The sequence below is a fragment of the Cicer arietinum genome, chromosome 6, assembly GCF_000331145.2.
Source record: "Cicer arietinum cultivar CDC Frontier isolate Library 1 chromosome 6, Cicar.CDCFrontier_v2.0, whole genome shotgun sequence".
Lineage (NCBI taxonomy): Eukaryota > Viridiplantae > Streptophyta > Magnoliopsida > Fabales > Fabaceae > Cicer > Cicer arietinum.
The window spans coordinates 9,739,657-9,811,745 of NC_021165.2; the positions used below are offsets into that span (position 1 = coordinate 9,739,657).

Genomic DNA, 72,089 nt, shown 5'->3' on the forward strand with positions numbered 1-72,089 from the left:
TAACACACGGAGGTCTTTTACAGCGCTTATTTGAAAAAAGCGCTGTAAAAGAGCCTTTTAAAAATTTAACTAAAGAAGCCTTTTAGAGCGCTTATGTGTGAAAGCGCTGTAAAAGGCATTCATATAACATAATAACACACGGAGGTCTTTTACAGCGCTTATTTGAAAAAAGCGCTGTAAAAGGCATTCAAATAACATAATAACACACGGAGGTCTTTTACAGCGCTTATTTGAAAAAAGCGCTGTAAAAGGCATTCAAATAACATAATAACACACGGAGGTCTTTTACAGCGCTTATTTGAAAAAAGCGCTGTAAAAGAGCCTTTTAAAAATTTAACTAAAGAAGCCTTTTAGAGCGCTTTACAAAATAAGCGCTGTAAAAGGCTTATAAAAAGCGCTGTAAAAGTGTTACGTATATATAACAGTTACCTCTTCAGTTTCCTCTTCATTACGTAACCTTCATCTCAACCTTCATTTCTTCTCTTCTTTTGCAAACCCTATCATCCCGTCCTTTACGAACCTTATTTCCACGATCATCTCCTTCATTTCGAACCTTATTTCCATCCAAGATCATCTCTCCCATTTCACACAATATATTTTCATTGAAATACGTAACCCTCATTACGTATTTCTTCAAACCGTATTTCTGTGAACCATATTTCTGTGAACTTTCTGCAAACCCTCTTTTCTTTGCATTTCGTCTTTCTTCGAACCATCATTATTCAGGTATTGATGTTATTAAATTTTTGTAATCATTAGAATGCATGTTGAGCTTTTTTAAGATATACTGATACATGTTGAGTTTGTTTATAATAATGCATGATCCATGTTGAGCTTGTTGATGTTATACTAAAGTGCATGTTGAACTTGTTGTAGTTAAATGGATACAAACAAAGATTTAGAAGTTCAAAATGAAGAAGTTGGCACCTCTAAGACTTACGAAAAAGAAGTCAAACGTGGTGCAACTATCATGCAAAGGGTGATTAAAGCACGGAGCAGTGGCATTAAATTTGAGGTATACTATATATACTCTGTTTGCTGTGTGTTTTTTTATCTTTTTTTAGGGTTTAGGGCATGTACTTACTATATGAGTTTATTAGGTTGGCTGGAACGAGAGTGGTCAGCCAGTTGACCCCAACAGCTCCATGTTTGTAAGCTACATTGGGGCTGTTGTTCGTCAAAATGTCCCAATAACAATAGACAACTGGAGAGATAAGGCGTTGAAGGATGCCAAAGATATCATCTGGAATGACATTCAAGTAAATATTTTGATCTACTCTTTTGTCATTTATAATTTTTTTTCTGTAAAATACATTACTTATAATTGTTTTCATTGCAGACCACTTTTGTTCTTGATGAGGAACGAAAGTCATATGTTTTGAGAGTTGCTGGGAAAATCCATCGTGGATTTAGATCCCATCTCTCAAATTTCTATCTAAAAGATAGAGAAGGAAACACAAATGCTGAACCTCCAAAGATATATCAACATTATATATCAATTTTTTTAAAAAGCGTTGTCTTTTATCTTTGTGCCCAAAATTATTTTTGATCCAAAATCACTTCACAATCAGTGCACACAACAACAAAACATATTCAAATACCATAAGCAGTTCACACAATCAGTAGAACATAAATCAGAACTCTGTAACTTTTTTAACATATATGTAACTCTGTAATTTACAACCTAAGTAACTACATTCAGATACATATATACAACCTAATTTACAACCTAATTACCTACATTCAGATACGTATATATATATAACCTAATTTACAACCTAAACTACATTCAGATCCATATGCATGTTCATATATTGTGTCCTATGATCATTTACATATAATAACTAACAGAATATACATTATATGCACTAGCTACCATATAATATTCAGATCCCTTGCCCAGCAGCAAGCTATTTCCCAGAAAATCAAATAATTTTCATGTCAAGCACGTACTGACACCATTCTTCCTTTAATTCCATCAGATCTTCCTCAGAATATGATGGACTGGAATTGGCAAAGTACTGCAATATAAAAATTGAACATATTATATTAAGTTAGTATCAAATATATAGATAATTTATATATGAAAATCATATAATGCAAATACCGTACCGTTTCTGGGATAATAGTTTTATTCTTCTCAACAATCTCCTTCATGAATCTCAATATGTAGTACCCACAGTCGATGTTATTTGTTTGACGAGGGCACTTTATTGAGATCCATGTAATGTTATTAGACTTCTGCTTCGACACTTTAGCACCTCTTTGAGCTCGATAAACTTTTAAGGCACTATCGAATGAATAAATGTGATTATTAGAGCATGAATATTTATATATATATATATATATATAAATATTCATGCTCTAATAATCACATTTATTCATTCGATAGTGCCTTAAAAGTTTATCGAGCTCAAAGAGGTGCTAAAGTGTCGAAGCAGAAGTCTAATAACATTACATGGATCTCAATAAAGTGCCCTCGTCAAACAAATAACATCGACTGTGGGTACTACATATTGAGATTCATGAAGGAGATTGTTGAGAAGAATAAAACTATTATCCCAGAAACGGTACGGTATTTGCATTATATGATTTTCATATATAAATTATCTATATATTTGATACTAACTTAATATAATATGTTCAATTTTTATATTGCAGTACTTTGCCAATTCCAGTCCATCATATTCTGAGGAAGATCTGATGGAATTAAAGGAAGAATGGTGTCAGTACGTGCTTGACATGAAAATTATTTGATTTTCTGGGAAATAGCTTGTGCTGGGCAAGGGATCTGAATATTATATGGTAGCTAGTGCATATAATGTATATTCTGTTAGTTATTATATGTAAATGATCATAGGACACAATATATGCATATAATGGATCTGTTAGTTATTATATAATGGATCTGAATGTAGGTAATTAGGTTGTAAATTAGGTTGTATATATGTATCTGAATGTAGTTACTTAGGTTGTAAATTACAGAGTTACATATATGTTAAAAAAGTTACAGAGTTCTGATTTATGTTCTATTGATTGTGTGAACTGATTGTCTATAATATGTTCTGTTCTACTGATTGTCTGTAATATGTTCTGTTCTACTGATTGTCTGTAATATGTTCTGTTCTACTGATTGTCTGTAATATGTTCTGTTCTACTGATTGTCTGTAATATGTTCTGTTCTACTGATTGTCTGTAATATGTTCTGTTCTACTGATTGTCTGTAATATGTTCTGTTCTACTGATTGTGAAGTGATTTTGGATCAAAAATAATTTTGGGTACAATGATAAAAGACAGCGCTTTTTAAAAAAAGTGCCATAAAAAGCTAAAAAGCATTTTTCATTTCAAATAATTAATTTACAGCGTTTAAAAAAAAAAAAATAACACATTTTACAGCGCTTTTTTTAAAAAGCGGTGTAAAATGTTGTTCTAAAGCGCTTTAATGGTGCACCTTCAACAGCGCTTCCGTGAGAAAGCGCTGTAATATGTACAAGAAAAGCGCTGTAAAATGCAGACCCATAATATGAAATTATGGGTGGGCATATTACAGCGCTTTTGTGAGAAAGCGCTGTAATATGCACACCCATAACTCATATGACGGGGTGCATATTACAGCGCTTTTTCGAGAAAGCGCTGTAATATGTACGCCCATATATGAAATTATGGGTGGGCATATTACAGCGCTTTTGTGAGAAAGCGGTGTAATATGCACACCCATAACTCATATGACGGGGTGCATATTACAGCGCTTTTTGTGAAGAAGCGCTGTAAAATGTGCATAACAAGCGCGCGTTGTATTTACATGTTTTATAGCGCTTTTATAAAAGCGCTGTTGTATCATTTACAGCGCTCGTTTCCACAGCGCTTATTTTTTTGAAAAAGCGCTGTAAATGGCTTAAAAAAAGCGCTGTAAAAGCCGTTTTTTCGCGTAGTGACTCCTTGAGACAAACTATCCAAAGCAACACAAGTGGTAAGCTTAAACTTATAAACTTAATCAAAATAGCGGAAAAAGTGGATTATCTTAGTTGAATTTTTATATCACAATCAATAACAGTTTCAAGTAAGTTTGTTTCTTGAGAGATATGATGATATAAATTTTATCAATTTCTAGATAAGAGCTTATTATAATATTTTAGTGAGTACTAGAGATGATGTGTCAATTACACTATGCTAAAAATAATATATAAAAATAAAAATCTTTAAAAGAAAATAATGCATTTTAAAATTCAGTTTATACTACGAAATTCATTTTTCACGACTCAAAAACAAATCAAAAGAGTAAGATTTCTTAAATGGATGCTTCAAATCAACTCTGAATGATGATGAGATTTTTATTGTTTTCACTTTAATGAATAGTATAAAATTTGATGTGAAAGTAGGCTTTGATTATAAATTTTTTAAGAATTAAAAATATTTTTAACTTAAAAATAAATTTATCTTTGTCTTATTATATTATCTAAAAAAAATTGGACTCGTTTATTGATGAAACCTGTACAGTTGAACTGGATGCATCAGGTCATCACATCCTGAAGAGATCACGTGATACTATGGATTTCTCAATTCTTATATGGCTAATGATCTCTCTAAGTCATTCATCCTTTTACTGCCTAGACACATGCATATGATTTTGTGAATTTTTTTTATTGTTTTTTCAAACTTGCTTCTTTGATTTTAAAAGTTAGTTTAACAAATATTGATATAGGCATTGTTTGGTCAGACCGATTTATGAAAAGTTGACACTTTTTCTCCTTTTGTTTGGTCTTGTTCTTATAGTTTGGTTACACATATTTGATACATTACATCTAAAATGTTAACATATCTTATGAGATATTTCAAACATTACAAATCATACATAGGATGATTTAGTGAACTTTATGGTGTGTTTGGATTAGAAAATAAAGTGGAACAAAAGAAAATTAGAAGAAATAATGTTGAAAGATTAAAAGTGGATAGAAATTAGATAAAAAAAAATGAGATACGATCGATTTTATGAATATTTGGTATAGGTGAAAATGAAAGGAAAGTGAAGAAAAAAAATGTATATTTATTGATTGACATTAATACCCTCGTATTAAAATAGGATGTTATTTATATAATATGTATTAATATATGTATATTTATTTATATAATATATTATAAATATCTATATAGTACCATATTACTATATTAGTATAACTATATTTTTTTTCTATAATATTTAATTACTTAATAAGTGATGGCGTAAAGATAAATACAACTCTTTTTATTTAATTTTTTTTATTATACTATACATTGACATTTATATTTTAAAATATTTAATTTTTAATTTTTAAGAGTTTGCATGTGTGCCTTGCGACCATCTGATCATTTTTTTTATTCCATAAGAGGTCGCATTTCGATATGCTACCCTCTATAGCCATTTTAATTTTATTTTATGTTTTATAATAAATGAATAACTATTAATTAAATAAATAAAAAGTTATATCAATTAAATCAAATAAAATATATCTAATAGAAAAAATACATGAAAGTTGATGCGATTGAGTAAACGTGACAAAATAAATATAATATATTATTTTAACAAATACCTATTGGTTTGCAGACAAATAAGTGATGAGCTATAATTTATCTATTTATATAGATTTATTTAATAGATTAAGTTGATGTTTTTAATTCGATTTTAGTTCCATTTTAATGCATTTTTGTTTTGTTTTGATTGTAAGGAGAAATGAATGAATAAGTGCAGATTTTTGGTGCAAAATAGCCTTGAAGTCAAGTGGTGCAGTCGTGCATCATGATCAAGAAAATCTCAAGTTCCAGCAACTCAGCAAGCATTACCATAATAGTCATTAAAACCATATAATAGATGAACGAAAAAAAAATAGAATTTATCACTTAAAGTCAAGGATTATGGCAGTAATGATCATTATGATCATTATGACTATAATTTGTTCATCTTCTCCTCGCACCTATTAATGTCTAGTAGTAATGACCATTATGACTATAAATTGCTCATTTTCTGCTTCCTCCTATGAAATTCCGACGGTTTCTTGTAATTAAAACTCATGCACCTAGGACTATAAAAATGACCGAAATACTCAATTTTAGACACAGATTCCTACTCATAATCTCTAACCACTTTTTTTTGTTCTTGTATTTCTCTTAAAAAAATTATAGTTTCAATAATATTCAGTTTTTTTTATTTTTGTTTTGTTATTTTATTCTGTTATTTTATATTTCCAATATTTTTATATTTATGCTTTGATTCTACTATGATCATATGTGAGTAGATCTTTCTTGTCTTGAAATTGTAGGATTTCCAATGTTGGATATCTAACAATTTCAATTTTTTTTTGTCATGGGTGTTGATCTTTAATTCAATTTTAGTAAATATTCATACTTAGATATCAAATAATATACCGAAATGTATATTTGATATATGACCCATGAGATTGGACAAGAGAATCAAATCATGAAAATAGATCTTGATTCTTTTGAAATCATGAAATATATCTTCTCTTAAATGATTTTGTTAATACATCAATCATGAAAATAGGTTGATTATTAATTTAAAATACACTTTTGTCTTTGAAAGAAGGCATTAGTTACAATTATTTATCTTATTTTTAAGAGTTTAACACCCACAATTCAAAGAAGGTTAATTTTATTGTATCCATCATTGTGAAAAACTACAATCTCAATATTTTATTTTTATTGTGAATTTTAAATAAAAAATCATTATCAACATTTATTGTTTTAGCTAATTATCATAGTAAATAGACACTAATACTCATAACAAAGTCTTGTAAGAACGATAATTTTTAGTACACGATAAAACCGTGCACTTGGAGTCTTATCAATAAGCAACTTCATTTTATTTTGTTAACAACGCTCTCCTATTTTTCTTCTTGATATATAATAAATAAAAATAATAATAAAAAACTAAATTATGTTAATAAAATGAAACAAAATACCTTAAATTGAAAAAAATACACTATATTTTTTTAAAAAAAATACATCAAATTTTAATTAACTATGTTCACTTAAATGTCCTCCAATTTTAATTAACTGAAGTAAAAATGGAGGAGAGAATAATATCGTATGTTTTGACACATCTACTCAACGCATTAATTTGATGTGTTTTTTTATTAAATTTATTTTGTGTGATTTTATTAATATAATTTTATTTTAATTTTATTTATTTATTTATTATTTAAAAAGAAAATAAAAATAAATTGCTATAGGTGATCGCATCACTAAAACACGATATTTTACCAGAAAAAAAAATTATTCTTCAGTATAAAATATAAAAATAAAATAAAAATTAATATATCAATATCGATATAAAATTTAATAAAAAATTTAAATAAATAAAAATATCTCCAAATAAATGTGCGAGTAATAAATTTGTAGGTGAGAATCCTATAATTCTAAATAATAAGGGCAATTATATCATTTATGTGAATTGCATATTGCTTGACAGCTTTCTTCGAATATTAGGCCGATAGTTTTTCTGCATGTGAGTCCACTTAGACTAGTCTTTCCTTCCTTTCTGACGAATTATCCAAACAATAAATGACACATATTTCAAAATATTTTCCTTTAATAAGATTTTCATCGTCCTACTTTCCATGAAACCAAACAATGTGTTAAAGCCTTTATATATCAATATGTGATGTAGACTTGGAAACAAGATAGTAAAGGAACGGCGAAGCTATAAATTAATATTTATGTTTATGATCAAAATGTTAATATTTTTATAAACTTAAAGACTTATTTTGATTTTTTAAACGTGTAACGAGCTATTATTATAGTCTTATTTGTGTCAAAATTAAACATATTGATAAATTATATTTTTTATTAGTAATTATATAGATTAAATTTATTAATAAAATACATATTCAAAAATAAAAAAGTGACTAACAAAATATACATTTTATAATTAATTAATCATAATACCATAAAATATAAAATAATTAATTATGTGTAACTTAAACAAATTTATAAAATTTGAGAAAATACAACATCTACGATCGCTATGTTTTCCATTTGTGACTATAGGGGAACTCTCGTGTGCATAAATAATTATGCGAAAGTGTCTTTGATTTCATTACATACACTTACACATTATCATCTTTTGTTAGTAACTCATCAAACGGTGACTCCAAATCTCATTGCACTAAAGCTAGTTGGCAACAAGTATCTCCATTTCACCCACTAATTAAGTACATCATTATCACATTAGGAGCTATCCTTAAACGATCATATGTACAAGTCTATAAATACTCATTCTGCAAATACATATAAATTGCACTAATTTTTTTTTGTTATACCTTGCTTTATTTTGTTCATGGGTTTCATATTATATCACATATTTTTTTGTTCTTACTATTTTGAGTTGGAGACGAACCTATTGTGTTATGTGGGATTTGCGCACATTCAGATAAATCATTTTGGGTACTTGTCTAGATGGCTCATGTTTTTTATCATAATTTTTTGTTTTGTAGTTATTTATTGTTCTCTCTTTTTATTTTATTTTGTTGGTTATTGATACTAAATTATGACAACATTGTTTATTTAGTTTCACATCTTATCTCACTTTTTATTTTAGTTTTTTGGTTATTGATACTAAATTATGACATCATTTTTTATTTAGTTTCACATCTTATCTCTACGTAGAGTGATAATAAGTTAAGTCATCTTATATTTTAAAAAATTTGAGTCTAATTTACGATTAATTTTTTAGGTCTGAGTTTGATCTACGATCTATTATATGTTTTTTTTTTCGGTCTGACTTAATTTTTTTTAAAAGTCTAATTTAAAAGTCTATTTAAAAATCTCTTTCACATTAAAATATTTAAATAATATATTTTAGATTTTATAAAAATATGTTAAACTAGGCCTATATATATATAAGAAAAACTAATAAAATAATAAATATAAGAAAAACTTATAAAACTATAACTAAATATAGTAAATTATAACTAGCAATTCTACAACAATCTTCTAAAGAAACAAAATGAACTCATAATTAACAAATTTAAAATAAAAAATACTAATATTAATTAAAAATAATGTTAATAAATAATTATATATATATAGGTCGGTCTAATAAATTTTTTTATTAGTCTGACTGATCTATTTAAATTAATAGACTTTAAAAAAATATGATCCCAAACTTATTATTAAACAAATACCAGACTATAGACCTTCAAAGATGACCTTATCTATTGTCACTCTTACCTTCCAATGGAAATCACTCTTACCTTATGACAAAAGCTCTTATCGTATGTTAGTGGTATTCCTTGAATTAACTTAGCATGTCAAAACTACATAGATTCATTATTGGAATCAATAACACATTGATAAGTAGGATTACGATTTTTCGCTACCCATCATTGAATGTTTATTCTAGTGTTTACGGTTAGATTAGTCACAAATATTTTGAAATTTTAGCTGTAATTAAAAAAAAAAAACAAATTTTTATTTAAATTTTAAATAATATTTAAAAAAATTATAAATAACATCTAAAATCTGATTTTACTTTTTTGTTATGCTTTTTAGTAAAAAAATCTGAACTTTTTTTTCTTCTTAAAATCTAATTCTATCTCTAAATGTTGTACAAAAGTAAATATTTCTCTCTTAATATTGTTTAAATCTTATAATTCTTTTTTTACAAAAAATGAGTCTTATGCTGTTGGCAGGTGAGGCCCAAGGACGGCCTGTTTGTAATACAAAATTTAGAGTAATTTTGAAGAGAATAATAATTGTCACACTCACCATTATAGTATATGAATATAGATAGAGATAGTAAGAATATTAAGATATTTTGGAAGCATGAAGTAGAAAGGAAGAAAACAAAAGAGGCAATTGGTGTTAATTTGTCTCGTTGTCTGCTAATAATTGTAAGTAGCAGTTATGGACAGCGAGTAGCACCACATGGCCGTCCGATCCACTAATCCATTTTCCTTTTATTAAATCACAAAAACGATGGATTGGATATTATATAGGACAAATTCGCAACAATGTTTTTTTTTTTCTTTTTCTTTTTGACAAATTTGCAACAATGTTTTTTTTTTCAGATTGGCCACAATATCTTTTTTGGAAGTACTAATAAAATTAAGGACAGATTTTTATTTTCTATGAAAGTTTAACATTTTGTGATTAGTTAATTTGAAAATTTTCTTAACATTTTGGTCTTAAACGAAAATTTCTATTTTTATATTTTATTATTACTTTTAAGTTAAATTCATGTGTACAATTTAAATATTTGAATAATTTTTTTATAGATATATTTAGAATATTGTATTTACAATGTCAAAAATATAATTACAAATGTTGTCACTCATTTCTTCTGTATTAAAAAATTCAAAACACTTATTTTACTTTTCATTCCTTGACTTGGTTCTTTTTTTCAGATATATTTAGAATATTGTATTTATAAGGTCAAAAACATAATTACAAATGTTGTGGTTCACTTCTTTTGTATCAAAAATTTAAAACACCAATATTTTTTTTCATTCATTGAAGATAGATGGTTTTGGTTTTGTTTTGTTTTTTTCCAAAATCACTCCATCTATGTCATTTTCTTTCTTCATTTTTTATTTAACTAAGTAGTTTCTAGTAGATTTAGTTTTCTTTCATATTTTGCCTGTGGTTTCAATTTTGAGCGCGACGCTATTTTGTTAGTCGTATTAGTGTGATATTGTTTGATTTTTCATATTGTCATTTATTTGTTTGTTTTATATTGACAATTAACTTCAATCAATTATATATTCAATAATTGATTTTAACGTCGTCAAATTATAAATCTGAATGCATGGATATTATAAATACTTTAATTTAATCATTTTATGTTATTAATTTGAATGTTGTGAGTTGGTTCACATATTCATCATATTTAATATTCATCATATTTAATTTTAACGACTTTGAATTTAAATTGTTCTCAATTGATTTTATATAATTTTAAATTAATAAATATAAATTTTAGTATAAAAAAATTCATAAATGCAAAAATTCATTTAAATTTTGTAATGTACACATGAATTGATTTAAAAACAATAACAAATGATAAAAACCAAAATATAATTTTTTTAAGACTTAAAGTTAAGAAACTTTTTTATACAAATACAAATAAAATATTAAAATTTAATATAAGTTACAAAATTTCTTTAATTTTAAAATTTAGAATTTAGAATTTGTGTATTTATTGATAATCTAAACAAATCTCATTAGAATTTATCCACTACTTGTTAAATGGGGTAGTAACCCCACTGTTACTATAATTTATGCCATATTTTCAAACATTGGCTTAAAATAGTATATTCTTCCTATTAAATTTTATGAAGATTTAAATATGAAATTATTCCAAGATGAATTCTTGAGTGATTGATTGTCTTTAATGATTATTTTATCACGTCTAAATATATATATTCTTGATAATGCTAAAAAAATACAATTATCTCAAAATAAGAAAACGTGTAAAGAAATTTGATATTAAGGTGTCTTGTGTTTTTTTTTTTACAATGGTATAGTTTTGTATTTTTTCAAAGCTAAACATCTATTTAAAATAAAAAAGAAAGATATACTATTGGAGACATAAATCTAATCTAAGAGAAAAAAGATATTATAATTTTTTTAAATGATACATGTTTTTTTGCCTCTTCGACGAAAATTATATTTTATAATGTTATTTTGTATTTCTTTTTCTTCCTTTACAAACCACCTCTGTTAAAAGGTTGTTTAGTGACAATAGAGTGACCATGCAAATTAATATTTGTTGTCTTTGTAACAGTCTAACTTTAATTATCGACACTGTTATTCACAATCTTCTTACCCCTTTCCCCCGTTAGGAATTAACGATTTTTGCCTTACATGAAAATCGAGTCTAATATCTAAGAGATAAATATCATTGCTAATTTATTCCTACTACCAATTGAGCTTCAAAAATCTTTCAATATCTCAGTCTTGGGCGACCATATTTGATAGCATATCCCATAAAAAAGTTGAAATCCTATAATGTAAACTATCATTAGTAACAATGACATTTGAATACGTAATACTCAACACCGTATCCTTTTAGTTGACTTTCATATCATAAGAGATTTGATGATTTTGAACTTTGCTCTCCTCTAACATTATGTCACTCTAAAAAACAAACAATACACATTTTTGGATATTGACGATTCTCTTGTAGATGACATGTGTTAGCTAAATTAGATAAGTGAGAACCAAAGGTTTCAACACTAGGAATATGATCAATAAAATGAGAGTTAATAACACGATGAATACTATTACCCTAAATATCTTTGTCTGTACGTTCAATTTTGATCTTGTTAGGAGCACCAATGTTTTTAGAACACACTTATTTACCAATTTATTTGCAACTGCAACATCTTCAATAGATTGAGACATTCTATGACCATTAGAATTTTTCTGACAATTGTCCATGGAATGACCGACAATGTTATTGGATTCTCAAAATAATGATAATTTTTCATAATCAATGTAAATACAAAATGCATACCACTCACGTTTAACAAAAATGTGATTTATCAGTTCGTGTAACATATCGAAGTCGACCAAAACTCGAGTGAAATGTTCCGTCATTTTTGAGTTGGTTGCGTCATCAAGAGATAATGGGGTGTCAATATATTAACTGATTGTAAAAAATGATATTTGGCTTCCAATATTCTTAAGGTAAATTGAATATATGAATCAAACATTGTGCCTTTATGTTTCTTATCAAATCTGGATTAAAATCTTTCGTCAAAGAGAAATTTCAAATAAGAAAATGTTTCAAATTATATGTTTCAATTATTCAAACACTTTGCAAATCATAGAGAGAAGTAAGGAAGATTTCATAAAACCATTTTATGAGGGGAACAACTTGTAATGAACCAATAGGTTTTCATATTGTTAAATGTTTTCCACGTAAAACCGATAATGTAATTGATGTATCACCCTTAGATATAGTGATTCTACCATTAAGGTTATTTTTGCAACTCGACAAACTTAATTGATATTCATCTTATGATATTTTTATTGCGAACACCGATCATCTAATACAAAGTTTTAGTAACTGACGCAAATAAATATTGAATTATTGAGAATTTATGCAAAAAATTTGTATAAAGGTTGTTGAATATTAATCGACACAGTTGCGTTTGTTGGAGGAACGATATTTATAATAATTGAATCACAAAAAATAGACCACTAAAATGGTTTATGCAAAAGCAACAATTACCTACAAAGTTGCTGTAGTGTTATTTGCTTCTTGGTTTAAGAGAACAAAGAGGCAAAAAGGTAGACAAAAAAGATGCAATTTCTCCAATTTAAAAAATGTCCGTCAATTTTTCAAATGAGGATTGAAGATGATAAGGAATCCATGCAAAGCTTCTAAGAATATGTTTGTAGAATTAAGATTTTCATGTTGGATGTAGAAGAAAAAAAAATAAAGAAAGAAATAGAGTGAAACACATACGTAATAGTGAAGTCCATTTGAATTCTTGAAGTTATTTTTAATGGAAGCAATTTTAAAAAAAAAGTTGAAACAATTGTTAGCAGTGATGCGGTGGTTTATTGACAACTAAATATGAGATAAGAACTCAACTTTAATTTTATTATTAGAGATGCTTTTATATAATTACTTTATTAAATTAAAGTATTAATTTTTCAAGTTTTGGTGAAATATAAAATTAAAATTATTTAAAAAATATATTCTTTTATACACATAACACTTTTACTTTAATTAAAATTTATATAATTTCATCAAATTTTTGCGGAGTCTATATAATTTAATAGAAACTATTTGAATATATACAAAAGAAAGAAACTATTTGAATATTAATAAAAGATATACCATAAAGAGAATGTTAAAAAAAGAGTAAGTTTAATTTTGTATGGGTTGGAGCAGTGATGATTGGAGGAGAGGCCAGGCTGGCGCGAAAGGGGTCCAGCAAGATGAAGGCCCGCCCGGATTTTAAACCCTTATCAAATCCTCTTTTTGATTACAACCTATCCCACACCCCACGCTACATTACCATGTGCTATGTGATTTGATTAGACAACATATTACATTACACTATTTTAATTTTTATCAAAAAAATAAAAATAAAAAATAAAATCACACACCCCCCTCACTCACTCGTTACTAGTACTACACACGACACTACCCTTTCTCATTTCTCATTTCTCATTTCTCACATTAATAACCACCACCACATTTTCCTCTTCCTCTTTCTTCTGTTTCTTTTTTCTCTCAACGTTTCAAATTCGAAATTCGAAAAATGAGAGAAATTATCAGCATTCACATCGGTCAAGCCGGTATTCAAGTCGGAAATTCATGCTGGGAGCTTTACTGTCTCGAACATGGCATTCAGCCTGATGGCATGATGCCTAGGTATCATATTCATTTCAAACCCTAATTTCATAATTATTCATTCATTATTATTATTCTAAATCGATTCGGTTAATGACAGTGATTCTTCCGTCGGAGTTGCACACGATGCATTCAACACGTTCTTCAGCGAAACCGGTTCCGGCAAACACGTTCCTCGTGCCGTATTCGTAGATCTAGAACCTACCGTCATCGACGAAGTAAGGTCTGGTACCTACCGACAACTCTTTCACCCTGAACAACTTATATCCGGCAAGGAAGACGCCGCTAACAATTTCGCTAGAGGACACTACACTGGTTTGTGACTTACTCGTTTTTTCTTCAAACCTAACCCTAATTTATATTTTTTTCTTACTTTTTGTCGTTTTATTTTGTTTTAGTTGGCAAGGAAATCGTAGATCTGTGCCTCGATCGTGTTAGAAAGTTGGCTGATAACTGTACCGGTCTTCAAGGGTTTTTGGTCTTCAACGCCGTCGGTGGTGGTACCGGTTCAGGTTTGGGTTCCCTATTGTTGGAACGTCTCTCCGTTGATTATGGCAAAAAGTCCAAACTCGGATTCACCATCTATCCTTCCCCTCAGGTATAACAAATCAATCTTAAAACCAGTGTTTTAAACTTGAGACTCATGATCTTCAATGTTGCGATTCAAATGTTGTTGATGCACATCTTGATTTTGCTATCTAGATCTCAGTTGTGAACTTTTTTTTTTGGTATTGATTTGTTTGTTTTGGATCTAGGTTTCTACTGCTGTTGTGGAACCATACAACAGTGTTCTCTCCACACATTCTCTCCTTGAGCACACCGATGTCGCTGTGCTTTTGGACAATGAGGCGATCTATGACATTTGTAGGAGATCTCTTGATATTGAAAGGCCTACTTACACAAACTTGAACAGGTTGATATCTCAAATCATATCCTCACTCACAACCTCATTGAGGTTTGATGGGGCGATTAATGTTGATATCACTGAGTTCCAGACCAACCTTGTGCCTTATCCCCGTATCCACTTCATGCTTTCGTCCTACGCACCTGTGATCTCTGCTGCCAAGGCATACCATGAGCAGCTCTCTGTGCCTGAAATCACCAATGCTGTGTTTGAGCCTGCTAGCATGATGGCCAAGTGTGATCCAAGGCACGGGAAATACATGGCTTGCTGCTTGATGTATCGTGGAGATGTTGTACCCAAGGATGTAAATGCTGCTGTTGGAACCATCAAAACGAAGAGGACAGTCCAGTTTGTTGATTGGTAACCACTCTTTCTATAACTAATTGTGAAAAGAGGGAGCAGTCTCACATTGTGTCGTTTGACTTTTTTAGGAATAAATATCAGTAGAAGCATGTTTAGGACAGTAGATAATTTGGAAGATATTCTAATAGTTAAGACAGGTAGGAAAACTATATGCAACTAATGAAAAATGATTTGAATGTTAAAATGGTTTCTCATTAGCAATAATTTGATTTGTATAACTAACTGATTCCACGCTAGGAAAGTTTTTATGGGTTGTGCTGTTTGCAACAAGAGTGCTGTTATTATGATAAGTTATGATTTAATCTCAATGTTGTTCTTGTTATAATGTGACAGGTGTCCTACCGGCTTTAAATGTGGTATCAACTATCAGCCTCCATCAGTTGTGCCTGGTGGTGACCTTGCAAAGGTGCAGAGAGCAGTTTGCATGATCAGCAACAACACTGCTGTAGCAGAGGTCTTCTCTCGCATTGATCACAAGTTTGATCTTATGTATGCTAAAAGGGCCTTTGTTCACTGGTATGTCGGTGAGGGCATGGAAGAAGGGGAGTTCTCAGAAGCACGTGAAGATCTTGCTGCTCTTGAGAAAGATTATGAAGAAGTCGGTGCTGAGGGAGCAGAAGATGAAGATGAAGGAGAGGATTATTGATTTGCAATATGTAGTACAAGCCGTTTTTCTTTCATTTGATTGTTTCAAGCAAAAGAGGGTACATGCTTTGTTACATTACCCTCCACTCGTACTGTTCTTTTATGTCCTGTGTGATATAGTTCCATCATTCAAACTTGTGAAATGGTGGTCATTATTATTATGCATCTAATTTTGTTTTAGGATCTGTTGTTTGCAGCCTCAACTATGCATTGAGAATTGTTCATGTCAAAAGTTCATCACAGTATTTTTTTTTTATTCACATGTACGGTTTCTACAACATTTTCGATGAGTATAACGATATTGACCAAGAATAATGTGCACTCTAATGTTTTTATCAACAAGTCATTCCGGAAACCAATGTGCTTAAAATGCAAAGTATTATTTATCGGTTGGATTATCAGGATAGTCCCGTAACACCTGGTGAACCTAAACATGTTCAGGAAAAGGAAAAAAACTTACGTGCATTTTTTTAGTTATTTTTTTGATATTTTATATCGTAAAATACACCATTTGTGGTTATAATAATAAACTTTGAAAAAATTTTAAATTTGATAAATTAATGGTTGACAAGAATGAATGATTTTGTGGTTATGCTGGCCAAAATTTGAAATAAAAGTGCATTTCAAAATGAACATTTTGAACACATTGGTAGTGTGACCCTATTCCAAGAAAGCATGGATATGTTGGATTTGACTTCACCGAATACTAAATCTGAAACCTATCAACCAGGAGGCCAATAGTCCATGAATTTGGTGTTTGGCTGTGAATTACTTTCAATTACAATCCAAAATGTGCTTTTGATGTTTTGTCTCCAGTTTGGACACACACACACATAGCCTCTAAGTAGGGGTAGGGATGACAATTAGACCCATATCCAGTGGGTACCTGCAAAAAAACCTACAATGGTTAGGGTAAAAACCCGCATAGTGGGTATGGACATGGGGACGGGTAATTACCCGCAAAATTAAGTGGGTATGGGTGCGGGTACGGGTACTATAATACCCACCCGCATCCGCACTTATATAAATATATTATTTATTTATTTATTTATTTATTTATTTATTTATTTATTATATTAGTGTTTAGTTTAATTAATTGTTTTCTTTTATGTTTTAACATCTATTAATATCATTGGACCATTACAATATTTATAATTAAAACATAAACGTTTGAGATTTTTTTAAGAATCTGATTATGATAAATAGGTAAATAATTGTGATTTTATAACTAATAGTTATATCTTATTAATCGCGACTTTATAATTATACTTGCAACTTTGTATCAATTATCTCAGATAATATTGCCATATGAGTTGCAACTTCAGCAAATATTATTATGGATATTTAAATATGTATTGTAATGAGTATTCATTTGAAATGTTTTGAGTTAGAAAATATTTTGGTTTATAATATTTTATGATTGGATTTAAGATATTTGAATAATTTTTAAATTTAATCATAATAATATCATTTATTTATCGATTTTTTTAGTTAAAGTGTGGATAACGGGTATGGGTACGGACACTTAAGTACCCAGAGGATAAGAATACGGGTATTAAAGTTGATATCCTCTGGGTACGGACACGGATATGAGTATCTTTTTAAATCGCGGGTATGGGAACGGATACTATAGTACCCTACCTATTGTCATCCGTAAGTAGGGGGATGCTGTTTTTTTTTTTTCAATTGATGTTGATGGAATTTGGCCAAATCGATAAACGATTTTAATTATTTCTTTGAAATTTTAAGCATCGATGCTTTAGTTTATAAAATTTTTAAATTCGTAATTTAATTTTTCCATCAAAATTATATCACTAGAAAACATAAATTTAATTTTAGACTAAGGAAGAAGTTGCTCCTCAGTTTATTGGGTAAAAAAAATACTTTTATTGTCATCCTCAAGGTTCACGAGTGTTTCTAAAATAAATTTATATAAGCATATTTTACTGTCAAGTCCTCTGTTTTTTAAGAAATCAATCACACCTCAACTAGGTGGGTGTTATTTATCTATCTGTTTGGTGATAATCATTTGTTTATTTTAAGGACAGTCATACGTAATTGATGACAATCATTTGTTTATTTGAAGGACTTGATGGTATAAAAGGGTGTTGTGAAGATAGATCAATAAACATGTAAAACACATTATAATTAAATTGCCACATAAAGCAATGTACATCTCAAACATCTGTATTTGATCTAGTTATCTACCCATAAGAAGTGGTATCAATTGAATAAAGATTTAACCCTGCTATTACATTTGTAAGAGAACAAGTGTTGAAATAGTGTACACAGTTTAGACACATGTTTTTTATTGCACGATAATAAGTAACACTATACTACAAACTAAAAGATTACAAGTATCATTAATTACAAAGCATGATTTCTAAGAACTTTCAAGTGAAACAGAATAATTGAGACAGAGGATAGTTGACATCAAATTCATACTTAGACTCGTATATATCCTCCACATAGCACTCATTGATGCCATATATATTCATATTATCTTTTGGTGTTGTTAACTCGTTGATCTTTTGTTGTGGCAATGGCCAAGAATAGTCAATCTGCAATGTATTCGGTGTAATACCTAATGAGGAGTTTATCATATTCATATCTACCCCAAAAGGGTTATATTCAGAGACTTGGTTCTGAATCCAAAACAAAGACTTTGAATCTTCACTATTACATGAAGAGTTATTTTCCACGACCATGATGTTATTATCAATGATACTATTAACATTTGGACTACTCATCATAGTGGGTTGACTTTGACTTTGACTTTGACTTTTGATGGATTTACGATTAATGAGGCTTTTGAGTTTGAGAGAAATAGGAGAATTGGTAGGAGTGGAATGAGTAGTGGAGAAGTTGGTGCGAGTGTTTGAACCTCTAAGGAGACAAGCAGCTTCATCATAAGCTCGAGCAGCTTCCTCAGCAGTTTTATAGGTACCAAGCCACATCCTAATATTCTTCGATGTGTCTTTTATCTCTGCTGCCCATTTCCCTGAAGCCCTTTGTCTCACTCCAACAAATTTGGACCCACTCTTCTTCATCTTGAGTTTCGCTTTGTGTTTGTCCTCCTGGTTGCATTTTTTGTTTTCATATTCCATATCCATTAATACAAATGCAATCAAGATAGCCCAAACACAAAGATACACATATATATATGTGTGCGTGCGTGTACTTCAAAAATATCAATGGTTGAGGTTTTCAAATAGTAGTGGAGAGCTCGTTTTGTGTTGCTTGTCTTCTTTTTCTAGACTATTTGTGGGGTTAGTATTTGGGTTTATAACTATAGTGGTTGGAACCACATCATACTTGGATTCTCATATAATCGTGGCTTGGTTTGGTCAACCAAATGAAGCAAAGTAAGATTCGTGATGACCACTTACATAGAATGTTGTCTTTCACGCCGAAATTTTTAAATGCTTTCAGGTTTTTTGATCATTTAGACTTTTGTACATCACACCACTTATATTCTACTGCGAAATGTGACATATGGCATAATATCTTAATGCTACTCTTTAACAAACAATTGAACACTATCTTTTATCGGCTGGAATTTGTATAAATTTAAAATTTAGAAAATTATGTAAATTTCAACCTATAGAAAATTGCTTGCTAGCACTTTTAACAGTTTTATTAACCATGCATCGGTGGTCGAACTTCACAAATGGCATTTTCTTTAATAATCTGTTTTCTTCAAGCATATAATTATCTAAGAAAACCTAGCAAAGAAGGCCATGTTTCATCTTGAAACAACCTCAGAAATGCAATGTATATTCAGGACCGACATCTCCAGTGGGAAGGTATCATCTAATAGATCAAAACAACGCTAAAAAACTAGAGAAAACACTCATTTTCAATTGGCACCTAAAATATCAATCCCGTGTGAAGCATAAACTTCGCATAACACTGGCGATATCCAAAATTTCTTTGCAAACATAAAATTTAATCAACTGCATTCAACTCATACACTACACAAGACAATTTCAGAAATGTAGGTGCAATAATTTTGACTGAAGACAAATTATTTAATTGATAAACAAATGTTTGCAACCTTGATGAATAAATAGCATCGGTATTTCAATATTTTACAAGTCAGAATCTGACACCCGGAAAAACAATACAATAGGCCAAAACTGCACGAATTGCCACACAGACAACCCTATATTCTCACGCAATAATGTAAGAACAAAAAAAACAGGAATAGCAGGTGAAGCTCCAACACCACAACTGCTTAACCTCCTTTTAGACTCAATCGCACCGTGAACACTCATAATAATATACACATTCTACAGAAAGTTTCCTTTCCAATCACAATTGACTCTGCATTCTCAAAACTGGAGCCATGTTGCTATAAAAACACCATGCAAGAATGAATGATGGGAAACCATCTTATGGCAAAAAGAATGGGTAACAATAATAGACCACCAAACCGGAAAAATCTTGTTCCCAAAAAGTGCAAGACACCAACTGCCAACCCAGATGCAATGAAGAAATGATGGACTGCGATGCAGCAAAGAGATGAAAACTACGAAGAAAGGATGGATTGTAAAGCAAGCTGTTGTTGTGGTTGCAAAGATGACCAAGTGGAGGCAAGGGTAGCGGGCGGTAGTGTTTGCTGGAGCTGTCTGAGTAGAGTCACCATTCGGCCAGCTGTTTGTTCTGTTGCAAGATCTTTACCAGCACATAAAACCTAGTGAACAGAAAATGGATTGCATTAAAAAGAGAAACAACTTCAACCAAATCCAATGTATTAGCTAATCAGTTAACTAGTTATGAATTGTCAAGCCAATCAATTAACTAGTATTGTGTGTGAACCGTATCAACATGGGCATATAAACATCAGAGGCAACAAACAAGAATCAATCTGATGTGGTAGAAGTTAGGAGTTTGTGCAAATCCAGGACGAAAAACTAACCTCAGCAAACACCGAGACAATTTTGGGAAGGTATTGATTGTTTGGACCTAACAACTCACTGTCAGACCTGCAGATAAATAAGGTCATTTAGAACTAGAGCAATGGGAAAATATGGCAGAGAACATCAGAAAACTTAAAGAGTTTCAGCAGCTAACCTTTCCGCCATTGAACAAAGTTGATCGTGAACAACTTTTGCCTCAATCAAATCACTTTTTATTGGCAGACAGTTCAACCATGCTGGAACTACCTGCAAAAGCAACAGGATAGTAGCAAAAACATTAAACAACAGATGTTTATCTAAAAAAACACCACAAAAGGTAAAAACTCAAGCAGTCATGCAATAGATCTTAGTATTGTTAAAAACATGGTAGATGAGGAAAAAACCATAAAATGTCATAAACAGGAAAAAAAGTAAAGACCTGAGCAGAATCAATACTGTCCCGGTGAAATTGGCAAATTTTTCCCAGAGCAGAAACTGCATTGTCATATGCCATTACATTATCTGAATGAAGTGCATTAGGATGTTGGATCACAGCATTTAACCTCGATAGAGCCTCTGCATAATAAACAAATATGTTACTATTTAATTTTTTTCTTTCAGTTATTCTTTTATCCTTCCTAGTCTATAATAACAAAATAGATTCTTCCAATGTATAAAATAAAAATTCCAATGGCTTTTGCTACTATAACCTTCCCAACCACGGTTATTTTTTTTTTACTGCATATTTTATTCCATTCATAAATCTATTTTGTTCCCTATGAGTTCTAGTCTCAATAAGAATACTAGTTTTTTTTACTGTTCATATATTCTAATTAAAAAGGTTTTTTTTAAGTTCATTAGCATATTAAGCAGTACCTCCAACAAGAGGTTTGAACACAGAACCCCCAAACTCTGCACAAACACCAAGGCCATACACAGCCGCCTACAGAAAGATGAAGAAATACCAATATCAATCGAAGTGCTTGAACAATAAAAATGGTAATCAAAATGTTAAACAACAATAGAGAATGCCTAATGCTAACCTGTCTGACATCAGGAGTCTCATCATTACATGCCTCCAACAGGAATGGAAGATATGTATCATAATACCTGCTCAATTACAGCAAAATACGATGAAATTGATAACTTGTCTGGATAATTATCACTGCACTGAATCCCACTTGCAAAAAGTACTTACTTTATAGCTGCTTCACGGCACTGCTCTGCAACATCGTCAAAAATGCAAATTGCGATCCTTCTCTCTTCAGGAGTCTTGTCCCTTCCCTATATCCAAAATAATAGACTAAAAGTGAAAACAATGAAATAAATAAATGTTCTAGTTCTTTGAGAAAATTAGAGTTAAAGTTAGTCCATGGGCGCAAATACTGTAGGAAACCTGCTTGAAGCAAGAGATTAGACCATTCAATTTGCAAGATGAAACAACAAAAGTCACTCTAAGCATATTCACAGTAAAATGAAGATTATGAATTTTAGGTGTTAATAGAAAACAAATCTTGCGATCTAAGGTGCACTAGATAATGAAGATGTATGTGAGCTCAGAAATGTAAGAATGCTGGACGAATCAAAAACAAGCTCAAGAGTAATAGAAATCAATAAAAAGGATAGAAAATCAGAGGAGCTCTCAGTCCTGAAAATGTTCACCAAAAAACAAACTAACTTATACGGATACTGTCACATTTATAGTTAGGAAACAAACTCAAAAGCCTAACTACTCAGCAGTACAGTTAGATTGAAAGCTAGATGCGATAAAAGCAAACATGTGTTTTGAAGTTTGCTAAATCTCTCTATCTAATGTTGCACACAACCACCACTCAATTTAAAAACTCAAACCAAGTTTGAAGATTAATCATTTAAATGAAATTTTCATGGATGTGACCCAAACAGGGATATCATCACAACTTCAAAAGACTCCAAGAACATGGATTAGCAACATCACACAGACTCTGCATGTAAATCATCATTGTAATTTACCAGCTAAAACTGAGAAGACAGTATTATATATACGTAAATACCAAAGTGAAGAACAAAAAATAATGCTGACAGACATTTACGAACAGAATTTGATATCATAAGAAACACTAAATACAGATTTGGTAGTTTCCTGAAAGAACATACCCACATAGGTGTCAAATAAGATGACAGTTCTTCAAAGAAAGGCAAGAAGGAGGCTTTGAAGGTTTTGATCAAGGTTCCTAATATCTCACCCACCTGAGACAATGTGTAATTATTTTAATACGATTGCCAAGAAACAAAAGATAGTAGCAGAGCACTGATGATGGTTTAAATTATGTTATATGGAGGTACTAACTTGGTCAAAAACTTCTTCCTCTTGTTCATTTTCCTCTTTAATCAGCTCCCCTTCTTCAGCATCAAAATCTTCAGCTTGGGCCCTCTCTGCTCTCTCTCTTTTTCTACTTGAACTAGCTGTGATCACTTGTTTTATCTCTTCAACAATTGATCTGACCTGCTTTTCATCTAAAAGCATCCCAGAGATCTAAAAGGAGAAATAAATATATCAGAGCACATCCAACTGAGATTCACATTAACTAAACTAAAATGAAAGTGGGGAAGAGCCAACACTTTTAACAAGGGTTTCAGAAAGCACCTACTCGTGAACAATAATTAACAAAATCAGGCACTGCACTAGAAATTGAAGAAAACGACAAACCATTGCAGTGAACAAAAAGAGATGGACATTCCATAGGAATTATCTAGCCTCATAAGTAGTTTAATATTAAGAAATAATATGGTGGTAAAAAAACAGATGCGCAAAATGATGTAAACAGTAAGCAGACACCTTGATAGTGAAGGCACGTCAAATACTTATATTACATATTGCATTCCTTATAAAATTTCATTCCATATAAAACAAGACTCCGAAATCCATAATAATAAGACCAAAGTGAAGTGCATCCAACATCAAGTATTCATGAAACAGGCAGTTCAGTGCAATTGACAAAAATTGGGATTATTTCAAGTGATTAACCATTTAAATCCTCTAACAAACCGAACATAGAACATGAAGAAACCAAACGGTTAAATTCTGACTTCAAATGCCAACAGACGATGAAAAAGCTTGCACACACAGCAGCATCAATTGTAACATCAACTAAGCCATGGTTATATTCAACAACAGTGCCAATGAGGCTAATGGAGATTGCTTTTCTATCACATGCTCTTCAATAATAAGTTATAACAATAACTAGGCCAAGGTTACTTTATTCATCAAGCTTAATTCTGAAAAATAAATACTGGAAATGCATATAAGGCAAAAGCATAAAGACACATACAACTAAGTTATCTCATGTTCTGTACCTGTAAGCATTCATTTAGTGAATCTAACATGCTTGCACAAATCTCTGTGTCAGGTTCCTGCAAGCAAAAATAAGAGGGAGAGTTTTAGAAAGAAATGCCAATATGGGACACGACAAAGTCGGGCAAAGTACATTATGCACACACGAAAATTTTCTTTTATTTATATGAATATTAAAAGTACATATAAAGCTTACAAAACAAGTCAGAAGTATTTAAATTGTTTAAACCAAAATATAAATTCCACAATAACACGATAAAGATTGGATAAACTTTAAGATGGTGATGTTGAATAACAATTAACCTTATGCAACGCTTCCACCAAAGCAGGGATGATACTGTCAGTCAAAAACTTCAAATAGCTCACATCCCGACCTTGAGATTGCCCTTTCTCAATGGCTAACTTTGCAGATCGTAATAGTTCCGGCATTGCTATAGAGTTATTGAGAATAATAAGCATTAAAGCAGTTGGGATAATGAGATAGAGTTCATTAACACTGCAAGGGATAACTACTGACCAAAACATAAAAACAGTCATTCGCATACCTGAAACAGCTGCTTTTCTAACCTCCTCATGGAAATAAAATTTAAGGAGAGGAACCAAAGTTCCTGCAACCTGCATCACAAAATAATTGATGAGAAAAGCAATGTTACATAATGCTTATACAAACCTCATTATGCAAAGGCATTCAAATAGTGGTCTATGTCTCTAACCTGGTCAATCCATGGAAAGAATCCTTCCTTCAACTCGTCGGCATAGCAACAAAGCATGTTACATGCCGTAGCTTTTTCCTCTAGAACACTAGTCTTGATTCCAATTCTTTTGTCCCCGAGAGTGATAGTCTCCATACTATGATAGATGAATAAAACATAGTCAGATATATATTGCCTAGCAAAAAACGGACTGTAACAAAACCAAAAATGTAAAGCATGTGTGCAAAAGCATGTGAAGAGCATAACCATTCAGATAAGGAACACTGAAAAAGCCAGTAAAGCTACAAATATAAGTCTTAACTCCAGATGCCCAAATAATTAGCAATCATATAAGATCAAAATGAAACGACACATGTGCAATAAAAGGATACATCGTGCTTTAATAATTTGAACTTATATGGAAAGGACTAAAATTGAGACCTTTCATCATCAGAGTCCTCTATCTCATTATCCGAATCAGCGGATGTGATGGTTACGTCAGGCTTAAGTGAAGCAGATTGAAGCAATGGTGGCATGACAAATTCCATATAAGGAAGAAAATCTTGTCCAAGACACTTGCAGAGTCTAGCCCATGCCTGTACCAAATTAAAGCCGTTGTTACTGAACATATAGTACAATTGGCACTTTGTGTATAAGCTATATGTAATATAACAAGCATACCTGTAGCATGTAACTTGTTGTTGGATCATCTGTCTCCATTTGAGATACTTGCAAGGACATAAGAACTTCCATGACCTGGTAAAGAACCATCACGTGTAGGATATTAAAACAAAAAATAAAATACAAATACAATAATATTAAAGTCATAATAGATCTATCTGATGAGAGAGAGAGAGAGAGTCTGTGGGTGTGTGTGAGAGAGAGAGAGAGAGAAGTGTTTCACAGAAAAGACAAGATGCATAGCAAAGCGGTTTAAGCAGTGAATGTATAAAAGCAGACCACCCATTCTTGACCCATAAAATTGCAATTGCAATAAATCAATTTCAAAGGAGTTCAACAGAAATATATAAAGAAAACAAAAACTACCTACCTGCTTAGCATCAGCCCTAAACTTTTCCTTCCCGACAGCCATTCCAACCAAACTTATACACTCCATAGACTTAGCACGGAGCATGCGGTTAGACTTATCAGTTGCATTGACCAATATAGCCTTCAGGTACGGTATGACAGCATCATAGTATTTCTGAAAGTGTTCCTAAGGAAGACCATAGAACAAAATGAGTAATCCTAAAGAAATGAAATTATAGACATTGAAGAGTGCAGTTCAAATAATTACCTGAGATGAATCAGCAACTGATGCCAAAGCAGTTAAGGCTCCCTCTTGCACCATTTGTTTACCGTTCTGAAAGACAGAGAATATCGAAATTAAAGTGAAGGACAGTGATAATCATATGATGATTCAGCAAAATGACCGTAGTAGCATCACTCTTTGAAATAATATTCTATAAACAAACCTGAAGAAGTACAAGCAGTTTGCTAACTATTCCATCCAAGTATGGCGTTAAAATATCAGGTGTGCAATTCTCACTGAAGTTGAGCACAGCTGAAGCAGCATGAGCCTGTGTAAACAATATTAGGTAAACATCCATACTACAGAGTTTATTCAATTAAAATATAATTACTTCAGAAATGGAAGACCTACAATAAGATTGTATGGAATAAATTAAAACAGAGACCAAAAAAGACACCCAGTGCATATGTTAAAATGTCATCATTATATTTCACAAAAGGAAACTAAAAGGGAAATGTTCTTAAGTGTACTCTCAGCAAAGTTTTACTCCTAGACTTAGTAATTTCTCTTTCTCTTAAACCAACTACATCAACATATACACACTAGTTCCAACCAATATCATCATTTATGGTTTAACATAATTGATAAATCCATTTGCAAAGCAACTAGCTGTATATGCCAATAGTTTATAATTTTGTGTTTCATACAAAATATTGCTTGCATTTTTATTTCAATCATTTGGTCACAGAAACCCTTACAAAAAGTCCCATATTTTCCATTTAATCATTCAAGAAAATCCAAACTTCAAAAATAAAATAAAAAACTAGTTAAACAGAAGCACATCTAACCTGTACACGAGGATTCTGAAAATCATCCATCGCAGCAGCTAGTGCTGGCAAGACCCCTTGATGGTATTGAACTTGCAAATCTGGACCCAAATCAGTGGACAGTTGCCCGATTGCATTAATAGCTGCCCACCTTACACGAGGATGTTGATCAGGAAACGAATTCAATACCATAGCCACCACTTGCTCCAAATTCTTTATCATGACCTATCAACATAAGACATGTAAACCAATAACAAGCAGTTATAATTAGCACAAATAATTCAAAGCATCAAACAACAGCAATAAATCCTATTCGTCTTTCTCTCTTATATCACAACAACAAAAACAAACTTTAACATCTTAAACACCTTTGAGCATCCTTCGGCTATCTGAGCAAGAGCAATCAATGCAGCATGTCGTTTTTGCCACTCAGGCGCAGCCAAATATGCAGGTAATTGTTCAGAAGCAACAGGAACAATGGTATTTCCTCCCAAAGATATAGATAACCTATCCAAACATTCCTGTCCAACACTATAATTGCTAGTTTCACCAGCATCTTCATCCTCAGTCTCCGCAGTGTGCCAAGCTGGATCATCCTCAATATCCAAAAGCATCTTCATAAGAATCGCAAACAGCCTGCTAATAAACTGCGGCATCTTCCTCATCATACCAGGAGCCCGCTCCCTCGCTTCGGCGAGAGTTATCACAAACTCAATAGCCAAATGCCTAGTCCCTTCCTCCAACGACTCTGCCTCTGCGATTTGAAGCATTGCCCCAACAACATCAACAATCTGCCTCCGGAGAAATCTAGGTTCAGTTCCGGCGAGCTCAATAAGCAATTCAAGAGCCTCTTGTGCAGTCGCCTCCTGACCGGAATTCAGCGCTTCAGTCAATGTTCTCATCATCGCCGGCAGCAAGTCTTGAAACCTATCACGATCGGAGGAACCAGAAAGACACTGAATGAAATTGATAACAGCGTTAAGTGCGGCGATTCGAACATCGGGATTAACAACAGATGAAGTAAGGCACTGAAGGAAGATATCATGAAGGTGTTTGATATGCGGCGTGAGTGAATCACCGATGTACTGCGACAATTGAGCGAAAATCAAGAACGCGGATTCTTGAAGCTTAGGTGAATCAGAAGAAACGCACTGGAACATGAAAGGAAGCAATTCAGGCCAAGCGTTATCGGGTAGAATACTAGAAGCGAGTTCGGAGATGGTATCGCAAAGCTTCTTGGAAATCGATTTCGCGTTTTCGGTTTGGATTGATGAAAGTAGAAGTGATTTGAGAGAAGATTGAGTATGAGGCGATAAACGCGGCCAAAGAAAGGAATCATCGCGAGTGAGTTGCTTCCTGAGGAGAATAGCGGACATGGCGCGAGCTTCTTGATGAGGTGAAGAGTGAAGGAGATGGCCGAGTTTCAAGACGAGTCCATCGGGATCGGTTTGTTTGCAGAGGTTGAAGAGAGCTTCGGCTTGTGAACGTTCTTCGTTCGACGATGTCATCAACTGTGAGATCAGACTTTCGAACGGTGATGGATCGGCACCGAGAATCGCCGCGAGTTGGGATTGCTGTAACTGAGTTGACTCGGGATCCATGACGATTGGCGGCGAGTGAAAGAGGGAGCGAAAGTGTGTTAGGGTTCCCTCTTTTGATTCAATTATGAGCTATAGTGTTAATTTTATGATGTAGAGAATCACTCGCTACTTCGTGCTCTACTATCGATATATCTCTTTTTATATATGGTCGCGGGTTTTAGAATTAGAATGATCCATGATGTTGGCTATGCACTGTGGGGTTGTTGTGGTTTTTGCCTTTGGTAGGGGAAATTGAGAAATAAATTAAAATAAGTTAGGATATGCTGGAGTGGGGCTAATTAGGGCAGAGCAACTTGCGGTGATAGACGGTTTTTATTAGCTGTGTTTTGTTTTTGTAGGTCATGGATCATGATTAGGGTTATGCTTTATTTCCTTTTTCTTATTTTTATTCTAAATTTAATAATTTTACTAAATTAAACTAAAATATAATTTTGATTATTTATTATTTATTTAACATTGTTTATTTTTTATTGTTTTGTTATTTATTTTCATTTTTATATTTTTAATACTTATTTTAGTTCTTCGTAAAATTACAATTTGTATAATTTTAAATATATAAAAGATTAAAATAATTATTAAATTAAAAAATAAATAACTAAAATACAAGATGAATTACTCAATGAATTAAAAAAAATAAGCAAAATAAATATTAAATAAAATATTGATCATCAAAATTATAATTAAATCATTAAGTTAAAATATATTTTAAAATATTTAACTAAAATTAATTGATATACACTTTCAATATAAAATAATTTTATAATAATAATTAATAATAACTATTCATATTGTTATTACCACTTCAAACAGATACAGAAATACAATAACATATTGTTATATTAATTAATATAAAATTAATTTAATTATTTATATTGTTATTATTACTTCAAACAGATACAGAAATACAATCATATATTGTTATATTAATTAATATAAAATTAATTTACTGACATACGATTAAATTTACATGTATGTAAATTGTCAGTTTACTGGCTTGTCACGAGTCAAGCTAAAATCTTATAGTTCACCGTTTAGTGATGTGTTTATTTTTATTGAGTTTTTCTCCAATTTTTGAATTTGTTTATTTTGGCTTCATCCTGAGATACTAGGACAAATATGTGACTGGATAATGACCTTTGTTGTCTTATCCCATAGCTCTACTAAAAATAACCGAAAACAGTCGGATTTATTGCCCTATTTCAATCCACTTGTTAGAGTTCATCAAAATCTAAATGTGACAATACTTACCAAATAAAAATGTAACAATACTTATATTCTTTTTACTAAAAGAATATTCGTTCATTTAATTATAATATATCAACTGGCAATAATAGGAAAGCTAATTAATCTATAAATAAATTTACAACATAAATGTTAATAATATAAAATGGTAAAATAATTATAAACATGATAAAATTAAAATGCAAAAAATATTTATGTATTCGGATGTGTATCGTTGAAGGTGTTAATGATATTGATTGTATTTATATTTGATCAAAGTTAACATATTAATTTAAATCAAACGAATATCACAATAAGACAGCAAGTCCAACAATGTCATATTAATAGAGTCAACTATTGAACCGTGCAAATAATCTAAAAATGCAATACATCAATTGGTGAGGGCTCCAAATTATTTAATTTTTTATTTTATGAAGGTGATTTTTTTTTTGTTAAATATATTTTTAATCCTAACAAAATTCCAAACTCTAAAAAATTGTATTAAACTCTAGTCTCTATTTTTATTTTATAGGACTTTTTTGGGACTAAAAATATTATTTTTTTACAAAAAAAAAATCTTTAAAATATGAACTAAAAGTGAATAAAAAAATTTGTACGGACTAAAAAGTTAAGAATTTTTCTGTAGGGACTAAAATAAAATTTTAAAATTTTATAGGAATAAAAATTTATTTTACTCATTTCTTAATTATTAAAATTACATTTTCTTTTTATCATGAATTCAATTTTAAAATTATAATATGACCTCTAAAATATTTAAAACAAGTTTATTAAAAAAACGTTAAATTAAATTAAATTATATTCAAACAATATAATAATAAAACAAAAAATATTAATTATATACTTTTGATCATATTTTATTATGAAAAAATGTTAATGTTATATGTGAAATAAATTAGTGATGTGGATTTTTTAATGAGTTTAATTGTGATATATATTATATGTATACAAAATTTATTATATTACAATCACGAGTATAATTATATATATTTTATAAAAAAATATATATATATATATATATATATATATATATATATATAAAACGGTTGTAATTTACCATATATAAATTAACTTATTTTTAATTAAACAAAACAACATTAATAATTTTAAAAATAAAAAAAAACTGCAAAAATAAATAAAAAGAGAAGACAATATTGGAAACTAAAACCCTAATTCAATTTCCTCCAACACTTTTCACCAAAAATTCAAACCAGAACTAGAGTACGGTTAGGGAGAACAGGCAAACTTGAGGGTGATGACTGATAATAGTTAGAATTGTTAAAAAAAAAAACAGGCCTATTTAAAATAAAAAATTTACTAAGACCTTAATATTAGGCCTCATATTAGAATAATGTTTTTAAAGTTTTGGTCTATTATTTTATTATTTTTTGTGAGATTAAGAGAGGGGCTTAGGAGGCTTATAGATCTCTAAAATTTTGTTAATTTTGATATTTTTTAAGTAATTTTCAAATTTTATTTTTCTTGAAAAAATTTATAATAAAACTATTAAAAAAACGAATTTTTTCTCTAATTAAAAAAATTGTAAATCATTTTTTTATTGAAATAAAATCAAAACTTTTTTATCAAAATTTTTTTGATTTTTTTAAAGTGGGCCTATAGGCCCACTAAACCCACAAATTTTTATGGATTTTTTAATGTTGGGATTTTCTTTTTTGAAATTTTTTAAATTATAATTTTTTTTGTACTCCTTCAATACTTGGGATGGACTTGATAATTAGTAAATTTGTCAAATTTACAGCTATAATGACATTTTCTATAAAATAGTAAAGGAAGTTGTGTGTGTTCCAATTACCAGTGTGAATGTTGTGTTTTTCTTCCTTCATTATTTACTTTTTGTGTAGGACCTTTTGCATTAGTGTTTTTCTATTTATTTAAAGAAAGCTATCTAATTTTAAAATAGATTTTCAGTTTTATGGTGTACTTCCATTCTTATACGGATTATCTATTTTATTATTTATCTTTTTTTATAAAAATAAAAATACTTCTACTCACTAAATTTAACCTGAGTTGTCAAAAAAAAAATTAAAAAAAATTCTATAACATATATGTTTGAGAAAATTTGAATTTTGCGTAACAATCTTCTTGAAAAAATTCTTCAATAAATAAATGTGTTGTAGAAAATTAAAACTATGTATGTCAGAAAAAAAATTTAACTTGAAAAAAGTTTTTCAAAATACAAACGTGTTTTAGAAAATCGAATTATGTGTATCAGAAAATTTGACATATCTGTTTTAGAAAATTTGAGCTTTATGTATTCAAAATTTTTTTTTCAAATTTTCTAGAACACATATGTACCTAGAAGCTTTAAAAAAAAATTGAAACACAAATGTCTTTAGAAAATTCAAATTTTGTGTTGTGTTTTTTTTTTAAGTTCTCAAACAAATTTGTGTTTCAAAAAACTTAAAAACAAGTTTTTTTTGAAGATAACACATGTACCAAAAAATATAAATTTTGACTTTTTTTCTTTTAAAACATGGCAAAATTGGATTTTTATTAAAATGCGGAGATATGAGTATAAATTTAGAGTTATGAGATAAAAAATTTAATGTGATTTTGTTGACACCTATTTTAAACACGTTTATTTTCGCATGTGAGTTTCTTCACTATTATTTTTTTATCATGGTGGTGAGTTTGTGTAAGACAACTTCTTGTTTTATAGAGGAGGTTTGAAAAGTGGTGTCTAACCAAGATTTATATAAACTAAATTTTCTTAAGTAGTTGATTTGGTGAATTATTGGGAGCATGATTGAACTAATTTTAGAATGTAGAGGAAACTTGTTGGTGGTGGAAGTTGTTATTTACAAAAAGAAGATGATATGTTATTCGTGCTATCCTAAACTCCATAATTTAATGAATATGACATATTCTCACTCTATCATTAATTAAACAGGATAATCATTTTGTAAATATGATATATGATTAAAGAAATAATGGGTATTATGCCTTAGACTACCACCAACTTGAATTAGGTCAACTTATTATTTGTACGTACACAATTGAACTAAAGAGATACACACAAAGATTCAATTAACCTATTTCTTACCAAACCCAAATTGAAATAAAACAACGCACAATAACTCTTAATTCAGTATATCATAAGATTTACAAACGTTTAATTTAAGGGCAATGTTCCTCTCCCATAATTGTACTTGGATTTTACATAATTAATTGTTTCAATTGCAACCACTGCAAAATAAACAATGGACCTATATGCAATGAAAATTGTTTGCTCATTTTCTCCAAACACTATTCAATATACTTGTTAGGGTTTTGGATAGGGTATTGTAAATGCCATTGCACATTATCATTCATTGTGGGTTGCTAATCACATTTTGAGATGAACAATAGACATATAATTAATATTATAGGGAAGAGAACTATCTTTAAACCGAGCAACAACCACCAACTCCCACACATACCCCAAAATCTTCTATAAATGGCTGCATTTAGACTATCAAGTCAAGAAGATTTATGTATGAGAATTTGAAGAAGGGTGAATTTGAATTTTTCAGTAATAAAAGTAGTTAGCAAACTCCTTTTTTCATCACTAATAACTTTCCTCTAAAAGATATATTCTACCTACATCATATCGAAATCTTTACTTGAAAAAGTATTTACAAAACATATATGCGCAAGGTTGCATAAATCTCATTATAGATATTCTATAAGGTTGATTTTCCTCCTCTCATAAGTTTTTTTACAAAAAAATATTGTATTTGTATCCCCTTAAAGATAATGAGCTTTCAATATTGGAACGTCGTTCAAATAGTTTCCAAGAACATCTATTTGATGTTTACAAGTTATAACAATAATTGTTCTCAATCCTCTAACTCTAAGCCACAATATTTATTTTTACAATTATATGAAACTCTTAATAAAGCAACCACAAAAAATGCACATCAACCTTAAATTCCACGAGTCACTTATTTTGAATCAATATCTTATTTTAGATCTATTATATACAATGATCACAATAAATAAAAGATATGAGCCGTGAATTAGAAAAATCTGATACGAAGTATTACATTCACAAAAATATCTCCACTTGAAAGATGTATAATGACACAATCAAATTTTTACTTTTTTTTTACAATTCACAATATTAATAATTAATAGTGTTCATATTTTATTTTATTGAAGATAGAGAACAAATGTGCTACCTCTTTACTACTCTAGTGCCTAACATTTAATCAAGTTTTTATTTAATTACCTTATTTGTACCACACTCATTCTACTAGTAAATTATTAGCCTTTTAAATACATATTTGAGAGATCACAATAAGAGATAACATTCTTAAAGACTATCAATTACCCATTCAAAAAAAAATATTATTTATTAATTTTAAATATTTTAATATCTAATTGTCTACCTTAATCAATGTCGCTAGCACGAGTATTATTATATTAACAAAACACACACTACACTACTAAAAACTGAGAGAAAGTTGCACTAGTACAATTATAGAGACAAATATAAAATTTGTAAATGCTTATCGAGCACAAAAGTACCATCCCTAATCCTAAATTATCCTAAATTTTCAGTACAGAAAAAAACGAGAGGAAGTGAATTGGGCGTGCCTGGAATTTCCAAAGCCCATGAAACCGGGACCGAACCGCCTAAACCTGGCAATCGGAAACCGAATTAGCTGCGGCGTGGCGGGCGATATGGCTACTCGCCACCTCCACCTCCACCTTCGCTTAAACAAGTAATTACCAATATATTCAATTAATTTAACACTCCTTAATTTCCCCGTTTCACAAACAAGTATCTTCAATTATTTTTTCCCCACTGTTCCACTAAGTGAAGGATATGCTCAACACATTATCCAGACGTTGCTTTTGCACCGTCGCTCCTCGCCCTTGGCTTTTTGTTGGATTAGGCAACCCTGGCGACAAATACAAAGGAACTCGTCACAATGTACATTTTTTCCCACTCGCTATCTCTATTTATTTTTGGTGAAAATTTCAGTTGCCGTCTGTTTTTTTCTCTGCATATGAACCGTTACAGTTTCTGTTACCAACTTTTAAATTCAGTTACAAGTTGTTAGGAATTAGTTTTTTTACTCCTTTCTAGTTACTAGTTACTAGTCACCACTAACTATAAAATGGTATGAAAAATGTTACTAGTTACCATTTGTCATATTTATTTGTATTTGAATTAGCAACTGATGATGAAATTTGAAGATGTGTTATTTTTCGAATTAGGTTGGCTTTGAGATGATTGATGCATTTGCTGAGTCACAGGGGATTCTCATGAACACCGTCCATTGCAAAGCCGTTTTTGGAAAAGGTTTGTTGCTTCATTTGATATTCCTCTTCTATGTCTCTCTTTCATTATTTGTTGTAGTCATTAAATTTTAGGCAAAGTAATTTGTTACAGGTTTTGTTGGTGAAGTTCCCGTTTTCCTTGCAAAGCCTCAAACTTACATGAATCTCAGTGGTGAATCGGTAAGGAATTGAATTTTAGTTTTGTTTCTACAAGTTTTTTTGTCAGTTAATACATTTGTCACTTGCCACTTGCAAAAATGTCTTAACCTGTGGATTCATTTGATTATACATTGGTTGCTCAAATTAATAATTTACTATGTGGGGTGGCTGTTCTGGTTATGTGTATGTTAATTTACTATGAAATTGTGGTGTGGTTAAAACATAATGTGTATGTTTGCAAGTTGCAACTACAGCTAAAAATCGAAAGTTCGTAGATTATGTCACGGTAACTGTAATAATAAAATCTTGAAATAAAAAGTGACTGCTATAGGAATGAGGTGTTTGCATCAGATTTCCACGGCTGATATAGAGTGGACAATTTTGATTCCAATGAATTGGTCTTCTAGGTGGTCAATGATGATTTGATGACATAATGCTGATTGAGTAAATTAAGGATTGATCAGAGGGGACTTCATTTGCCAATTTAGGGCTTTCAGATGAGTCTCTTTCTTGTTTGTATTACTTAGAAATCAAGAAAAGTTATTTATTTAAAGAATGTAAATCAAGTTAATACAGCCACGAGGCACGGGTCTCTGTAAGCTTGTTCCTGTGAAAAACTCTTCAGAAAGAACGAATAACTAAATAAAAGGACCTGGTTATCTAGATTTGCCCCCACACATTAAGGATTTCATTTGTTTTAGTTTTTGCATGTTTGTTAGTAATTGAGACTATTTATTGTTTGAAATATTTACGATACTTCAAGATGTCTATTGTATATTGGTGTAAGATATGTATATCCATACTGGATACTTCTCCTGATATCATTGGATATTGCTGGTCTGCACACTTCAATTATTTATTTATTTATTTATTGTTTTGGGATTTGTGTGCCAATATGTTGGAAAGATTTAGATAAATGTTAGTTTCTATTGTATCTAGACAGACTAATACAAAAATAAAAATATATTTTCTCCACTTTTCCCCTCGGTCATGCCTCATGGAAAGGCCCAACTATTACTTTTCATTTATGATGCTCATCATCTCCGTCCTTTCAACCGGCCAACCGAGCACTTTCACTAACTTCCCCACAATGAAGTTGTGAGTTGCTCCACTGTCCACCAACACCAAAATTAGGACTCCGTTTATCTTGGCCTTGAGCTTAATTGTTTGAGGCCTCTTCTTATCAATCTCAATGATGTTACTGAGAAACATCCTCCTATACTCCCATTCGTCCCCTTTGACTTCCTCATCTTCTTTTTCGGCCTCTAGCACATGAATCCCCCAGTCACATCTTCAATCTCATCCACAATCATCACACAGAACTGTCAATCAGGGCATTGATGGTGGGGGTGGAAATTACCTCCACATTTGTAGCACAAACCCTTCCCTTTTCTCTCTAGAATCTCATGGTGAGAGAGATGACGCATCCCCTATCACATGGTGCTTCCCTCCTTCATTCATGCTTTCATGATTGGGCACTGGCTCGTTTCCGTTGTCCCTATTTGATTTAACAAAGACCCAGTCCTTGTTATTTTGACTCGACTCGGCTGAAGCATTGGATTGTGATGAGTTGGGCCGGTTAAGCGAACCCGACCCAGATCCACCCTTGTGGGTCGGTTGGCGTGACCTGATCCAAACTCTCTTCTTCTCTTGCAATTCCATTTCAACTTCATGTGCCATATTCATCAACTTGAAACGCACACCGTTCCCACTGCCACTAAGCTTCAAACTCTCCCCCTTATGCCGTCGCGAAGACCACGAACAAATACCCCACATATTGCGCCTCTGGTAAGCGATCCACCTGTGTGATCAAACGCTTGAAGTCCTTGATGTAATCTTCAACACTACCTTCCTGTTGAATCGATGCGAGCTGCTCGAAGATGCTGCCTTCTCCGATCCCTCCGTAACTCTCCAACAACGCATCTTTGAGTGTTTCTCAGTGTCAATTGTTAATTGAAGAAAGTAACAGTAAATGTGATAAAGAATTGAGAGAAGTTGATGTAATGCAAAACTGAATTCTATTAGAATTGAATTCTGATTACAATGACGTGGTCTTCATTTATAGTTAAAAACCACTTGTAACAAACTGTAAACTGCATTTAACAAACTCTAAATTGAATCTAACAAACTCTAACAAAATATTCTAGAGGCTTTAGTCAGTTAGAGGATCAAGCTATTTTGCTCTTACATATGTGCAATATATATTTTTTAATATTCCCCTTTAGAATTTGAGGGTGGTTTTACTAAGGTGTGTTTGTCAAATACTCTGAGTTTGTCACAAAGAGTTACAAACTTGGTGGCATAAAGAGGTTTTGTTAATACATCTGCCCATTATAGGTCTGGGTGCTGCAGGATTTGAATTTGAATCAGGGGTGGAAGTAGGCATGTGTGATGAAGAAGAGCCTCAGGGTGAGCTTGGAGTTGTTGAATTACCAGAAGTGGATGTAGCTGCATTATTAATAATGTAGTTTGTAGCAATGTGATGGGGAGGCAGGGGTTATGTTACTTGTAGAGACAGCCATGATGAAGGTGAGTTAGATGGTGCTTGTGATGGAGTGGGGGGTTTGGAGAACAATTACATTACTTGTCAAACACTCTCAGTTTGTCATGAAGAGCTACAAACTTGGGGGCAGGAAGAGGTTTGGTTAATGTATCTGCCCATTGGTCTTGAGCTGGAACATGAGAGACAATGAGGCTTTTGTTCAACACTTATTTCAGAGCTTGGAGTTGTTGAATTACCAGAAATGGATGGAGCTGCATTATTAATAATGTAGTTCGTAGCAATGTGATGGGGAGGCAGAGGTTGTGTTACTTGTAGAGGCAGCCACAATGATGATGAAGTGGATGGTGCTTGTGATGGGCAGCTGCATTAATAAAACCTCTTCCCTGCAACCAAATTTGTAACTCTTTGTGACAAACTCAGAGTGTTTGGCAAACACTCCTTAGTAAAACTAAAACCACCTTCAAATATATACTGCACATATGTAAACGCAAAATAGCTTGACCCTCTAACTAACTAAAGCCTCTAGAATATTTTGTTAGAGTTTGTTAGATTCAGTTTAAAGTTTGTTAGATGCAAAAGTTTGTTACAAGTGGTCTTTACCTATAAATCAAGACCACACCATTGTAATCAGAACTCAATTCTAATAGAATTCAATTTGCATTACATCAACTTCTCTCAATTCTTTATCTCATTTGCTGTTACTGTCTTCAATTAACAATCTTAACACCCAGGTCAGATCCCCTTCTTCCTCATTTAGGGCTTTGAAGAAGTGAATAGTTGGCACTTCCATACACAACTGAACCAAACTTACCTTCACATCAGGGCTAGTATCCAACACCCTGAAGTAAACCTCAGCACGAGCAATCCATCCAATTGGGTCTTCGCTATCGAACATGGGAAACTCGTCAAGAGATTCGCCCCTGAATGGTTTCTCCCCCTTCTTTGTCTCCGAAGCCTCAGATTTGTGGACAGATTTCTCAGCGCTACTCTTTTCCACACTTCTGGTAATGAGGGAAACAAGTCGCTCCTGGTCCTGAGCTGCTTGAATGCGCATTTGTGCCATTGCTTGTTTGAGCGTTGTAACAGTGTTCTCTAATGCATTCACCTTAGCCTCCGTCTTCTTTGGTGGCATCTGCTTCCTTCTCCGTTCATGCTGGCTCCCGCAAAACTCTCTCTGTTAACCGATCCAGCAGGTCGGATCAATTAATAGCAAAGATGATAAACACACTAACTTTTAACAGATAAATGGAACGAGGATTTGTATTATTGAATATATGATAAACTCAGCTAGGAATCGATATCCCTAAGCTGTCAAGAGCAAAGCTCCTACAGAGAATCTAGAGCTCTCTGCCTAACAAACTTTTAACAACTTCTTTGATAATCCTCCCCTTACATAATGCATATTCTCATTCTTTCGCTCATTCCATTACACCCACTGGTACCTCAGCATTCTCTTTGACTTTCTTGCCCTTCCTTGCATAGACCTTCCATTCATTTCCACATCTAGGCCCACTTCTCTATCATGATGTCTCATGTCTTCTGATAGTTTCATATATTTTATGGGATTATAATCTAATTCTGATATTTCTTTTATGTTATAGTTTGTCATGCCCATTATCCATCTCTTAGTTTTTAGGAATTGCTGTATCCCTGTGTCAAAATGATGCTGTATCCAATACTTATACCTATATTCATCCATAATAGTGTTTATTTTTTCTATGGGATATCACATTTAATTACTTGATTTTATGCACTGACATCTAGCTGTTGAATATATTTTTTTCTCGAGTCACATCTGAATGAACTTCTACTCTGACATAATTATTTGGGTGTGGTCTGTAGAAATTGTGTTCTTAATACCACCAAATCTGGTTATCTGATTCTATTTCTTCATATTGATTTTTGTAATTTGTATCTTCCTCTGTACTCTCTGTTGTCTCAACTCCCAAGGAAGCACAGACACAATAGTAGTCGTGTCATGTCATACCTGTGCTGGACACATTCACATCCAACACTTCACAGAAACTTTAGTAAATGCTATGTCCTATAATTTTTTAAATCTGTTGTACCTCTTTGTTCATGCTGTACTTGTGCTTTGTAGTCCATGTCCTTGTTTCAATATTCATTCTCTGGAAAATCAACCTGTATGTTTGTTGTTGCCAGTTGCCACTGTCATGTTTGTCAGACATGGACAGTACTGCACGGGAAAGGTTCTATTCTATATAAAAGGAATATGGGTTTTTTATTCCCACTGCTTTACCCTTATGAAATATCTCTACCTTCCTCGAGTTGAGATATTTGTAATCTCTTATTCATTCAATGACTACATCTCTATCAGTTAAGTCTGTCTAGGATTCAAATAAACCAAGGGAGCTTAAATGATTAAAAAACCCAAGGGGAAACGGAAAATAAATAGAAGATAGTTCTACAAAAGTAATTAAGGGTTGAGAATGGCCCTCATGACTGATTGCTTATATAGTTTTTGTCTGCTTTTACTGTTTTATTTGTACTTGAACTGCCGACTTTTTGCTGTGGTACGGTTAACTATCATCGGTTCCATGCGAGGTTTCAATTTTTGAGGTAGCATACAGCTGGTTTCATTTGCTTATATTTTTATGTTTAGCTACGTGTGAAGCCTTATGCTGATTATCAGTTATGTTTTACTATGACTCTTTATTTTACTGCAGACAGGACCACTGGCGGCTTATTACAAGTTACCCCTTAATCAGGTGATTGTGGTAAGTTATTACATATGGTTGCACCTTCTCTTTCAATTTTCAAATTGGTCATAGGCGTGTTCTTCTTAATTAAATACTTTTTTTACGGATGCAGTTCCATGATGACATGAACCTGCCATGTGGGGTGCTTCGTCTTAATGACAAAGGGGGTCATGGAAGCCACAAAGGGTACAGCACGAAATGATTGCCAACACATTTACTGTTATGTACATGCATATTTTTTTTTGCAATTATAGTTTACGCTGGTCATTATTAACGTGTTGCCTAATCCAAGTACATACCCCTCTAGAGATACTATGGTGTTTATTACACATTAGATTATGTAATTCACTAATTACAGAACCCAATAAATGTGTTGAAATCTAACATGAAGTCACGTAGATGTTATTGGAGTCTTAATCCACAACCAGCACTTTTGAAATCAATTCTACCTTTTGTTATGATGATGATCTCGAAGATAGTTTTGGAAAGTGTAGTAAATCGAATTGGATATATGTTGTCAGGTAGACAGCCTTTGCGTATTGGCAACACTGTCTCAGAATTTTGTGTACTTATCAGAGTCCCGAATTATGTTGCATCATGGCCTGAGGGATAAAATCTCGTTACTTTTGAATTTTTTTCTTTGATCTTACATATTGCAAACTGTATTTCACATCTTAGTCTCTTGTCTTGTTTGAAGTTGTTTGGCTTTTTGCATTTCTTCTTTCATGCAATTTTCTTTAATCTTGCACAATGGAAGACATTGTGTGCTTGTACATTTGTAACATGTTGGTTGTATATTTTGTGGTCCCACTCATTTATTGCGTTGTCAATCATTTTGCTATCCTTGTTCTGTTACAACCTACTTGTTTTACAGCAACTTACAGCATGTTATCGGACTCTGTTTTTGTTCTGCAAATTTGTTTTATTTCTGGTCCTAATATTTAGAGTTGTTAATGAAGTGGCTTTTACTGCAAGGTTTGTTGGTCTCTCCTTTTCCTTTCCTCATCACAACCTCTTGTCAGTTGTATGCCTATACCTAAATTCTGGCAGGCATGTTCCAGTTTAACTGGCATTGAGACAATAGTTTGTCCTGATTATTGTTGTTGCTATGATGACATCCAATTGCTTATTGGAACTGCAGAAAATGTCTTTGTCCTTTTAAAGTTTTTTTTAATAAAACATGATGGCAGCAAAGCGTCACAATAGGAACAGACATCCTGATTCCTAACTATGAAATAACAATAATGGGGGACAAGAACCTAAATCCATGCATGAAATCATCGGAAACCTATAATTAGGAAGAATAAATGATAAATCTATTCCATAATAGTTGCTCAAAGTAAAGGAAGGGGACGAATCCCACCAAGTAAAACCATGGCTAACAATGCCTTAAGCAGCCGAAAGGTCGTCACACACATTTCCTTCCTGTTAGAGATGAGAAATCTTGAACTGCATATGTATAGTGAGCCACAAACATATCTTCCAACTGGTTTTGAATTTTCAAGGCACCAAGTCCAGCTTGGAGAATGCATGGTAGTCTGGAGCTCAACCTGCAAAGAAGAAATTCCAAAATTTGTTTGAGGTATTGAAAAGACTGCTAGGATTGCAAAGCTAAATTCTTTAAATTCTATTCCTGATTTGACTTCTCATAAGTAAGCTTCTGTGCGTGGATACATGAGGAATTGTCCTTCACTATAATTTTTTACTTCCTCATTTGGAATCTTAATGGTGTGACAGTACATGCAAAAGAGTATTTTATTTTATATCAACTCCCTCATTACTTAGAAAAAATTGCATATGCTCTAAATAGTGGAGGGTATCTTTAAGTAGAAGAACAGTCTATTAGCATTTTTGTATCTTAACACAATCATATAGTCTTTCTTTATCTATTATTAATGGAAATATAGCTTTAGAATTATTTATTCAGTGTTATAGAATTGCTAATACAGAATGGCAGATTTTGAGACAGGCGTCACAAAAGGTCCATAATGTGGCAGATTTCTTATGGCGGTGAGTGGTGAGCTATGGCAACCACCATTTGCATGGAGCCTAGGGGATACTGGCAGCAGCCATGGACGAAATATCTGCTAAAAGCAAAAAATTTGGAAATTAAGTGCATATGTGTGAAAAACCGTAAAACAAACACTTCAGCCTCGTATACTACTTTCTTCAGCTCTGTTAATCACATTCTCCTCTCTATCGTTCTCTGTTCATCCCACGCCCAATTTTGGGGTTCGTGACCATTCACCACTGGCAGCCTCTTTCGGTGAACAATCATCTTCTTTCTTTCATTTCTTATATTTTTCGGCCCTCTTTTTTCTTTTTGATTATGTTCTTTTTTTTTTCTCCTTATGTTCTTTCTTTCTATTTTTGCTCTGTTTCTTTATCACCTTTCCTCACTTCTTTGTCTCCTTTCTCTCTGCTTCCTATTTTGTTCTATTCTCTTTTTTCTTTTTGCTCTTTATTTTTATCTCCTCCTCTCACTTCTGTTATTTCCTTCTTTCTTAATCCTTATTTTCTTTATCTGCTCATTCTGTTATCGCCATCTTATTCTCTGTTTCCATTATTTCTTATCCTCCTTTTTTCCCTTTGGTCATCCATCTCCTTCTTGCTCTGTGTATTCATTCTGTTTTTTTCCTCTACTCTTCTCCAATTCAAGCATGTTCCTCTTTCCGTCAATGCTGCCATGTGTCTCTTACACCTTTTTTTTGTTGATTAGTTTTAGTAGCATTTCATTCATCTAATTGTTAGAAGGAAATAGTAATACCATTGTTTCCAGTTTTGTGGAAAAATCACAGAGGGAGGAATTATTAAAGGCAAACAATCGGGAATAGGGGCAGTGTTCCTGCTTGCTCTGTGTCCAAAGAGTACAGATGAACTTTGGACATAACTAAGTTAAAGAGAAGGAAGACAAGGAATTCTAAATGTGAGGGATCTTGATCTCAAGAACCTAAGATATGGTGAAGTGAAAATGAGCTTGACAATTATTGGGAGTTCATAACACATAGTAGGGCAATAGGGGGAAAGAATGTTGCTAAGCAAGATCAAATGGAAAGGAAATAAGGTGATATTGTGCAAGCGAACATGAGAGAGTGATGGTTATCATCAACTAAGGATGAAGGAGAAGAAAGGGGACTAGGTTTATGATAGAGGCTTGCGTATTATCGGGGGCTTAAGTCCCACATTGAGTAATATGGAATGTTTTGCAGAGTACTCAAGTGGCTTGGTTCTTCCTCCTTAATAGCTAGCTTTTAAGGGATGGTTCCCCGGACCCCAAGTGCTTCAGTACTTATCAGTTTACATGAAAATCAGGCTCGACAAGCAGTAGTCTATGAATATATGTTGAACTTATTGCATCCTAAGTTGGACGCAAGGTGTTATGGGCCATTTTTTGGTACTCAAGTAGGTGAGACAGTTGCATTCAAACTCTAGCTTCTACCACTATTTTGAATCCGCCCAGACTTTTACATTTTACAGTCAAAAATGGTAGTGGTAAAGGGAAGCAAGAGGGTATTGCCCATTGGATTTGTAATGGTAGGTTGAATTTGAATAGTACCTTTTGGAGTAGGTTGAGTTTGAATAGATCAAAAATCTGTTACCAAGAATGGTGAGGGCTTGGATTATGTGTTAATTAAACAGTTCAACGGACCAGTAAGACATGTTACTTCGGTAGAGATTACTATGACCCGGAATCAATTTATGTACTTCAACCTTGAGGACAAGGTTCCTTTGGAGGAGTGGAGTGTTCTAAGGGCCTAGTCCGATACTGTTAAATCTCTTAGGGTTTATGCACATTGGTTTGAATCCTAACATTCCTGATGTAATGTTGGGAGTAGTCAGTAGTTAATAATGACAACTCACTAGGGCTTGCCCAAAACTTATAATTAGTCAGTAGTTAGTTAGCAAACCTATAACAGAAAAACTCCAATAATGTTGAGTAACTCTGTTGTACTTTTTGAGATTCAGATGCCTAGTGCGTTGGCTAGGTGACAGAGAGGATTATCCTCTGATTAGTTATTCTTGTTTTTTCAAATAAATCCTTGTTCTAGATTTCTGGTAGCCTAACAGAATTTGAGGACAATTTGGAGGAATCTGAAAGAGAAGAGTCAGAGGCGTATGCCTCATTAAACGACAAATAAAATGACTATGTTGGGGTTAAAGTTTAGACATTTACGTTATGTTTGTGTTCTGTTCTATCATTTTGTTGTTAGTTGGAGTCTTGAACTTGATAGTCATAAGACATATTAGTAGCTTATGCTACGTTATGATGAGACTTGTGATATTTTCTATCCGTTTCGTTTATTCTTAGCATATGTTAGTTTTTGCAATTATTTTCTGGAGTATGTGTATATAACACATACACAAATATCCATCATGCTTGCATCACAGGCTGCAAAGCCATCTGCCATACGTAGCGGATTTTTGACTGTCTGTCATGATCAGCCATCTTACATTTTTGCTTGTCAAAGGGTCTTATATTGTCATATCTGCACTGCACTATTTTAGTTGAAAAGAAAAATTAATTTTTGGAGCTAAACTTGGAAGGTGTTTATAATTCAATAATATTCAGAAAATGAGTTCATGAGATCTTGTTATCTTTGACTTTTTTTTCCTTCTAATCAAGTGCTTCTCTCATGTGCTACTACTCATATTATACTCTGATCTTGGTTTTCAAATGATCCAGGCTGAAGAGTGTTATCTATCACTTCAGAGATAATAGAGAATTTCCTCGTTTAAGAATTGGTTGGTATTTTTGTTTCAAACTGTTTATTTTATCCCTGCTTTTTAGATCATTAGTGATTGTTATTTTCAATTTTCTTTGCTGATAGGGATTGGGAAGCCTCCTGGGCAAATGGATCCTAAAGCGTTTTTGCTTCAAAAGTTTAATGTAACAGCTAGACAACGAGTAAGTTCTTGGTTTAATGTTTAATGCAACGAAGGTTTCAATTGGGTTCTCATAGTTCACCTGCCAAATCTGATAGTGGTTACTTGTCATGTTAGTGCTATGTCATAAAGTCATGTCAAGTGATCGTCTGCATTTGGGTGGCTCTTTAATGATTGGATATTAATGTGATGAATTGGAAAACATTTGGGCAAATGGGAGTCAGTTATTAGTAGCTCCAATATGGGTTCACCCTATCTCGGTGGATGCCACTTTTATAATTTAGAGCAGCTTTCATGTGGTGAAATTTTTTCATCTGTTCACAGTTCCTTCTCTTCTTTTTCTTATTGGACAGATTGATGAGGCTTTGCACGAGGGGGTTGATGCCTTGAAGCTCCTTCTATCTAAAGGTCTGGATGTGAGTGCAAAAAGGTTCAACAAAGAGCAGAAATATAAGCACTTAAGAGTACAGACATTACCAGTTTGACTGGATTCCGTGATGGGATGTTGCATTATAAGTATGGTTAGTTCCTCCTTTTTAAGGTTGCAATAAATTGCCTCGGTTCTTATTGATGTGTAAAACGTAAGGATAAAATGGGCTGAATTTTGTAAAGATCTCTCAAGTATGTATATTATATATAGCTTTTCAAGTGGTTTTTGTAACTTTTCCCCATCTTGGCTTGTTTTAATTTGGATATTGTCTTTGTTCAGTATGTGATCTTATGCATTGAGGGCAAGCAGGTAGGGTGGGCTGATCATGTATTAGTAAAGCTGCAACTATTGTGTGAAATTGATAAAACCGCTATTGTTACTGCTAATCATCGTATACGCGCTACATGGCATGAATCATAAAGTCGTCAGCGAAATGCGACACTAAATAAACAGATTTCATCAGTTCCTTATAAATCCAAGCTGAGTTATTCAACTTGGAAGCTGACTATAAAATGTATAATGGGAAATTAAATTACAATTTCTGCTCATTAGCTATATGACTTGATAATATTTTTTTTGAGTCAACGACTTGATAATATTTTTTTAGGTCAACGACTTGATAATTTGATAAAGGTTAGATAGTAGGTCTGAAAAGGAGAAGAAATGAACAGAGTTCAACATCTTAAGTTCAAATTTAATAAGAAAAATGTTATTTGAACGCAAATGGTAGATATAATATTTGACATATATATATTGTTTATCGTATTTATAAATATGGGTAAATACATAGAACATTATTTTTTTTGTTTGAAAAAACAAAAAATCAGTTTTTATTTTATTTATTTATTATTGAGATATCTTTCTGTGATACATATACAAGTTTATACCATTAATTACTTTGAATATTTTATTAATTAATAAAATATGAGTTATTAATCACTTAATTAACATATATCTCATTAATAGTTAATGATACAAATGTGTCTGTTATGTTGAAAAAGTGTTTTTAATTTTTTTAAAACAATTTTACTTTTAAAAAAAAAAATTGTTGCAATTTTTTTTTTAACATTACACTATCTGTATATATATACATAAAAATTCAAATTTGAAATAAAGAATTCTATGGCATATGTTTTTATTGATATAATATAAACCAGAAAATAATGCCTCCTTTGGTCATTACTATAAGCAAAGAAATCATTTTTACGGGTATTAAAAAATATAGTTAAATGTAATTAATTTTTAAAATTTCATGTAAATACAAATTAAATATATTATATTTTTTTTAATGTCAAACACTTAACTATCAATCTTAACATTAACTTAGTCAAAAATAGTTAATTTTTGTTTATAATAATAACTAAGATTTAAACCTTTTTTTTTTACTTATAAAAGTTTGACTTAATTGCAATTTTAGTCCCTCTATATTTATTGATTCAAGAAATTGGTCCATCTATTTTAAAAGTCGACAATTTTGGTCCCTCCTTCTGATTTTTTAACTAAAAAATGATAATGTGAGATGTTTTAAATAACGTGACATATGATAGGATGATGTAGAATGATTAATACATAAGAAATTGGAATAAAACATCGTAAAAATTTAGATTTTAACTTTGGAATTTTTTATTTTTAATTTAATTAATGACATATAAATAATTAATGCATCTAGATTGTTCTATATTATAGAATTGTATGTCACACCATTAAAAATATGTCAAAGCGTCGTTTTTTAGTTCAAAAATATGAGAGAGATCAAAATTGTCGATATTTAAAATAGGAGGATCATTTTCATAAATTCGTAATAATAGAGGGACCAAAATTACAAAATTACAATGTCTAAAATTTTCCATAGAGTATATTGTACCTATTAACTTCTAATTAGCTATAAACATTTATAAGCTCAAGCTTAATTCGATTAAAAAAATTTGCGACCTTGATTCCATTTGTTTCATATTTTCATTTTTTTTTATATGTAGCATTACTTTATGGGCTGAATCAGAAGATAATAAAGGGTACCGAGAAAGTGGGGTGCCTCTTGAGCATTACCCATAACGTTTTTGCCCTATGAGTCAAAAATAGTTTAAGTCCATTAAAAAAAAAGAGTAGATTTTGTCCTAGAAAATCAGATTCATTAACTTTTAGTGGTTAGTGACATTTATTCGTTCAAAAATGATGTGACAAATAAAATGTTTTGAGGAGTCAAAAAACACTATTAACCTTATAATTAATATAAAATAAAAATATTATTACTACTTCGGTCTTTAATCATATGTCCCTTTAGAACAATTTCTTGTCCTAAATATAAATTCATTTTATAATTTATTAGATATATTTATTGTTCATTTTTTAAATATATCAATTTGTATTGGAAGATGAAAAATCACATTGAATATATTTTTGTAAGAAGGATAATTTAATAATAATCATAAATAAAATATACACATTAATTTATATTATAATTTTTTTTAATATATGTGAAGTATGCAACAATGCTTATAAAAGAGATTGAATAGTATATTCAATCTCAAACTTTTAACAAGCTGAACATATATAAGCTCAAGCTTAATTTGATAATTTTGTTGGTACCTTGAAATTGATTAAATCAAGTTGATCATGCAGCATTACGTTATGGACCAAATCAGAAGAAATCCAGCTATTCTGAAATCCGACCATCATGCTGGAAAGTTCAGAAATTGGTTTGAACACACACAGGATTTTATAAATTTCCATGTGCTCCACGTCCCAAAAGGACCTTATTTTAAAAATAATGACAGATCTTATTTTCCGTAGTACCATATATGCTGTTTATGTACCTTTTTTGCATGTTGCTTTGTTAGTATTCATACTAGTACATAGTATTTAATAATGTATTTATGTTTAGGATTCCTCTCCTTAGCAGTAATGGTTCCTTTAATGATGAAATACATAGCAAAATTAATGAGCTTCCACCCTTCACTACTTCATATACCAATCTTTAATTTTGTGTGAAAATTATCACATGGGGATCCATTATAGGGAGCAGGGCAGGGAGTATGAATTTTATTTTATTTTATTTTAATTGAACTAACTAACTTGCAATTATATTATCAAGCTGTATATGTTGATCCAACCCATGCAATCATGAAAATTTAATTAATGCATATTGTTATCCGATAGCGAAATATATAGGGATGGTACAATTGGTAGGTGGTTTGTGCATGAATCATACATGCCAGCTTGTTCATTTGGTGTGGTTTTATATTTATATAGTTGACCCTATCTTGTGACCTTTGAGTTTTCTGAAGATATCAACTACCTTTCTCTCATGTTTAATTTTAATTTTGTTCATTTTAAATCTCAACTTTTAATCTAATGTCTTGAATGAGAGAAAAAATTGTGTTAAAAAATAAAGATAAATAATTTGATGGTTGAAATTAAAAACCTAACTTTTATATTTTTTCAATGTGAGAAAATATCTTCTCGTGTTTTTTTCGCAATTTTGAAAGATCAAAAAATTACAATGTCAAAAATCAACCTATTTTCGAATTTTGGACTAAATTGATTTCATAGTTTAATCTAATTTTAAAGATTTCTAGTAGTGTTTGTCTTTGGTTGAAATTGATACAATCAAAGACATTAATTATTGTTTTTTTAATATAAATTAATTAAACATGAATTATTGTTGAATTATAATTAGAAACATGATTAACATCAACAATTTTTCTTTCCGTCACAAGCTGGTTATAGTTTTGATTTTGTGTTATTCATTAATTATGGTTACACAAGTAATCGAAAAAATATTGAACTTATAATTGGTATAATGTATAGATATAGTTCAACAACTGACAAATAAGGGACATGTTTCTACCTGTAAGCGTCTGCGAAATCACAAAAACCTACTCCTTAATTTGTTATTATATACATCTATTATCTATATGTGTGATGATACATGCTTACATAATTAACAAGCATGCATGACATTAACATAGTGCATAATTGATCTCACATCTTACTTTAATTTATTGTGATCACTTCATAAGTCATAACATTAAGTCTAATTAATTAAATTAGTACATGATATGATCATCTACTTAACCCGTTATTCCTTATAATTAAAGCATGTATAGAGAGAGACTTAATTATCACTACAATTTGCAATTGGTAATTAGCAAGTAGTATCACTGATTGACTTATATATTATGTCAATTCCATTGTATTATTCCCTCATACACATTTAGGCACGCGCTATTGGAAAATGAATGATGGGTAGCTACAATTGTTTTGAAAATGGTATTGGTGAGAACTCTCCCTCATAATTTTTAAATAGTTTAATTAATTGAACTATGGTTGAACCAATAACTAAATACAAAAATATTTAAAAATAGTAATAAAAAAAAAACCAATTAAGTAATATTTCAATTTGATTCAATCTAACTCGACTTAATTTGATCCGATTTTAACAAATTTAAAATCTAATTAAATCAGTCAAAATTGACTGATTCTCTATCTGATCGTATGAGTAACTGATCTAGTTGTTAAAACACACGTAAAGTACTAATAGTAGATTGATGGTTGACATTATATTAATATTTTTGCATTGAACATTTGTCAACTCCACAAATGAAACAAAAGAGGGGGAAATTAAGGTACAAAAAGTTATATACGTGTGTATCTATCACTTTACCAGCATACTAGTGATCTAGATCCTAATATCTTGCTGTGACAAACAGAACAGACAAACTAAGTCAAACACATGTATATATAACACCATATCTTTATAAGTAACTTCGTGGATACTTCCTCATATTTATTCATTCATTCTAAAATTGAATTCAAATTATTTAAGAATGCCAAAACACATAAAAGACCAAGTCACCGACTTGTCTAGCAAGGATCATGGACCGACCACACATATATGATTTGGTATGCAGTGGCAGAATATAAAGGATGTTGAAAAATTAGAGGAAATAAAGATGAAAGTTATAAGTGAAGAAGGAGTCATGTATTAGTGATTATGACATTTAATATTCTTATATGAATATCATGGTGGTAAACACTAAAAACAATGTATTAGGATAAATAAGTAGTATAAGATTACATTTTGAGTCTTTAAATTTTAGTTTGATATTTTAGTTTGATTGATAAATGTCGATATTATTAAATTGAATATTATATTTTAGATTTGAATTTAATACATCACAGTTGTATGTATTAATAATGGTGATATTTATAATATCTTGTAACTGTAATATAATGAATGCAAAATTTAAAACTCTTCTACATAGAAGTTTGGTTCCATAAATAAATACAAGGTGGATAATAAGAAAATAATTAGATAATGAAATGAAATTCTATTTTGCTCCACTTTGTTATGCTCGCTCTATCCTATACGATTTCATTTCATTCTCCTTATTTTACATAGTCAAAACTTAAATGTGAGAGAATTTCACATTATAGTTTTTGGATAAAAAGTGATTAATAAAAAACAAAATTATAAAATCAACTAGACCTGGTCAAGATCTATATCCTATAATTCAACTATAAAAAAATTTCACGCATGGCCAAAGGCAAACAAACTAATAGCTTTTAGATTGAGATCCCACGATCTTTATAACTATTATAATACAAATTATTTTTACAATTTCAAACTCAAATCCACTACATGTACGGCTCTGTGTTATCTAAATTAACCGGATGTCTGATAGTCTTTCGTTGAGTGAAAAATACGTTAACTATGATGACAATTATCTTTGGTTTTTAGAACAGACAGAAAAACAAACAACACCACACCAAGATGATGAACAATACAATATTGTGCTCAAATGATAAAATTATAAATAAAATACGATAGAAAACTAAACTTGTATGAAACCACTTATTTAAATTTGATTCAAATTTTGTATAAAAATATATTTAAGAGACACACTACTCATGAAATTCATGTTCATCATTTAAGTATTTAAGTTGTGAAAGACCGTCTTATACCAAATTGATCGATGATTTATATTTAAATGTATAGTGTATTATACATTTTATTTAAAATGTATTCAAAAACCCTACTAAAAAAAATACATATTTATATTTTAACTAATTGTCTGATCGATGGAGATAACAAATAAATATGTAATAATGTATAGTGAGAGATTGAGCAAATGTATTAATCCAGGAGATAACAAGATATGTAATAATGTACAGTGAGAAATTGAGTAGATGTATTAATACTCCCTGTGACCTTAAATGTAAGCAATTTTAAATCAACAAAAAATTGTATATTTGTTAACTCAAGATTATTTATATTTAAAAACAAATAGAATATAATATGTCGTGAAAATATAATAAATAATAATTTAATATTATAGAATAGAGAAATGGTGGGAAAAAATAGAATAGAATATATCGCAAAAATATAGTAAATAGATATGATAATTTAATATTATTGAATAGAGAGACGGTAGGGGAAAAAAATGGCGCAGAGATCGGGATGAGATTAGTTTTAAATTTGTGTTAGAATGACTTGAGATATTTTAACCCTCAAAAGAAACGGGGTGACATTTTAAGAAAATTTATTTGTGGTATTTTGGTAGTAGTAGATTATTACATAAACAGTGTTACTAGTCTATTATTTAATATACATATTTTTTTAATATGTTTTATTTAATTGATTTAAATTTATATGATGATTTAGTAGAATTCATATAAATTTTAACCAAAAAGTCAATTTATTAGAACTATATAATGGTTGGTGTTAGAGTGATCAAAATAGGATGGCCTTAATGGATTGCTTGAACATCAAAATTTAAACCATATTTAGAAGATGTTTTTTAAGTTTGATTAGTATAAATTCAAGAGTTTTGGACGAGCAAGCCCATCCAGACTTTATATAGATATTATTTATATCACAATTTAAACTTAATTCCATGAATTAAAACATGTACCTAATTTTGATAAATTTTGTTTTTATATTTAATCTAAGATTTCTAATTCAACTTACAAAAATTCAATATTTAGATAAGTCAGTTCAATATGCAGGTTGGATTGTTTATTTGACATAAATATTTCACTTATTTAATACTAAATTGTATAGACATTTTAAAATTTGGATATTTATTAAGAATAACTATGAAATATCCTATTTCTTTACTTTTTGTGAACCTTACATAAATTAATAAAATAAACGTTGATGTTTAACTATAATAATATAAAATTGTTAATATGACTTAATTTATAATTTTTTTTAGATACTAATTAGATGGGAAATATTAACTATTTATTACACTCATTAAAAATTATAAAATAAATAATGTTTACGACTTACGAGAGATCCTTCTATATAAGCATCAAAATATCAGAGAGTGTTAATTACAATTTTGTTAATTTGATGTAAGTTTTGTTTGTGGGTGATAGTTGAGATTGAAGAGTAAGTTAGAGTGTGTAATTAATTATGTGATATTCTGAACCGGCTTTTAATTAGGAAGTTTAATTTACAGTTTGAAATAGTAGCATCGATTGTGATTAAAAATGAGGAGCAGTTTTAAAAAAGGGGTGAGATTCTAGAATATGGGAAATGTATGACGTGGCAGTAGATGAAGAGCATGACGTAGAATGAGAAAAAGTAAATCCAGCAAACGTGAAGAGAAAGAAATGAGAATGAGAGTATGTTTAATGTTATGGTTGCGACTTGTGTTGTTTGTTTGTTCCAACCTCGATCCCGTACGGTCAAAAGACTTTATCAAAACTCATAACAGAAACTCCCTTTGATTTGAGTCGGTGTGTTTTGTGTTTACGCGTTGTCAATTGTTGCTGTCCTTTTCAGTTTCATGACTCATACTTCACATTACCGCTGACTACTACTCACTCACTCACCACTCTTTCTTTAATACATAATTATTTATTTCACACCGTTCGGAATACTACTTACTATATCATTCAATTGCTCCCTTTTCGATTCCATGTTCAACATCTACACTCTAATTTCAAAAGCTTCTATACAATATACATCTACACGTTCTGCAACAACTACCCTATTTTATATTACAATTTTGGAGTACAAGTAGTATGAGATCAAAAAGCCATTTATAAATAAATCTACTATTAATATTATATATAAATGTATAATAAATTATTTTTAATTCAAATATACTATTTATGTACAAAAGTTATAGTACTTTGAATGAATCACAATTTACAAGTGTAATTTTAAAATTGTATAATTAAAGGGGAATATCTATAATAATATAAATGATTATTATTAGTTGACAATGGAGTTACTTTTTTTTATTCAATTTTTTACATAGAGATTAATTAAATCCGAAATAAATTATGAATATTGATACATTAACGTTGGATTGGTTATTGTTAAATGTTATCATTATTTGACAAATGAATCAAATCTATGGTGGTAACGATTAGAGCCAACAGCAACTGGCGAAGAGATTTGGTGGTCTGGAGAAACGTTACGGTGCTACAACGAGTGTTGAACAGCCTCTCGTGGACCACTGTGGCCGTGACACGTGTGCATTCGTGTACTCTTCCAGAACGCAATGCATGGAGATCTGAACTATGACAGTTGGAAGTGACAATATCTTGTCCTTCTATTATATACATCCATCTTTTCAATCCATAAATTAAGATTAAGATATGTCAAAAGAGTATTAAAAAGGAGGATCCCAATTTGAGTTCAGAAAATTAAGATAATTTATATATATATATATATTTCAATAATATTTTTATACTTTTAAAATAATTATGAAGATGGATTTATATATTATCTTCATTTCACAGTGATTGCGAGCGACTTTAACAAAAAAGAATTGTTTTAAAATTAATGTTATTTATAATTTTTAATATAATTTTAATTATTATTTTTTTTATATTATCTTTTAATAATTATTATATAGAAAACTTTTGAAATATTATATCCTATGTATTGATAAATAGTAAAAAATCTATTAATAATTAAAATATTAGTTTGACAAAATGATTTATTTTTTTAATTTAATTATTATGTTTCTTAATATATATACGAAAATCTTAAATGATATTTAATTAAAGACAGAAGAAGTATAATTATTGCGTCTGAAGACATTTTCACCGTAAAATTTTTGAAGCTATAAAACTAAACGTGATTTGTGTACGAGAACAAAAGTAATAAAAAATAAACAAAAGATTTTGATTAGTTATTTTTACATTTCTCCCACCACAATCTCAATAAAATAATTCGACACCTCTATGAAAAACTAACATTTTTTATTTTTGTGTTTTATTAATCATTACCAGCATTGTTAAAAAAAAATCCACAATTAATAGCTTAAAATACTAACGTTCCTATCATGAGAATGAATATGGCCACAAATCTTTTTTGGGTATGGCCTATTTTTTTTTTTTAATTAATATAAGTTTACATTAGTTGGGTATATGTAGTTCATTAAATTAAGATAGAATTTAAGACTCAAAAAAGATATACGTTATAAAATTCTTTACATTAATAGTGTGAATCAACTAAAAGTTTTGTAACTGTAAGTCAATTAACGATCTTCTAAGTAAGTCAATTAACGATCTTCTAAGTGTGAGTCAACTTTTTATCTTCCGAACCATTAACACACATATAAGAACTCTAATATCTATCTAATCTTTCATATTTTTCTTTGATGATGTGTACTATTGGAGATTCAACCTAAGAAAAATTGCACAACATTAATTTGTCAAAATATATAAAGTAAACCACCGTCTTCCAAATGGTTTGACTCAATAACCAATTTCAGTTAAAAGATGTAGAATTTAATTCAAATTATAGATATAATAATTTTTTTATTATATTTTATTTACTTTTTTATTAAAATTTAGATTATCAAAATCTTATTTCTTAAAAAACTTCAGAGATATAAGACAAACATAATAATTAAAAAAAGACCACCATACATTTTTAGCTTGTAAAATATTTTGATTTATAATACTCTAACAATTCAAATTTAAAGATGTTTAAATAATTTTTATTGAGCCATGGTCATAAGAATATTATTTTGTTTAAAAAAAATAAAAATATCATTTTGTTATTTATTCATAAGGTAATTATAAGATATTTATGTCCCCACATCTCACAATTTTACTTAACATGTGTTTAGTTATACCTTAGAGTTGTCATAATTAATTTTAGAGTTGTAATATTATTTTTAATATATTTAATTATTCTTTAAATTAAATATACTTTTTACATTAAATTTTGTTGTTCGACTTATTTTTAAATAAATATATGCTAACATAAATCTTCAACTCACTCCATCTAAAATTATCGCCAAAAAAGACGGGCTCATTAATTCAACTCGTTTTGCGATCTCTAGAACTAAGTTTCCAGGGGACTGAAATGACACGGAATTAGATTTTTTCATATTTGTTATTAATCAAATTAATATTTTTTTAATATGGATTGACCATGTTTTTATAATAAAACATTTTCCTTGTCCTTCACGTTGAGGCGTGTTGCACTTCTATCAAATTCTAAGGTTTCATAATCGTCCACAAATTATTTTCAAGTTATTTCCTCTGTATTTGAATTTTGATTTTTTCAGATTTAGATACACATATTAAAAAATAATAAATTTAAATTAATTTAATTTAATTTTTAAATTAATTTATTTAGTAAAAGAAATTCATTTAATGTATGTTTTTGAGCTTTTAAACTTATAAAAAAATATTATTAATTACATTTTGATGTTTTTTATAAATGTTTTTAAGAAAAAAGTAAAAAATTTAAATGACCAAAGATCATGTACAAATGGAGTATTAAATATAACTTTTATAGATTTGGTTTAATAGTAGTCTTATCATGATTTATTTTGTAAATAATGCAAATAGTTAATGAATCTAAACATGCACTGTGCAGTGGCAAAGTCTCCCTCTTTTTTTAACTTGGGTACTCTCCGTCTTGTTTTGAATTTGTGTACTCTCCTTCTGTTCTTACGAAAAAGTAGCACAATTTATAGAGTTTTGATTTAGTAACAAATATCGTTTTAGATTTAATTCAAATATATTATCAATACAAGAAGTTTAATTTTTATATTATTAATTAATTATAACTGTTAAATCATAATAAATATTTGACTTTTAACATAATTATCTTCAAAATTATGTATATAAATAGTTATAATAATCTGGTGTTAACTTTTTGCATGCAGGACAATTAAATTCTATGACTTTTGTTGTTGTAATTGCATGTAAGCAAAACAACCAAGATAAAATATTATTGTATATGAAATCATTAAATGGTGGATTTAATTTGAGATATTCTACGGTTTATTTATAAATCGAAGAGTTTTAGTATATTGTTTCTTAAACCGTTACAAGTTGAAGGTTTTGATTCAATTTTCCCATCTCTTTTTTAACATGTAACCATTACAAGAAAAAACAATATTAGATATAGGTAAAAATGGCTCACAAAAGTATAAAAACCCTAAAACAAGAGTCACTTGATGATGACTTTATGTAGGATTTAAAATTTCATTATACAAGATCATCTTCTTGAATTTGAAATATTAAAATTTACGTACTATTTGTATTAACACTCTTAATTGATGGTCAATTTAGTTCAAATAAAAAGAGAAGAGATTAGTGATTTATATAGAAGAGAGACAATGAAAAAACTCATCTTTGGATGCGATTAGAATGAATAATTTTTTTATTTAATAGGAGGTGCTATCTCGCGGATGCAATTATTTTTTGTTTGTTTTTTTTAATTTAACAAAACAACAATAGTTAATTTAATAAATAAAAATAATAAAATATTTTAAAAAAACAAAACAATATTAATAAAATAAAACAAAATATATCTACTAAAAAAAAAACATCAAATTTAGTACGCAGACGCGTGTCAAAATAAACGCGTCCCTAATAATTTATATACAATAGCAACACAACTTCATTTTATTAATAACTTCCTCCTATTTTTTTTCTCGATCTAATGACTACAAAATAATAAAAAAATTATTTTTAATACATCTATTCAACCACGTTAACTTTGATGTATTTTTTATTAAATGTATTTTGTTTGATTTTATTAATATAGTTTTTTTAAAATATTTTTATTACATTATCAATATTTTATTTTTATTAATTAGATTAGAGACAACATAAGGGGAAATTGTTAAGAAAATACAACTGTGTTGCTATTTTATCTGCAAAATATTATGGACACTTTATTTGTTTTGACACATCTACTCAACCGCACTAAATTTGATGTATTTTTTTAATATTAAATGTATTTTGTTTTATTTTATTAATATTATTTTAATTTTTATATAAATAATTTTATTAACTTTTATTTATTAAATTAACAATATTTTTTTTATTTTTTATTTATTAAATCGAAGAAAAAATAGAAATAGGTTGTTAACAAAATAAAAATAAAATTATGTTGTTATTTTATTGCATAATATCATGTACACATGATTTGTTTTGACACGTTTATTCAACCGCACTAAATTTGATGTATTTTTTTTATTAAATATATTTTATTAATTTAATTTAATCTTATTTAAATATTTTTATTATGTTTTTATTTATTAAATCAACGAATATTATTTTGTTAAATTAACAATGAAACATAGTACATGGTCGAGCCTCCTATTGAAGAAAATTACTTCAACTGGTCGCCCTGGGGATGCAATCTCAAATGTGGACAAAAGTAGAACATTTTGGTAGAGGGTCACATCCAAGGTATAATAGTTAATTTTTTATTTATTTTTTTTGTTGAAAAGAGGATATGTAAATAAAAATTCTTAAAGATTAATTTTTCTCCCCTCTCATTCACTCTTAAAATTTGGACAAAACTCAATTTTTAAAAAATATTATCTCTCCTCCTCTCTTAAAACTATAATCGAACACATTTTTTCTTAACTATTACTTTCTCTCCCATCTCCTTTAAACTTAAATACTATTTGAATTATTAGCCTTAATTGAATTTCATTTAAGTCTAACAATTTTGTGTTAAAAATACACATTACTTTTATATACTCTGTAATTTTTTAAAATTGAAAAAATAAAATAAAAAGAAAAGATGAAATGAACGAAATTGACACTCGCATTACAAATGTTTCCTTCCAAATTATATCCTTCCATTTTTCATAAGAGTAATGTGGTTGTAAGACAAAATTCAATTTAAATTAAAATACAAATATAATACCATTTAAAATATAATAAAAATTATGTTTTATTTTTATTAAATATTAAAATATTATATTTATGTTAAATTTTATATTCCCCTAACATTATTCCCTTTCATAATAAAAACAAGAAGGAGAAAGATGAGATATAGCTTAGTAAAAAAAAAGAAAAAAGATGAGTTAGTTTAATTATTTATTATCTTCGCACCAACTTATGGTGTTATGCATATGCTGGATACCACTTTCCGACACCGTACACTTAAATTTACAATTATTAAAATGTATGTATCTGATTTTTGAGGTGTGCGCAGTGCGCGTCAGTCTTTAACATACTATATATAATATAAACATAAAATACTAGTACTATATACAATTAATTTGTTTTTGGAATAGAAGTTTCATTAAGATCGATGGTAGACCTATGTAAACTGAATTTCCATTTGATAATATATGTAAACTGATTCGCTATACTTTTTAAGTTTTATATACTTTGATTGACATAATTGCAGTTTAATTTGTCTATTTTCATTAATTTGTTACATTGATCATTTTATTTTAAAAATAAATAATTTTAGTTTATTTTAAAAAAATTTAACTATAAAAAAATAATTTGATATATTTTAAATGATGTGGTATATATATAATTTTTGTGACATACATTAATTAAATTATAATATTAAAAAGTTTATAAAAGTGAAAGTTAAGTTTTTATATTGTTTTATTGCAGCTTCATACGTGTTAATTATTATACATCATAATATCATATGTTATATTATTTAAATAATATTACATCATAATAAAAATTAGAATAAAAAATTAAAATTATTAAATTTTAAAATAAAAAAACAATTTCATAAATTAATAATAAAAAAATATTAAAACTACAATTAAATTTATTTAATTTAAAGAGGCACAAAATGATCGAACATTTGTACATTATCTTTTCTGGACTTATAAGCAAAATCTTTACTTAATTTAAAGAGGCCCAACATGATTGATCGTTTTTACATTATCTTTTCTGGACTTAAAGCAAAATCTTTTTGTTGTTATTAGCCACTATTACAAGTTCGGTGTGGGACATGCTGAGGACATTCATTGCTAGGAACTTTCAATCACTTTTTGCTTTCACATTCCCAAAATATTTAACATAAAATAAAGTATCAAATATATAGAAAAGTAAAATATTTATCGTCAGCAATTAGCTCCAACCAAATCAGCCAGGTTAAGGTTCGTGTCGCAATTTTTTGGACCAGATGTCACGAATTCAATTAGAAGTATGTTTTAATTTATTGGTTAATTTGGGAATAAATCAAAAAGCTTCATGGTTAAGCTACGTTACCACTTTGACTGAGGCAGCTAGAGACAATTGTATGAAATGACCTAAATGGTTGATTTTTTAATAGAGTCAATACAATTCTCACTTGGATTGGATTGGATTAGATTGGAGTTTACTTCAAGACTTTGTAACGAAAATGACCCCTACCGAAAATAAAAGGATTATTTCCTAGAAACTAAATTATGGATATTTTCATTGTAACTAGGTTATATTATATACGTGTGAATAGAAAAGAAAAGAGTCAAATCATATTTTAAAATGCTTCAAATGGCCAAAATGAAAGTAGATATGCATACAAGTATAGTAATCTATACTAACTAACGAATCAATACATTACTAATTAACCAACAAACAAACATAACTTCAAAAACTTATAATAAACATGTTATCATGTACCACAATTCAAATTGGCCGGTTTGCTGCTACGAATAAAGAAAATTGTTATCCATTTCATAGCCCACTCTAGATTATTCACTATTTTGGATGGATAAAAATCTAACGTCAACAAAAAGTTATTAAGTAAGTTAACTAGAAGTTATTTTGGAATAAGTTGACCTCCATCAATATATATAAGAGACCTATCTAAATTGAGATGATGTATTATAATAAATTGATGATATAATTAAATCTAAATTATACAATTTTGAATGAATGATATTGAAAGTAATTTTTAGTGACACATAATTCCTTACGTATGTAATGTTATATTTTTGTAAAAATCAGAAGAATATAAATTCTTCAACATATTTTTTTTAATTTCTTGCAATAGAAAAGGGATCAATCAATAAACTAGCTACATGTTTTACACTATCTTATATATGAATAATATTTTTTTATTTATAAAAAATATGGTAAATATTACTATAAACTTATATATAACTATGAAATATTGAATTCGAATTCAAGATAAAAAATTTAACCTAACGACATTTAAATTGAGATATGATTTAAAGATTAGGCGAATAATATTTATTCTTCAAGAAAATTATTATCTTTTTACATGCAATTTTTTCTTTTATTTTATTATCAATTAGTAATTTTTATTTAATTAAATAGCTGATTTTTGCAAAATACCTATACTTTTTTTATTTCAAATTTTTCCGTTTGTTAAACTATTGTATTTAAGATTTTAATTTTTTATCAATCAAATAATCATTTTTAAAATTTATTTATTGAAATAACAGATAATCGAACACGTTATTCCTCAATCCTCATGTGCACAATAAAAGTCTACCCTGAATGTCCTAAACTAATCTATAAAGCCCAGTTGGGACCTATTCTTACTCAAAGGCCATAGGGATATGCATGTAAAGAGAAAATAAAAAAGTCTTTATAGAAAAATAAAATAAAATTCACTAAGAATGAGTACAAAAAAACATTAAAATGTACGAGTCTAATTGTCGACTCCACGTGGTTGGAAAACACTGTCTCTCTCTACTTCCTACCTCTTCACCTTCTCTATAAATATTAAGTCCATTATTTGTTCCAAGGATCCCATTACCATCTTTCACAACTACTACAAAACTTAGCTACTTTCTTCCATTTTTCATTATTACCATTTAACATACACTATCTTGTATCACATCTCATATCTCAACACACTACATATTCTTATTCCCTTCCTTCTTTTTTGTTCTTCATTTTTCAGGTAATTAACCCACCACTACAAAGAAATATTATTTGGTTTGTATAATATTGATGTTTTTAGAAAAATAAATTTCCTTGATTTTCTTTGATGTATTGATGTTATTTGAAAAAAAAGTTTTTTTTTTTAATTTTAAAATAATTCCTTTATTTTCTTTGATATGTGAGTTTTTTTGTGAAGTTTTCTTTGTTTGACTAAAATTGGGTCTTGACAATTTTCTTGTATTTTCTACGGATCCGTATAAAGTTTTCTTCCCATTGGGTCACACCGACAAAATAATATAAATGTAATAATAATACAACACACATTTTGAAAAATGGGTCATGAAAGTTTTCTTGTGTTTTTTCTTCCTAATTTCCAAAAATATGTTTTTATTTTTTTATCAAACTATTTTTTTTTTATGAATTTGTGTGGTTGTGATTTGAGTAATGAAACACTCCTATTGGTTTCGTACACATTGTCATAGCAATGATGTAATTATTTCATTGTATTTAACACATTGAAAATGCATTTGCAATTTTTCAGGTGATTGGTTTTGTTGTCATATGGGGATATCCTTTTCATGTCACAATGATGTTGAAGATGATTTAGATTCCATGGTTGTAAAATCAATCAACTTTGGCAATGATGAAATCAAAACTCCAGTAAGATCAGTTAGTTTCAAAAGTGAAGATTTTGAACCTACCATCCTTAAATCTATAGGTTCTGGAAAGATGACAATTGAAACATCTGTTAGCTTCAAAAGAATAAATGTAGATAACAACATTTTAGTATCAACAAACACACTTTCATTTGACAACAAAGAGAATAACAACAATATTTTGATTAGCAAAAATAGTAGAGATTTGGATGATGATCTGTCTCTTAACTCCGAATGTCAAGTCGAATCGATTCAATCCGCACTTTTGAATCCAAACAGTCCTAAACACATTGCTGCACTTAAATTGCAGAAAGTTTATAAGAGCTTTCGTACAAGAAGAAAGCTAGCAGATTGTGCAATTCTTGTTGAACAAAGCTGGTATACTTATTTTTTAGCCTTTAAACTTTTTTAGTTATTTTTCTTTTTGTAAACAAAACTTTGACAATTTCTAACTTGTTTTTATTTTGTTAATAGGTGGAAGCTCTTAGATTTCGCTGAACTCAAGCGCAGCTCGATATCTTTCTTTGACATTGAGAAACATGAAACTGCGATTTCGCGTTGGTCTCGAGCTAGAACTAGAGCTGCTAAGGTACTTTTAATATTATTTTGCTTAGGATGTTTTGTTTATGTTACTAGTATTGAGAACTATGAAATCGTTGAAAGAATTTAGTTAGATAGGATTTACAATTTGTTGTGTTCAGTTATTGAGGAGCAGTGATGTTTAATATTTTCAATTGAGCTCTTCCATAGCACTAACCTTTTAAGTGCAATTTTTCAAGCTGTAAGAAATTGAATTAAGCTTTTCCTTGTCATTGCAGGTTGGAAAAGGTTTATCCAAAGATGAGAAAGCACAAAAACTTGCTCTGCAGCATTGGCTCGAAGCGGTTAGTCAGACACGATTTCACTAGTTCTTTATCTACTTTTAGTTGATCTGTTGTTCATTCATCAGTTTATAGTTTATACTGATCGATATGTATTTATTTCTTACTATGTAATAGATCGACCCACGCCATCGCTATGGACATAATCTACACTTTTATTACGATAAATGGCTTCAATGTCAGAGCAGAGAACCTTTCTTCTACTGGTAATATATATATTCTTTTTAAATTTTATTTCTTGGTTACTTACAACATAGGCTGCAATTTTTATATAGATCTTAAATCTCCTAAGTTTGAAATTAATTAAGTTTTTTCTTTGAAATTGCAGGCTAGATATAGGAGAAGGAAGGGAAGTAAATCTCGAGAAGTGCCCTCGATCTAAACTTCAACTACAGTGTATTAAATATCTCGGTCCGGTAAGTTTTCTCACTTTCTTCCATTGATACAAAAACGTCCTCATCTAAGACATTTTTTACTAGAGCTATCTATATCTTTGATTTAAATTTCTAATGAATTTTGCATTTTTATTTCTTTCAGATGGAAAGGTTGGCTTATGAAGTTGTCGTGGAGGATGGGAAGTTCTTCTACAAGCAATCAGGAGAGCTCCTCCACACTGCTGCAGAAGACGCACATGCGAAATGGATTTTCGTCCTTAGCACTTCGAAGTCATTGTATGTTGGCAAGAAGAGAAAAGGTTCCTTTCAGCATTCTAGCTTCTTGGCTGGAGGAGCTACATCTTCTGCTGGGAGATTGGTGATTGAATATGGTGTTTTGAAGGTATAAATCTGTCAAAAGTCTCATTTTTTTCACTCTTTTGATGGACTCATTTGTGGCTAGTTTTTTCGATTTTATGTGTTCGGCTAAGAATGATTTGATTGTTTCTTTTAAACAGGCTGTTTGGCCTCACAGTGGTCATTACCGTCCGACAGAAGAAAACTTCAAGGAATTTATTTCATTCCTTCAAGAGAACAATGTGAACCTTTCAGATGTCAAGGTATGGAAACTTGAAACGAAGGTTTTAAACATTATTTTGTCGCAGTTTTTAGATATGTAAAAACAAGATGTGAAAGAGTATATTCTGAGGAAATTCATTTTACTTTATATGCAGATGGATCCTGTTGACGAGTCTGACGAATTCAGTTCACTGAGAAGTTGTGGTCATTTAAGAAGCCACTCGTCCGAAGAGGACTACGCTGAGAACATGAATGGCATGGAGATTGGAGGGACCATTGTCCAAGACTCAGTTTTGAAGCAGGCCGGTTTGATAGAAACCGAGAGTGAGTCTGCATTGGTTACCCCCAGCACAAGGCAATTCCAAATACTTGGAAGAAAACTGACCAATCTTCAAATACCGAAAAGGGGTCGAGTGTTTGAAGGACTAGAAAACGAAAAAGAAGGCGCAGGGCAAACTTTTCCAAGTTTTGAAATGGAACCCCTTATCAGCGATCAAGAAACAGAAGAGGCACTTGTATCAGAGAAAAACTTCGACGAAGAAAAAGACAATGACAATGACAATGACAATGACGTAGAAATCATTCCAGAAGAGTCGATACTCAAAAGAATAAACTCACATAAAGAAATGAAATCATATCAACTTGGGAAGCAGTTGTCTTTCAAATGGACAACTGGAGCTGGACCACGAATCGGCTGCGTAAGGGATTACCCTTGCGAACTACAGTTTCGAGCATTGGAACAAGTTAATCTGTCTCCACGAAGCAGATTGCGTTGTAAATCGTCTTTTACTCTTAGGAGTAGCACTAGTTTGAACTCAAATGTTTCATGCCTTTCAAGTTTAAGTGGAGACACAGCAAATGATGAACCCCTACTTGTTGAAAATAAAAGTATGTCTCAAATAGGTGAGCTTAGTTCAAGATCAGAATTGATAAGAGGAACATCAGTTATACCAGTAATTCATATGCCGTCATGATTCATGAGGATTTATTCATTCCTCCATTAATTTATTCTTTTTGTGTTAATAGGTAACAACTATTAGTTTTTTGTTACTCTTTCCATTATTCAATTGTTACATAGGTATTCTTTTTTCATTCATGTATAATCTAGGATGAATATTGTAAAATTATTTTAGGTTCTATATGTACTCCCAATCCAAAGGAAACATTTCATCTTCCAACATGGGACAAGTGTAATGAACTCAAAAGATACTACAGATTCCTTGATTCAAATATACATAACATTGATCCATTGAATCTCAACCACTCTTTTATCTTTATAGGAAGATGTAATTTTTTTAACAAGTATTTTTATGCTAAGATGTTATTAAATTGATTATATATATTTTTTACTGTTAGTACATAATCATAAAACTCAACATAAATCTTTGAATTGATGCTAATTGACACTCCTAGTTGTTACATACCGCCTCATCTAGCATTAAGCTTCATTAGAGCCAGTTGCATGACAGACTGTCAACAGCATCTTTTTGCTGCCTCTTTACATAATCCATGGTCTTGGTGAAGGAGTTCATCATTTTCATATGGTAGTTGTGTTGGAGAGTTTAGAAGAGCGATCATAGCAACAATAGATTAAATAATTCAGGATCAAGAAGATTATTTGATACTATATCTCTATCTAATGTCTTAAAACATTTGATATACGAGTCATATCTCTTATATATAACATTTAATTTATTTATAGTCGATGTAGATATATGGTTTAACTTATTGGTGACTAACTTCTTGAATCAAAAGCCTTTTTGACAACGGTAGTCAGGCGATGTTTCACGTTGATGTACATGAGTAACATGAGCCAATGATAATTCAAATGTATGTGGATGAAAATTTTCCATTTGAAAGAAGTATGTCCAAATGAATGGATGAGTAAACTATATACTACCGGAAAATTCAAGGTACAAAATTTATCGAAAATTTTCTTAGAAAAGTTCCGATAAATAATTTTTACTGTAGAAAATTTTGTGTTATGGAATTTCCAATAAATAAATAAAATCACCGAAAATTGTAAAGAATTTTTTTTTCGGTAGTTAAAAGTTTGTATCATATATTTGGAAAAAAAAGATTAGTTACATGAAATTTTGATGAAGGGGTGAGATTTTGGAGTAGTTTTTTTGTTTTTATCATTAATTTAATGAAAATTAAAAAAAAAATTTAAATTTTTAATATTTAAGTCCAATTGGAGGGATACAAAATCCAATTTTATGTATATTTTCCTTAAAGTTTTTTATGAACATATATAAATATAAAGTCCAGTCCATTTTCTAATGTAATTGCTCCCTCTAATGTGATAATCTCAAGAGGGGGTAATTTAAAAGAAGCATGATCTCTGAAGAAAGACATAAATAACTACCGAAATAGCATTTCAATAAAGGGTGTACAAGTAAAGTAGCGGTAGAAATAGCATTTCTCTAAACTAGACCCCCGGAGTGGTATTCAGGCTGAAAAAGGCTTAAGAAGTGGAATGTTGACAAAAAAAAGTTAAAATATTTTTTTTTCACATTAAAAAATTATTTATAGACATTTAATTAATTAAAAAGAAATCAAATGTTGATAATCAAACACATAATTTTCATAAAAATAAAAAGTAAAATAAACACGTAGGGAAATATCAAATGTTGTTACCGAGTAAAGAGAAATGTAGTTTTGTGCTTAATTTTCTAAGAGAACTTTGGATTTTTTAAAACTTAGATATTTTAAAAAGAAATCTCAAAAACAAGTCTCATTGTATTGTTCTTTTATACATGATTAAATTTGCTTTTTTATGAACAAAACATATATATTTTTTAAATATATATTTATCTTTAAGGAAGACTAAAAAGTTTAAAAAATTGATTTCATAACTAGTTTTAGAAACTTTAGTTGAATTATAATACATTTAAAAATATTTTATTATCATTTTTTTAAATTGAAAATGTTATAATGAGATTTTCAATAATAAATAACTAAAATAAAGACATAAATAATCCACTATTTTTTAAATAAAAATACTTATTAAGTTTCTTTATGATAGTATATATTAATTTTCATGGTTAATTTATTTTTCTTTTAATTTAAAAAAAAAAAGTGATATTTTGAAAATAATTAGGAGTTTAATTTTCATGAATCATTAATATAATTTTTTTATATAATTAAAAAACTATGATAAATCGTATGAATAACTTTATAAATAATTATGAAAAAAGTTAAATATTATTAATGATTTATTATTATGATTAATTAATGATATAAAACTTTTTATATAAATTAAATTCAAAAATTAGTATTTTTAAAATTTTCAGATGTCATTTATCGTGATAAAAAATAATAATGATAAAATGAGGTCTAAGTCGTTTTTGGAAACATAATAATGATAAAATGTTTTTTTCCTTACCATTTCAACAATTTTTTTTTACTTAAATACAATTTTATAAAAGATTTACTTAATTTTTGACAAAAAAATATACTTAATTATTACATAAATATTTGGCTAATTATTCGTTTAAAAAAAGATTTACTAAAAAAATGAGGATTTTTTTATAGTTATATCCCTATATTTTAAATTTTATACTATATTGTTCTTTATCAAAAAAAATATATCAAAATATTCTACTTTTTAACTTTGATAATCGCATCTTGAGTTTGCGATGAATTGAAGAAAAAAAAATAAATAAAATTTTTTATTTAATAAATTAAAAATAATTATAATATTTTAAAAAAATATTATTAATAAAATAAAATACACTAAATTTAAGAAAAAATGTAGTTGACTAGATGTAACTAAACAAACAACGTGTTATATTATCTTCACAATCTGTTATATTTTGAAGATAAATTTAAATTATTTTAACAATTGTCTTCTGTTTTATAGATAAATTAGCAACTTAATTATATTTTGTTCACAACTTTCTCCTATTTTTTTTCTTAAGATCTAATAAATAAAAATTAATAATAATAATAATAAAATAAATTATATTAATAAAATAAAATATATTAAATTAAAATAAATAAAATACATTAAATTAAAGAAAAAAAAAATACATAGTTGCACTTTTTTAATTGGTTCAAAATTAAAATCAGACGATGGTTCAAGAAGTAATATATTCATTCACATGATTTGTGTGAATGATAAAGTGCAACTAAATGTGAAATAATATATTACTTCTTGAATCATCATCATGTGATTTTAATCTTGAACCAATTGAAAAAGTGTAATTATGTATTTTTTTCTTTAATTTAATATATTTTGTTTATGCAATTAATGTATTTGATTTTATTAATATAATTTATTTTATTATTATTATTATTATTAATTTTTATTTATTTGATTTAAATAAAAAATAAAAAAAGTCGTTAATAAAATATAATTAAAATACTAATTTATCTACAAAACATGAAAAAGTTGTTACAATCATTTAAATTTATTTACAAAATAGAATGAAATTTTTAAAAAATATAACATATTTTCCAATTGCTAAAATAAAAAAAATAAAATAAAAACTAGTACATGGTTGCATATTCGGATGCCACCTCTTAGTGCATCTAAACAAAATCTTCAGTTCATGGCAAATACAACATGCGATCAGGGTGTGGATAGGTCAGGTCAGACCAGACTTTGAAAGGCTTGATCCGACTTATGGTTAATTTTTTAGGCCTAAGCCAGGTTTACCACCTATCATAAGTTTTTTTTTTCGACTTGACTTGACATTTTTTAAAGTATGACCTGAAAGTCTATTTAAAAGCCTTATTCATATTTTAAAAAAATCTAAAACAAATATTCTTTAAATCCTAAAACATTATTATTGGTTCCAAAGAACAATTTTTTTTTCTAAAACAAATGCACCCATTATTACCTCTCAAATAAATAAGGAAGTACTATTGAATTATTGACTAGTTGAATGACTTGGAACAACTCCCAAATATGGAATGATTAGTGACTCATAATTTTAATAGAAAATAATATTATTAATATAATAATAAAAAATAATATTAATAAATAATTAAATATATATAGATTAATCTGATAGACCTAATAGACTTTTTGATAAGTCTGACCTATTTCAATAAATAGATTTTAAAAAATAGACTGAATATAACATTTTTATTAAATAGATCAGGACAGGTCAGACATAAGTAGGTCAGACCTCTGTCGGACGGTTTAACATATTCCCATCCCTATCTATGATATTAGATCAGACCCTGTCGGACTTATGATATTAGGTCAGACCCTGTCGGACTCAAGACGGCTTAACTTATTCCCATTCCTATCTATGATATTAGGGTATTTTTATAAAAATCTAAAAAATGATTTATCCAGTAAGAAACTTCTGGATTCAGAGTGATAGGTATTTCTTTATATTTAAAAGTTTTTATGATCAATTAAACAAACTTGTTCATCCCTAATCACTGCAATCTTCGTTATTCACGCCTCGATTTCTTGCAGGTTAAGCCCTAATTCATCCCTTCGTATTCTTTCTATTCCCTCTCAATTTCGATAATATTTTTTTTTTTAATTTTTTAATTTTTGTTCAAGGTCAAACTCGTATTTCAGTTAATCAGCGGGGATACTGTGTACTCACTTGAATTACGTTGTCTGTATACGCTTTCTGCAAATTCCATCGAACAAATTTCTGAGCAGATTGTTGTGTTTGTGTTATTTTGGTAAAATTGTGCTTTTAAAATTAGGTTTGCAATTTTGGAACGAGTTGGAAATCGAAACGCTTTTTTGTGTGCATGTATGTTTTTTTGTTGGTGTTGCAAATTCTGATTGTTGATGAGTGCACTGGTTAGTTGAAGATTGTATTTTTAAGAATGCTATGTTGTTGATCCCGCTTTATGATTGTTCTGAGAGGATTTAGGAGTTTACAAGTATTGCTCTGGGAAGATGGGATAGATAATTATCTAAAACTACTCTCTACGAACACATTAAGGCTGGTTTAGTTTTTGGGTATTTCCGGACGTACCATAATAGTAGAGGCAACAGCAGTGGAGTCCTATCAGTTATGCAACAAATCATTTGTATTAATTGTGCTAATCTCATTGAATTTGGTTGTCTCTAAACAAAGATCTTAGATTTGGGTGTCTTGTATTTGTAAAAAGTGTACTTTTGGGTTTGTTGTATTCGTCAAAAATGTACGTTTGGTGTTTAACAATGTAAATAATTATTAATGTATTGTGTTTTGTGCACCTTGTGAATTTAAGTTTGGAGGTAGCTGTTTAAGTAGATATCATTTTCATTTCATTTTGGAATCAAATATTTTTTTTTCAACTGTTATTTTCCTTGTGCATTATGTTGAAATTAGCAACAGTTATAAGATTAAAGAGGGAGGGAAATGTAATGGTGTTTAAATGGTCCTTAACGTTTCTAACTTGTTGCACTTTTAATATTGAATTATAACTGGTGCTTCATCACTTAATCTCTTTTTATTGGTTGTTTGAAGATAGATTTTGTTTTAAGCATTAACATCAAGTCACAGAAATGCCAAAAGTTAGAAGAGGGCGGTCACCATCTATGGATTGCAGTAGATCATACCCTTATCCTTCCAGCTCCATAAACATTGAGCTGCCTAAACCAATGTTGGGATCAGCTGCTGAATTGAAAGAATGGGATGATACTAGGTGTCCTATTTGCATGGAAACTCCTCATAACAGTGTTATTCTGAAATGTTCTTCTTATGAGATGGGTTGCCGTCCTTATATGTGCAATACCAGTTACAGGCACTCCAACTGTCTCGACCAATTCTGTAAGTCATTTGATTCCCATCTTTCATCAGCAATACTGGAAGAAATTCCCCTCACAAGCACAGCCTCTCATGATAGGAAAGTTCAGTCAGAGTCTGGGGACCCCTCTCAATATGGTAGCAAGTTGCAACCGAAGCTTATCTGCCCTCTTTGCCGGGGAGGAATATATGGATATGTGGTCTTGGATCCTGCTCGGAGGTATATGAATTCTAAAGCAAGGAGTTGTTCTTCTGAGACATGTGAATTCCAGGGAACATATCCAGAACTCAGGAAGCATGCTAGGCTGGAGCATCCTTCTGTTCGACCATCAGAGGTGGATCCCTCACGACAGTGTGACTGGTTAAGAATGGAACAGGAAAGGGACTTTGAAGATCTGTTTAGCTCAATCAATGAAAGTTCTGGTGCAGAATTCGGTAGTGACAACATATGGACTGGGAGTTTTGCCGACTTTATGTCCTTGTTCTTGTATGAAATCTTCTCCTCTATTGAAGACGCAAACCAAATGTCTCATTTGTTGCCTGATTCAAGACCTAGAATGCCATTACACGACAGAAGGACTGGAACAATGCTCAGGGCATCAAATGATACACAAACAAATCAATCAGCTAGATGGAGATCCAGTTTACCTTCAACACATCAACCGGAGATAATTTATAGAGG

General features: G+C 30.1%; 6 protein-coding genes and 1 long non-coding RNA gene across 10 annotated transcripts in view; 5 read left to right on the plus strand and 2 right to left on the minus strand.

Moving 5' to 3' along the window:
* The first annotated feature begins 2,449 nt into the window (after positions 1-2,449).
* LOC140920873 (uncharacterized) lies at positions 2,450-3,030 on the plus strand. The gene is made up of 2 exons (XR_012163454.1): positions 2,450-2,570; positions 2,662-3,030. It is a non-coding gene; the product is annotated as an uncharacterized lncRNA (long non-coding RNA).
* An 11,016-nt stretch (positions 3,031-14,046) lies between these two features.
* LOC101502988 (tubulin alpha-5 chain) lies at positions 14,047-16,455 on the plus strand. 2 transcript variants are annotated; one of them, XM_073369637.1, is made up of 6 exons: positions 14,047-14,384; positions 14,464-14,678; positions 14,762-14,961; positions 15,119-15,627; positions 15,964-16,084; positions 16,170-16,455. In XM_073369637.1, the coding sequence occupies exons 1-6, from the start codon at positions 14,272-14,274 to the stop codon at positions 16,443-16,445; spliced, it is 1,434 nt and encodes a 477-aa protein (XP_073225738.1). In that variant the 5' UTR covers positions 14,047-14,271; the 3' UTR covers positions 16,446-16,455. The 2 variants fall into 2 exon arrangements, with proteins under 2 accessions (XP_073225738.1, XP_004504311.1); XM_004504254.4 differs by having other exon boundaries at positions 15,964-16,455.
* A 1,908-nt stretch (positions 16,456-18,363) lies between these two features.
* Positions 18,364-20,137, minus strand: LOC101503308 (ethylene-responsive transcription factor ERN3). The gene has a single exon (XM_004504255.4). The coding sequence runs from the start codon at positions 19,386-19,388 to the stop codon at positions 18,669-18,671; it is 720 nt and encodes a 239-aa protein (XP_004504312.2). The 5' UTR covers positions 19,389-20,137; the 3' UTR covers positions 18,364-18,668.
* A 148-nt stretch (positions 20,138-20,285) lies between these two features.
* Positions 20,286-29,115, minus strand: LOC101503642 (uncharacterized). Its single transcript, XM_004504257.4, has 20 exons — positions 27,650-29,115; positions 27,303-27,506; positions 26,678-26,782; positions 26,500-26,565; positions 26,254-26,418; positions 25,884-25,958; positions 25,644-25,798; positions 25,224-25,359; positions 25,056-25,125; positions 24,814-24,941; positions 24,513-24,569; positions 23,506-23,691; positions 23,313-23,405; positions 22,375-22,460; positions 22,220-22,286; positions 22,053-22,119; positions 21,616-21,752; positions 21,352-21,443; positions 21,197-21,263; positions 20,286-20,971 (listed from the first exon to the last, which is right to left on the minus strand). Exons 1-20 carry the CDS (start codon positions 28,880-28,882, stop codon positions 20,807-20,809), a joined length of 3,354 nt encoding a protein of 1,117 aa, XP_004504314.1. The 5' UTR covers positions 28,883-29,115; the 3' UTR covers positions 20,286-20,806.
* Positions 29,116-34,587: 5,472 nt separating this feature from the next.
* LOC101504186 (peptidyl-tRNA hydrolase, mitochondrial) lies at positions 34,588-46,347 on the plus strand. Of its 2 annotated transcripts, XM_004504258.4 has the most exons (9): positions 34,588-34,848; positions 34,973-35,060; positions 35,348-35,432; positions 35,523-35,590; positions 40,760-40,810; positions 40,905-40,978; positions 45,477-45,535; positions 45,622-45,698; positions 46,030-46,347. In XM_004504258.4, exons 1-9 carry the CDS (start codon positions 34,739-34,741, stop codon positions 46,159-46,161), a joined length of 744 nt encoding a protein of 247 aa, XP_004504315.1. In that variant the 5' UTR covers positions 34,588-34,738; the 3' UTR covers positions 46,162-46,347. The 2 variants fall into 2 exon arrangements, with proteins under 2 accessions (XP_004504315.1, XP_012572281.1); XM_012716827.3 differs by having other exon boundaries at positions 34,605-35,060.
* Positions 46,348-62,006: 15,659 nt separating this feature from the next.
* On the plus strand, positions 62,007-65,943 carry LOC101504515 (IQ domain-containing protein IQM2). The gene is made up of 9 exons (XM_004504259.4): positions 62,007-62,223; positions 62,746-63,238; positions 63,335-63,449; positions 63,679-63,744; positions 63,859-63,947; positions 64,070-64,157; positions 64,279-64,518; positions 64,634-64,735; positions 64,850-65,943. Exons 2-9 carry the CDS (start codon positions 62,766-62,768, stop codon positions 65,666-65,668), a joined length of 1,992 nt encoding a protein of 663 aa, XP_004504316.1. The 5' UTR covers positions 62,007-62,223; positions 62,746-62,765; the 3' UTR covers positions 65,669-65,943.
* A 3,999-nt stretch (positions 65,944-69,942) lies between these two features.
* The window catches only part of LOC101504830 (uncharacterized), a 2,701-nt gene continuing 554 nt past the window's right edge, over positions 69,943-72,089 (plus strand). The window contains exons 1-2 of one of the 2 annotated variants that reach the window (XM_004504262.4): positions 69,943-70,131; positions 71,133-72,089. The exon at positions 71,133-72,089 is cut by the window's right edge and continues 554 nt beyond it. In XM_004504262.4, the coding sequence (XP_004504319.1) occupies positions 71,167-72,089 (923 nt within the window). In that variant the 5' untranslated portion in view covers positions 69,943-70,131; positions 71,133-71,166. Of the gene's footprint in view, positions 70,132-71,128 lie in introns of both variants that reach the window. The other variant, XM_004504261.4, reaches the window with a different exon arrangement.

Bases quoted from the DNA above. Each gene is read 5' to 3' on its own strand.
- LOC101502988 (XM_073369637.1), top strand. From the start codon at position 14,272: ATGAGAGAAATTATCAGCATTCACATCGGTCAAGCCGGTATTCAAGTC. The intron at 14,385-14,463 runs GTATCATATTCA...GGTTAATGACAG, and splicing joins CCTGATGGCATGATGCCTAG to TGATTCTTCCGTCGGAGTTG. The intron at 14,962-15,118 runs GTATAACAAATC...TTTTGGATCTAG, and splicing joins CCATCTATCCTTCCCCTCAG to GTTTCTACTGCTGTTGTGGA.
- LOC101503308 (XM_004504255.4), bottom strand. From the start codon at position 19,388: ATGGATATGGAATATGAAAACAAAAAATGCAACCAGGAGGACAAACAC.
- LOC101503642 (XM_004504257.4), bottom strand. From the start codon at position 28,882: ATGGATCCCGAGTCAACTCAGTTACAGCAATCCCAACTCGCGGCGATT. The intron at 24,942-25,055 runs GTATGCGAATGA...ATAACTCTATAG, and splicing joins TAGAAAAGCAGCTGTTTCAG to CAATGCCGGAACTATTACGA. The intron at 22,461-23,312 runs GTATGTTCTTTC...TTTTGGATATAG, and splicing joins CTTATTTGACACCTATGTGG to GGAAGGGACAAGACTCCTGA.
- LOC101504186 (XM_004504258.4), top strand. From the start codon at position 34,739: ATGAAACCGGGACCGAACCGCCTAAACCTGGCAATCGGAAACCGAATT. The intron at 35,061-35,347 runs GTACATTTTTTC...TTTTCGAATTAG, and splicing joins ACAAAGGAACTCGTCACAAT to GTTGGCTTTGAGATGATTGA. The intron at 35,591-40,759 runs GTAAGGAATTGA...ATTTTACTGCAG, and splicing joins TGAATCTCAGTGGTGAATCG to ACAGGACCACTGGCGGCTTA.
- LOC101504515 (XM_004504259.4), top strand. From the start codon at position 62,766: ATGGGGATATCCTTTTCATGTCACAATGATGTTGAAGATGATTTAGAT. The intron at 63,239-63,334 runs GTATACTTATTT...TTTTGTTAATAG, and splicing joins ATTCTTGTTGAACAAAGCTG to GTGGAAGCTCTTAGATTTCG. The intron at 63,948-64,069 runs GTAATATATATA...TTGAAATTGCAG, and splicing joins AGAGAACCTTTCTTCTACTG to GCTAGATATAGGAGAAGGAA.